Source organism: Cibotium barometz, chromosome 30 (assembly GCF_041138505.1).
Source record: "Cibotium barometz isolate CiBa-2024 chromosome 30, ASM4113850v1, whole genome shotgun sequence".
Taxonomy (NCBI): domain Eukaryota; kingdom Viridiplantae; phylum Streptophyta; class Polypodiopsida; order Cyatheales; family Cibotiaceae; genus Cibotium; species Cibotium barometz.
This window is the reverse complement of record NC_141075.1, coordinates 17,646,475-17,718,563: the sequence shown is the minus strand read 5'-3', so window position 1 is coordinate 17,718,563 and position 72,089 is coordinate 17,646,475. Positions and strand designations below refer to the sequence as shown.

Genomic DNA, 72,089 nt, shown 5'->3' with positions numbered 1-72,089 from the left:
GCTCATTAAGGAGCATTTAGGCACTCTGACATGGCCACAATAGAGGAATTACCGGGGATTACACAACGACTGAACCCAATGGCTGACATCTTCGAGCCATTGAGATCTATGCCACAAATTCACCTCCCAATGCCATTGGCTATGCCTATAACAAGTGTGTCATCGGCTTTTACACCCCCTGTCACTTCGATTCCACAAATCCTATAAGTACCAACCCTTGCCTAACATTCTCGCAAATCCTATAAGCACCAACCTTGGACATACTGACTAGTCTAGGAAGGGGGGTGGCCTAAGGACTCAGTGAGTCTCTTCCAACAGGAGCACTCACATATGGCCTTAGTGACTCATATAGAAATAAGACTGTACAAATTTTCAAAATTATGGGTAAATATGACGGAATAACAGACCCTGTTCAATTCATTCAAATGTTTGAACAGAGATGTGAAGCCTTTGGAAATCCCAACTACCCCACTGAGGTACATGCGTTGAACTTATGCTTAGAAGGAAAAGCTAGTCCATGGTTCATCGCATTGATGCCAGCAATTAAGACCAACTTCAAAACCTTGAAATCAGCCTTTATAAATGGCTTTTCCAGATAAGGTGATCGGTGGAGTGCAGTGACGGAATTCTATTCAATTGAGTGTCAACCCAATGAATCCATTAGAGATTTTATCCTTACGATAAAACTCTTGGACTCACATTGTGAGTCACGGGAAAAATTAAACGATGTTCAATTGAGGAGATGTTTCATGATGGACTTGAAGAATAACAGCTTATACAACTTGATCATTGTATCCAATCCGGAAACATTCAATCAATGTTGTAAAGAAGCAATACGTTTAGATAACAACATGCTAGAAGATGATCATGCTACGAGGTGTTCCTCATCTAAACCAAATGAAGCAGTGGCAAAAGAAAGATCAATCTCAGAATTGACATTCCCCGAATTTTATGCATCCTTGTTTAAAACCTTACAGCCAACATATATAAGAGAGGATGAAAGCCTTCAAAACCAAACATCCTTCATGCCTATAAAAGTGATGAGCGAAATGCCTTGTGTTGAATGCAATCACCTACGACCATCCTAATCCTCATTGTGCATACAAGGCACCTGTTCTTCTATACTGTATATATTGTAAAACCTTTGACCATGATAGTAAAAAGTGTCCCGCTTCATCCACAATGGACTCAAAACCTTTATCTTCCATGCACCAAATAGAAACAGTTCAAAGGGTAGAAATTGCTCAAGCAGCAGTTAATCGGACACTTCAGTGTTTCTATTATCATGGAACTCACAAGGTGGCAGACTGCACAGTTTGGAATACCAATTTGGAATACTTCCATGCCCATAGTCACTAACATCTTGCGACCAATGTGTAAACGATGTGGCATTGATCACATGTTTCAAGATTGCCCAAGACGAGTTGCTTCAATGCAACTTGTCTCACAAAATACAACTCTTAACATCTTAAGTGTACAAAACGGGCAATTGGCCACGGTACCCTTGAATGTGCTTACACGCTTACAAGCCAAGGCATGAGAAACAGTCAAAAGGAATGTAAAAGACAACACCTCAACATGGGTAGAAGAACATGCTTTAAAATAGAACATAAAAGAGAAAACAAAACCTTCTAAACCCAAGAAAAACAAGGGATAATAAACTGTCGAAACCAAGATCGAATTAAAAGACAGGGAAAAGGAATCTATACATGACATAAACACGAAAGAGCCAAAAGCTATACAGGATGCAAAAGCATCCACATCAAAGACCACCACACAAACCTCAACACCCATATGTACGACACAGAATACAAAAACCCAAAAGAAAATTCAATCTCGTTACATGGGTAAACATAATGAAAAATTGACAAACCAAAGAAAGTCAAAGAATGAAACAAGTTCTAGTACATCACTAAGTGAGGATGAAACAAGTTCTTACTCTTCGCTCAGCGCACCACATAGACAATCAAGAAACTAGAACCCACCCAAACACCCCAAATGGATAATGATAATCACATGACATATGCGAAACGCAAAAATCAAGCTCAGGAGGGCATGCTTAGTGTGGTTGAATGTCTTACTACAGGGTCACCAGTTGTGATTGAGCCTCATAATGCCAATCCTAAAAGAGCAACCAAAATACAAAGCCTAGATGAGTACTGCTTTCCCTTTCAAGAGGAAGACATACTCTCTGCAGAAGAGTCATTTGAAACAGATTGTATGAACTATAGGCTTGAGAAAGCATGTGAGGAATTTGATAATTCCCTTACAAGATTAAAAAAATCTCACAAAACCTCATTCGAAAAAATGCTCTTCTCTCATGATAAAGCCAGCATGACATCAACACTTGCACCTTTAATCGCTCAACCTGAGTTATACAAGGACATCAAACTCTATTTGATTTCGTCGCAAGATAAATAAGATAGGAGCTCCAGACATTGCGGCTCCATGAAATGATCTCTGTGCTTGGAGTCACGGTACCTATCGTTAAAGTTTCTCGTTGCTTTCTCTTGCTCGTTGCTATATACTTGTCTTTCTCCATACGGCCTCTATATACTATAGCTTTGGAAAGGCTGGATCTGATCTTTTTCTGAGCAGAAAAGTGACCAATGGAGCGAGAGATTTCTCCTATGCACCTTAAGCATTCCTTCCTAATTTCCCTATCTTTAAGTAAATGCACGTGCAGCTTAAGAGAGGGATCATACTCTATCAAGGCCTTCCATGCCATGGTCACCATGATACTAAAAATCTCTTGGAGATTGTTGTCAGTTGTCTGGAGGAGCCGATCTATCTCTGCTTCAGGTTTGACACTCAAAACATTCCCAATTGCCATTATAAGTTCGTGACGTTGGTCCCTTGTCAATTGGAGTTTTCGTACAAATCCCTCAGGTAGTTGCTCTGGCACTTGCTCTAACGCTTACATTGGCGCTTGCGTAGGCGCTTGCTTTGGCTCTGAAAAGCTCATGGCTAAATACAAGTATACCAGTAAACCTATTGAGACAAAAATGGACAATTTATAACAATACATAGATGAAGACATTCACATGAGTGCGTACGTGTGCATTAATATTTGTGTGATAATGCCTACATAACCAATTTGACTACAATAACAAACAAAGGACAAACATTAATACATGTGTGTGTGTGCATTAGTTCTTAGATGTTTCGGTTCTGTGTTTCGCTTTGTCTTTGTAACGGGGTGAAACATTTCATACCAATACTCTGCGTTTTGAAATGAAACGTTTCGTGGTGATGCTGGTGTATCCACATTAATACATGACGATAATAACACACAAAGAACATGAAGACAATAACAAACAAAGGACAAACATTAATACATGTGTGTATGTGTGTCCACCATTAGTGCTTAGACATAAGTGCGTATACGCGGCGCTAATATATGTGTATATGCATAACCAAGACAAGACTCAAGAGATGAAGTAAAATGGGTAGAATAGTCAATGGATATGCGCTATATATAGTCAATGGGTAGAATGTTGATTCCACTAGGGGTATACCTAAGCTATATGGTTAGGAGATAAAGAAAACTATGGATATGGCTAGTTTCAAAGCTATAAACCTAAATCTAAAACATGATAGAATCATGAATGTTGATTTCACCATGCATGGCTATGCAAAAGCTTATCATAATGAATGGAGTGAAAGAGAGTATCAAGCTAGCTCAACTTTGATACCACCCGTAACAGTGGCACAGACGTTTGCCAATCTCAACACTAGCTCTTCCTACCATTCCTAGGGAACATAAGTGCTCAAAGTGCCACCCGAATCAGTGGCACCGAGTACAAAGGCTTGGGGTGTCCTACTAATCTATATTCTAGAATCTACGATATGGAAACCTGGAAGTACAACAATGCCACCCGAACCAGTGACAAAGTTGTACACAGTTGGTGCCTAAAGAGAAGAGGGAAATACTCGGAAGTGATACATTGCCACCCGAAATTGTGACAGAGTACTATCACAACACAGGTGAATACAAACAAAAACCCGGAATTGCACAATGCCACCCAAAATAGTGTTATAGTGCACACAGGTAGCAAACAAACAAACCTACATCACCACCCATCGCATCACTTAGCAACAGTGGTGAAGTAGGCTGCAATAATCACAACAACGTCCGATTCAACGTTGCAGTGACATTGCAATGCAAATGCAAATGAAGATAATTTTTTTAAAAATTTAAATATGTTTTACACACAAATTATTGTCCCACAATGGTATCCGTAACAATAGTGGAGTGGGACAACATATGCAATACAAATGAGAACAATGCATTTTTGAAAAATTTTAAACAAATTCTAATTTGAAAACACATTTGCAAATTCTAATTAAAAAAAATCTAAAATTTAAAATTTTTGCTTTCTTACCTATGCAAATGGTAAGAGAGAGAGAGAGAGAGAGAGAGAGAGAGAGAAATTGTGAAAATGGGGGGCAATTTCGCGTTTTTTATTTCGGTGCTTTTTATTTGATCGAATGTCTTTCGATCGCATGCTTTTCAATCGAATGGCTTTCGTTCGAATATCTTTCGATAGAATCAAATGCTTAAAAAAATGTTATTCCTTGAATTATACATTGCTTAAAAAAATGTTATTCCTTGAATTATACATTTATTCACATATATCCTCATATTTTTTGATAAAATATCATTATACGAGATGTATAATGCAACTTAGTTATTCTTCATGCCATCGACCATGATCATTCAAATCTTTCCATGTATTTTCCACTCTTTTCCAATCCACTTCCTCATATGGAACCCTTGTCATAGAAATCATCATATGAGCATCCAATGTGTCAAGATGCAAGAGGCTCCTTAGCTTTGATTTCACTTCATTCTACTTCCAAAAGCCTCTTTCACATGTGGCTGTACGTTACGGGAACAACCAAAATTCTTTGCAACAATCTCATTATTGTAGGAAACTCTTCGAACCACTTTCCATTGAGAAGCCCGTCCTTTGAGTAACTCACATCTGAAATGCAGTATCTCCATGCACCAAGCATACTTTTGTGAGGACAAGCATTGTACAAAGCCTCCACAAAGCCTTCTCTTTCAGCATAGCATGTTGTAGGATCTACACCTCTCCAGCATTGAAATGCTCAAAAAGAGTCTTCAACCATGTTGAAGTCGATTCACACCGTCTTCTTGCAAGATCTGGATACCCAACTAGTTCAAAAAAATTCATAACCTTGAAAAAAAGAGCTTGAAGTAGACGTTGCACCATGCTATTTTGCTAGATCCTTTCAATCTTCAAGTGAGCCAGATTCAGCATTTCTAGCATGCTCTCCTTTTATATGATTTTTGATTGATCTCCTAAGTTGCATTATACATCTCGTATAATGATATTTTATCGAAAAATACGAGGGTATACGTGAATAAATGTATAATTCAAGGAATAATGTTTTTTTAAAGCATTTGATTCGATGGAAAGATATTCGAACAAAAGGCATTTAATTGAAAAGCCATTCGATCGAATAAAAAGCGTCAAAATATAAAATGCGAAATCGCCCCCCATTTTCACCATTTCTCTTACTCTCTCTCTCTCTTTTACCATTTTCATACGTTAAAAAACCAAAAATTTTAATTTTAGATTTTTTTAATTAGAATTTTCAAATGTGTTTTCAAATTAGAATTTGTTTTAAATTTTTCAAAAATGCATTGTTCTCATTTGTATTGCATATGTTATCCCACTCCGCTATTGTTACAGATACCACTGTGGGACAACAATTTGTGTGTAAAGCATATTTAAATTTTTAAAAAAATTTGTCTTCATTTGCATTTGCATTGCAGTGTCACTGTAACGCTGAATCGGACGACGTTGTGATTACTGCAACCTACTTCACCACTGCTATAAGTGATGCGATGGGTGGTGATTGTAGGTTTGTTTGTTTGCTACATGTGTGCACTGTGCCTTTGTTTTCGGGTGGCATTGTGCACTTCCAAGTTTTTGTTTGTATTCACCCGTGTGAGTACTCTGTCACTGTTTTCGGGTGGCAATGTATCACTTCCGGGTCTTTCCCTCTTCTCTTTAGGCACCACCTGTGTACAACTTTGTCATTGGTTTGGGTGGCATTGTTGTACTTCCAGGCTCCCATATCGTAGATTCTAGAATATAGATTAGTTGCTACTAGAACACCCCAAGCATTTGTACTCAGTGCCACCGATTCAGGTGGCACTTTTTGAACACTTATGTTTCCTAGGAATGGTAGGGGGAGGCAGTGTTGAGATAGTTGAACGTTTATGCCATTGTTACGGGTGGTATCAAAGTACAGCTAGCTTGATACTCTCTTTCACTCTATTCATTATGATAAGCTTTTGCATAGCCATGCATGGTGAAATCAATATTCATGATTCTATCATGCTTTAGATTTAGGTTTATAGCTTTGAAACTAGGCATATGCATAGTTTTCTTTATCTCCTAACTATATAGCTTAGCTATATCCATGGTGGAATCAGCGTTCTACCCATTGACTACATATAGCGCATATCCATACTTCATCTCTTAAGTCTTGTCTTAGTTATGCGTATACACATATATTAGCGCATATACACGCTTATGTCTAAGCACTAATGCACACACATACACACATGTATTAATGTTTGTCCTTTGTTTGTTATTGTCTTCACGTCCTTTGTGTGTTATTGTCTTCATGTATTAATGTGGATACACCAACGTCACCGTGAAACGTTTCATGTCAAAACACAGAGTTTTGGTATGAAACGTTTTACCCCGTCACAAAGACAAAACGAAATGCAGAACCGAAACCTCTAAGCACTAATGCACACACACACACACATGTATTAATGTTTGTCCTTTGTTTGTTATTGTAGTCAAATTGGTTATGTAAGCATTATCGCACAAATATTAATGCACACACGTACGCACTAATGTGAATGTCTCCATCTATGTATTGTTATAAATTGTCCATTTTCATCTCGATAGGTTTACTGGTATACCTGGATTCAGCCCCATGAGCTTATCAGAGCCGAGCAAGCGCCAGCGCAAGCATCAGAGCAAGTGCTAGAGCAACTGCCTGAGGGATTTGTATGAAAACTCCAATTGACAAGGGACGAACATCACGAACTTATAATGGCAATTGGGAATGTTTTGAGTGTTAAACCTGAAGCAGAGATAGATCGGCTCCTCCAGACAACTGACAACAATCTCCAAGAGATTTCTAATATCATGGTGGCTCGGCATGGAAGGCTTTGATAGAGTATGATCCCTCCCTTAAGCTGCATGTGCATTTACTTAACGATGGAGAAATCAGGGAAGGAATGCTTAAGGTGCATAGGAGAAATCTCTCACTCCATTGGTCACTTTTCTGCTTAGAAAAGATCAGATCTAGCCTTTCAAGCAAAGCTATGGTATATAGAGGCCGTATGGAGAAAGAGAAGCATAGCAACGGGCAAGAGAAAAAGCAACGCGAAACTCCAACTCTAGGTTAGGGGTCGTAACCGCTACCACACAGGTACATGACTCCAAGCGCAAAGATCATTTTATGGAGCTGCAATGTCCGGAGAGCTCCTACCTTATTTATCTTATGACTAAATCAAATAGAGTTTGATGTCCTTTCACCACGACTGGGGGAGGGAACCTTTGCATACGCCACCAAATGCAAGGTTCATGACACAATAACTTTTCGGAATAGTGGTATGTTTGCAAGGTAATAAAGACTGATGAAGTGAACGTAGGAAGAGATCGTGCAGCAGCCGTCGAAGGCCACCGCAGTGGACATCATTCATCGTGGCATAGTTAATCCTCTTGGACTATGCCACGATGAAAAAGAACCCATGATCATTTTCAAGCACTGGAATGGCGGTAACCTCTGCATTTGCATGTGGGTATGCACCGCAGATGGCAAAAGAGCTCCCCTCAATAATTTTGTGAGTTTAGCCAGGGATCCCAATGACAAGTTGCGCTTCCAAAAACATATCTTCCACATTATTATTTCCCTAATGCACACAATGGAATATATGCACAGCATGTGGAGAAAACTAAAACGATTCCAAATAATCATCAAGTGCCCCTATACTTCATTCAACAGCTTTTTTGTGAGGAGTTCCTCAACAAGCAAGTCAATTGGGATGATAAACCACCACAAGGGGATGTGGCTCAAGGTCGCCCAGTTGATAAAAAGAGAGCAAAGATGGAGGGGAGAGAAGTACAACGAACAAAGCCTCTTGTGCTCCAACCTCATGAGCACATAAACATTCAATCTTTTATAGTCGAAGGAGTTACACTAGCAACTCAAGGTACGACAATGCAACAACTACTGTAAGACTATGAAGCCTTGCAAAAGAGAGAATGAAGAGCTACGAAGAACCATAAGAGTGCAAGAGGCAAAGCTCTTGTGTGGTATGAAGAAAAGTATGGAGCATTGCCAGAGCCATTCGTATATCTTATTCTACTGCTCAGGTTGTTGCAATGGATTGGGGCTTATGTAGCAACCTCATATTGCAAAAGCAGTACACAAGTGCCGAAGCTCTTGTTGCCTTTAATCTGTTATGTCATTTGCTGTGAATAAAATTGTACACTGACCAATTTCTCTCGCAAACTACCTGACGATGCAACAACGCTTAACACACGCACAGCAATGTGTTGTAATTAAAATGTTTGACTGTCAGATTCTTTCCACCACATTAGGGGACTTAAGTGTTTGATGGCATCCAAACACCATTCATCACCAAAGTTTTCAATTCTATTACTAAATTGGAGATGCTGGTGATAAGCATCTTTACCTTCTTCACCTTGCAATAATGTGCTACACACTTCTTTGAAGTTAGCTCCATGACCTCACTGTTGCTAGATTACTCATGCATTTGAAAGGCTAGATGATCTAATGCAAAGGCCGCACCATGAAGTGGAGTATGCATCATAGTCCATCTCTTTGTAGCGCAAAAAGAAATCTCCTTTCGCTCTCTTGTTGTAAGTGTTTCATGAGATTCAGTAGTTTTGATAGCTTGAGCCATCAGCCAGTACACCTTGCCCATGATGCCAAATTTATCACGGTGTCAACAATGCGTAGCAGCTCCACAAATGGTTTAGCCACACTTTGAATTTTTACCTTACTCCAAAAAGAAGTCGAGGTCACTAAGTTGACACATCTTGTGGTAGCCATAGTATGGGCGGCATGCTTGCTTGTCGACGCCTGAAAATAGTTTCATGTAAAGTAGCTCGAACCAACAGAAGACTTTCTAACACATAATAGCTTGTCGTGAATCTTATGGCGTAGAATATTTGCAAGCACTTATCACTCTTAGTACGAAAGAGTGCATAAGTAAATTGATATTCGCGAATGAATTTCACAATATGGTTAGCTTCTACAAGAGTTGGCTGAACAAAACTCATCTTTCCAATATCTTTTAACAACAAATTCAATGTATGCGTAGCACATGGTACCCATGTAATCTTAGGATATTTCTCCTGGCACAAAATCAGGCACTGTACATGCAAGGCTTTGCTCCATTGTATGCTTTACTTTATCCAAGTACTCTGTGCGCATTTTATTGTAAGGTGGAATAGTAAATTTTGATCGTGCTTTTACTGTGCAAAACAACGCATCTTCAAATGCAGGGTTATGCATGACATTAAATGATATCCCACAAGCAACAAACGCTTGTGTCCACTTCAAATGCATCTCCAATGTTGCAGTTCGATCAAAGGTAGAATATAGTGGACTAGACTGTTTACTCACACCATTACTTCATCTTGAGGCAGCAGTGCACATAGGAGGCATCGAGTGCATGTTAGAGGGTTCCCCAATTTGCGAGGAGCATTCTCTTGCTGAACTGACGCATTCCCTGATGCTACTGACGCTCACTTGTGGACATACCGCATCCTTATCCTGACCAATGCATCCTTGAGAGCATGATTCATGTAATATATGTGGTGATATTTGTTACCTTTGGTTACCACGGATATTGCCTTGGTTTTTAGTTTTGCAACATACTTATATAACTTAGTGCTAACGTTAGGTGGCAGATTAGAACAAGCTGCAACATTAATACCGACTCTAAATAGATGCTTCTTAACCCTCGTTGCACTGCCATGAAATTCATGGCCACAAGACTTACACTTAACATGAGACGTGTATCTACCATGCTTCAACTCTTCTACATTGTCCCACTCAGGCCCTCGGGATCCACCCATCGTAATCTTAAGCTATTTAAAGCACAAAATGACTTATGAGTAACTTTACATCAATAAATAATCATTGATGCCATGAAATAACCTACACATCTACCATTATGCATTCTACACTTTAAAATTTCTATTTCTAATTCTGAATTCATATTGAAAAATAATTGTATACACAAATAAAGAAGCAAATACAAATAACAAGAAATATCCATGCTTATTGAATCCTACTACCCCAATGCCATTTATGAAGCTAGCTTCTAACAACGGTCTATCAACAATGTCCCACCCCTTAGACCCGAGTGTGAACTATGTTCGAACACAAGGGATTCTAGCTTTTACAATTTAATAACCTATACCCCTAGTATGAACTATGTTTCAACATAGGGGATTCTAGCTCCTTTAAGTAACCTAAACCCTAGTGTGAACGATGTTCCAACATAGGGGATTCTAGCTCCTTTAATTAACCTAAACCCTAGTGTGAACCATGTTCCAACACAAGGGATTCTAGCTACTTTAATTTACTTAAGCCCTAGTGTGAACAATGTTCTAACACAAGGGATTCTAACTACTTTAATTTACCTAAGCCCTAGTGTGAACAATGTTCCAACACAAGGAATTCTAGCTACTTTAATTGATCTAAACCCTAGTGTGAACAATCTTCAAACACAAGGGATTCTAACTAAGACTCACTAACCCTAGTGTGAACTATGTTGAAACACAAGGATCTCAACTTACCTAAATTGCCTAATTTAATAGTTCTAATTTTTTTTTCTTACCACAAGTGGCAAGAGGCAGATTCCTTTTGTAGGAACTCGGGGAATTGTACAATGACAATGCGGCCCATAAGCAAGCTTATATAGCTAATAGTAATTATTTCGATAGAATTGAATTCGAGCATACGATAGAATACCTTTCGACAATATGGCATTCGATCGTATGACATTCGATCGAATACCATATGATCGATTTGCTGGGACTAAAACATTAAGTCGACTAATGACTGACGTGGCATGGAATAATACGACCGTATTTTAGGTATATTTGACTAAATACGCCCTTATTCATGTATAACGTATAACTCGTATAATGTATAATGCAACTTAGAAGAATAACTTCAATATTTAGTGACTCTTATATTTAGATGCCTCACAATACATTTGGGTTTTTGTCTCCTTGAACTTTGAGTGCATACACTACATGATAAGTTGTTTCATCTCTGACAACACTTATGAAAGCAACATATATTTTAGGTTTGTGGAGGTTTTATCATTTTATTGTCATGGTCTTATTACTAATACACTCTATGAAAAGATGGATGCAAGTTGTTTGGATTTGGATAATTTGGCCTTGAATCTATCATTTGTATATATATTTGTAGCATAAATATGTTTACATAAACATCCATTCAAATTTCATGTCAAGTGTGCATCTTTTGATAGAGATAGTTGAACAATTTGTTTGTGCATTAAGAGAGAGAGAGAGAGAGAGAGAGAGAGAGAGAGAGAGAGAGAGAGATGGGGAAGGGAGAGGGAGAGTTATACTTCAACAAGTGTGGAGAGAGAGAGAGAGAGAGAGAGAGAGAGAGAGAGAGAGTTATATTTAACATGTACATCAAAGTAGAAGCCATTAGACTTGTCATGGGTTGTGGTTCTGGATATGCCAAAGGTTTTTATTGGTGATGTTGGGTGGCTACATCAAATCATACTCAACCATGGTAAGATGAGAAATAAGACAGATGCAACTTTGTATGAAAGGCATTTTTCATGAACTCGCTATTTTTCTTGCTTCTTTTTGACGCAATTGGAAATGCAATCAGGTCCACCCTCGAAGTTGGATCTTCAATACACCCACACCCCTCCCAAGACTACGACTGGCCACAGATATAGAAGCCCCTAAGCTGATTGCATTATCCAGATTTGTGAGTGAGGACGATATACCTATCTTGATGTGTTCCTACGTAGGTGAGAACAATATTGTTGGAGTGTACAAGCTGCCCTCCTTCACAGAGAGGGCCGTCCTCTTCTCACCCGAGCCCATGCAGTCCCTCGAGACTGGGCCCAGTGGGCTGGCTTTCTTAGATGATCGTGATGGAAGGGAATCCTAGCTGATGTTAAGAAATCTTTGTACTCAAGCCTATATAATGAGGCTCTCACTATCAGGTACTTATTTGAGCTTAGTTGCTTCAGCTTTCTTACTAAAACTTGCTTAACTAGAGGCTCCACATTTTGTTTCATGGAGAGTAGCAAATTAGTTTTTAGGTTTTGTCCTTTCATTATCAATATTATAATCTTGTCATGTGGATCTGATTTTATAAGAGTGCCTTACATGTTGATTTATCCAATGTCCATCATTATCTTTATTAGGATGTATGACATGTCTCATGCCTACAACTTACCATGCCCTCTGCCTATACAAGTTGTTTTGGGTAATCATCTCGGGTATGAAAGTAACCAATCCGAAACTTTATAAGTCTAGAAAGTTTCTAGATGGTAACTCAAGTTTTTGATTTTGTTACAAGGGTAATTTCTAAGAAATTTCAAATTTATACTATGGGCCGAGGTCGTCAAAGGACTATATTGGGACACGTAGGCGTAGAGAGAGACGGAAAAGATAGGAATCGCCACTCGGCAGTCTTGTCAATTTAAACTTTCAGAGGCTTGTACTAAATACATCGAATCAAACGCGGCCGTCGCCGCCCCGCAGCGTCAAGTTAATGAATCTCGTCTCGTACCCTATTTGAATCTCTGAGTACAGCTTGCACTGCCTCCCATAGGAGTGAGGGCTTGCTGTCGTAGTGGTCAGCATAGCTGTGGGTGAAGCAAAGCGTTCTCTCACTTGCAGATTGGTGCTAGAGGTAAGATCTGCACTGCTACTTCAATGTGGATGTATTTGCAAGAAAGGCATGCTTGGCCCGGGTAAACTTGCAGTCTGTCGATAAAAGACCAAGTTTTTCTTTCTTTTCATCTTCTCTTTCTTTGTGCCCGCCTCTGTGTGTGTGCGCGTGCGATGCAAGCCTGCTTTTTCAACTATTTTGCCGAGTTTAGCCCTCGGCAGCTCACACATACAGATCTTTTGGTTTTTACTGGTCTGTTTTTTCCAGCCGGCAAGGATGGTGCATCGGAAGATCAAGATCACAAGGAGCAACACGCGGTTGGTGACATTGTCGGAGCTGTTGAAGAAGGCCCACGATCTCTCCGTTGTTCTGTGTGATGCCGAGGTCGCTGCCATAAGCTCTTCCAGTTTGCAAGCCCCAGGTCAGAATACAAGCTATGGCCTAACTGACCTTAAATATTTGGGCTTTCATTTTTGTGTACCTTGAAAATTGCAAAATTTTTAAGCAGCCTTTCTTGTGCAAACAATATTAAATTCTTGATTCAGCCCAACCTGTTTTCAGAAAAGCAAACAATCCCTTTCTTGACCACAACAGATGCCGACTCAACTTCTTGCTTGCCATGAGACGACAACCACCATCATGCCTGCTGCTGCAGCCCCCGTCTCGATTCTGTTGTGGAGCCATGTTGCCTTGCTCTGGTATGCCTGCCCGTCTCCGCGTGCTTTGTTGAGCCGCGTCACCACACGACCTCTCCTCTGTTGCTCAGCTGAGCTCCACGACCTTTTTTGCTTGCCAATCAAGTGCTCTCATATAGGTGATGGGAGGCGTGGTTGAAAGTAGGTAGGTGCCATGATAGAAGAATAGAAGGCGGGGGAGGCGATCGTGACTTAGCAGCGTGGGGGAGGTTATCATGGCAAGCAAGAAAAGGACTCTAGCTGACGTTGTGGTGGGTTGTCATTGCGGGTTGCAAGTAGGCGTGGTGGACTTGCCCTAGCGTATGGCTTTTCGCAAGAACGACCCTTGAACAAAGATAAAATGTGTTGGTTTATTAAGTTGGTTGTATCTTATCAACTGATTGTTGGTGAATTATACAAGCTAGTTAAGGACAATGTCTTACGAAGATGTGTGCGGGAAGATGAATTTTTCACAATATTAGATAAAGCATACTTAGGCATAGAAGAACAGAAGGCGGGGGAGGCGATCGTGACTTAGCAACGTGGGGGAGATTATCGTGGCAAGCAAGGAAGAGGCTCTGGCTGACGTTGTGGTGGGTTGTCATTGCGGGTTGCAACAAGCAGGCATGGTGGACATGCCCTAGCTTATGGTTTTTCGCAAGAACGACCCTTGAATAAAGATAAAATATGTTGGCTTATTAAGCTAGTTACATTTTATCAACTGATTGTTGGTGAATTATACAAGTTAGGTAAGGACAATGTCTTATGAAGATGTGTGTGGGAAGACGAATTTATCACAATATTATATGAAGCATACTCAGGAATAGCTGGAGGATACTTCGCTTGGGAAAATTATAGCTCGTAAGGTGTTTCAAGCGAGATTATGGTGGGCAACGTTATTCAGGGACGCCATGGAGTTTGTAAAAAGATGCAAAGAGTGTAAATGATTTGCTATTCCGCAACAAAGAGATAAGATGCCACTTATCCCTATTATTGTAAGACAACCTCTTGAGAAATGGAGAATTGATTTTGTTGGACCTATTAGTCTAGTTACGCATTCATGACACAAGCTCGATATGTGATTGTGACCATAGACTATTTCACGAAATGGATAGAAGCCAGAGTGTCTAAGCGAGTTGATATATGAACAATGGCTAAGTTCTTATATGAATAAATCATTTCAACTTTCGACTGTCCATTAGAATTAGTCAATGATCATGCTTCACACTTCATTAATGAGGTGATTGATCACTTATTTATTGCTGGATGTTTTGTAATCCACTGGAAGTCATCTCCTTATTATCCACAGGCAAATGGTCAAGCGTAGAGTATAAATAAGATTTTGTATACTATCTTGAAAAAAACATAGAAGCAAGTTACACGGATTGGGAACATAAGCTAGTTGCAACTCTATGGGCATATTGAACATCGTATAAGATAGTGATGGGATATACTGCCTTCCGTCTCGCTTACGGCATTGAGGCGGTAATGGCTATGGAGTACTTAGTTCCAAGCTTATGAATTGCAATGCAAGAACGATTAATTGAAAATGTATTAGCCGAAAGGTTGGTTGACTAAGAGAAACTTGATGAAACTCGACTAATTGCATCACATGGTCTTATGGTCAAAAAATTACGAAAGAAGCGTTGGTTTGACAATAACTTAAAACAAAAAGAACTAAAAATGGGAGACCTTGTCTTTATGTATGGTATCAGAACTACAAAAAAAAATAAACTCAAGTACAAAGGATTAAGATCCTTTCGAGTATCCAAAATCACATCCCAAGGGTCAGTCAAAATTGAAAACATTAAGAGCGTACAAATGGAGGGTTATATCAATAGAAGCAAGCTTAAAAAGTATTATGAATCACTGATCCAAGAGAAGCTCGTGCAAGAGCATCTCATTAGAAAATTTCAGAGGTCATTTTTGGTCCTTGTAAGAAATTCATGAATTCTTGATTTTCTCTCTCTAGAAAAAATGTTCAAAAGATATCCTCATTAAATGTGTATTTAACAAAAAAGGTCGAAAGCTACAAAACGTGGATCTGACAAGGTATTGAAAGGTGTGTACTACCTACACGTTGCTCTCAACTTTCTCAGTTCTCGTAAATGGCATTGACGTCATCAAATGGTACCTTTTTCAAAACTTTGATGCTGTATTAAGATTAAATTCTTTGCTAGTGGTATTTTGTTGTAGAATTTGTTATTTTTGACATCACCATTATGTCCGAAGTGGGCAAGAATCCCAAGAACAACTTTTGAATCACTTAAATCAGACACCTAGAGGCAAAAAAAGGTCAAGATGGTCTCATTTTCATTTGGCACACGAATAGAGGCTTTCAATGTTATTAAAAGTATCTATTCACGCCAAATGGCAATGAGTCTCTTTTAGACCTATTTTGATTGTTTCTGTCTCTTCGGGTGTCTGATTTAAGTGATTCAAAAGTCATTATGGAGATTTTTGGCTGCTTTGAACGCAATGGTGGTGTCAAAATTACCAAATTATACTCCAAAATACTATCAAAAGAAATGTATGGACTCAAGTGAGTATAGAGTTTAGCTCCAAAGTGCTTCTTCGTCGTATGATGATGTTAGCCATATTGAATAAAGTAACTCTATCTTATTTGAGAAAGATATCGGCATTGAATTTGTTCTCGATCATTTTTGAAAAAGGTTTCCTCATTCAATGTGTACTTGCTTATTTTTTGAATTTTTTTGTTATTTCTCTATGTTACGTTGGCTTCTTCCTGATTGGTTGCACTCTATTTTCTCTCTTTTAAAAGGTCCTCCAAAAGACCTTCAAAATGTTCTAATGATTAAAACAACATAAAGACCTAGCAAAGCAGAAAATTAACCAAGCTTAGGAAGAAGCCAAGGCAAGAGAGGCTACGGCTGAATAGATACTCCAGAAGAGAGTATTGCATGTGAACATGGCTGCACTAATCTTCCTTGATGAGGATGATTTGGACATTGAGCCAATTAGAATTAGTCAATGATCGTGCTTCACACTTCATTAATGAGGTGATTGATCACTTATTTATTGCTGGATGTCTTGTAGTCCACTAGAAGTCATCTCTTTATTATCCACAGGCAAATGGTCAAGCGTAGAGTACAAATAAGATATTATATACTATCTTTAAAAAAACATTAGAAGCAAGCTATACGGATTGGGAACATAAGCTAGTTGTAACTCTATGGGCATATTGAACATTATATAAGGTAGTGATGGGATATACTCCCTTCCGTCTCGCTTGCGGCATTGAGGCAATAATTCCTATGGAGTACTTAGTTCCAAGCCTATGAATTGCAGTGCAAGAACGATTAACTGAGAATGTATTAGCCGAAAGGTTGGTTGACTAAGAGACACTTGACTAATTGCATCACATGGTCTTATGGTCAAAAAAATTACGAAAGAAGCGTTGGTTTGATAATAACTTGAAACAAAAAGAACTAAAAATGGGGGACCTTGTCTTTATGTATGCTGTCAGAAGCACAAAAAAAAAAACTCAAGTACAAAGGATTAAGACCCTTTCGAGTATCCAAAATCACATCCCAAGGATCAATCAGAATTGAAAACATTGAGAGCGTACAAATGGAGGGTTATATCAATAGAAGCAAGCTTAAAAAATATCACGAATCACTGACCCAAGAGAAGCTCGTGCAAGAGCATCTCATTAGAAAATTTTAGAGGTCATTTTTCGTCCTTGTAAGAAATTCATCAATTCTTGATTTTCTCTCTCTAGAAAAAATATTTAAAAGATATCCTCATTAAATGTGTATTAACAAAAAAGGTCGAAAGCTACAAAACGTGGATCTGACACGATATTGAAATGTGTGTACTACCTACACGCTGCTCTCAACTTTTTCGGTTCGTAAATGGTATTGACGTCATCATATGGTACCTTTTTCAAAACTTTGATGCTGTATTAAGATTAAATCCTTTGCTAGTGGTATTTTGTTGTAGAATTCGTTATTTTTGACATCATCATTATGTCGGGAGTGGGCTAGAATCCCAAGAACAACTTTTGAATCACTTAAATTAGACACTTAGAGGTAAAAATAGGTTTAAAAAAAGGTCGAGATGGTCTCATTGCCATTTGGCGCGCAAATAGAGGCTTTCAATGTTATTGAAAGCATCTATTCGTCCCAAATGGTAATGAGTCTCTTCTAGACCTATTTTGATCGTTTTTGCCTCTCTGGATGTCTGATTTAAGTGATTCAAAAGTCATTATGGGGGTTTTTGGCTGCTGCAAACGCAATGGTGATGTCAAAAACACCAAATTATACTCTCAAAATACTATCAAAAGAAATGTATGGACTCAAGTGACTACAAAGTTTAGCTCCAAAGTGCTTCTCTGTATGATGATGCCAATCATATTGAATAAAGTAACTCTATCTCATCTGAAAAAGATACCCGCATTGAATGTGTTCTCGATCGTTCTTTAAAAAGGTATCCTTATTCAATGTGTACTTATTTTTTAATTTTTTTGGCTATTTCTCTATGTTACATTGGCTTCTTCCTATGATTGGTTGGACTCTATTTTCTCTCTCCTCTAAAAGGTCCTCCAAAAGACCTTCAAAATGTCCTAATGATTAAAACAACATAAAGACCTAGCAAAGCAAAAAATTAACCAAGCTTAGGAAGAAGCCAAGGCGAGAGAGGCCAAAGCTAAATAGATACTCGAGAAGAGAGTATTGCATGTGAACATGGCTTCACTAATCCTCCTTGATGAGGATGACCTGGACATCAAGCCAACATGACTCAAGGTGAAAGTCTTTAGACTAAAAGTTATGCAATGAGTATTGCACTAATAGATATGGGATCAAGTTATAATTTGATCTCTTATGAGACATGGGAAGCTCTAGATAAACCACACCTTGAGGCCACGAATGCACAAGTACGAAGTGTGCACTTGTCAACTACCAAAGCTGAGGGATCTCTAAGTGTTAATATTTTTATCAGAAATAATTCTTTGGTTGGAAAGGTGATTGTTATGCATCTGTAGGATCTATGGAGAAAGAAATGATCCTTGGATGATCTTGGATTAACATTAGTAATTGTAATATCTAGTGGAAAAAGAGGGTTGCACAACTGGACGAGGGCAACAATGTCATTACAGTGTCCCTATGGAGCCCAATAAACAAGGGGATGTAAGCTATGCTTGATGGTATGGAAACACCAATGGTGGTAAAAGCAACTCAGGTACCAGAGAAAGCATCCACCCCATAGTCCTTACGCAAAAACAACCAAAATCACCAGTAATTTAGTAGTGGGTGCTTAAGAATCAACTCCGATCCGAGATATACTATGATGAAAAAGAAATAATTGAGGAATCAGGAGCAAAAGGTTTGAGCTATAGACAAGGGATAGAGATGGCCTTTAAAGGTTAGCCAATAGTCTTTCAAACAAAGCCATCATCCATAAGGCACTCAAAAGCAATGGATTCGAAGGGATTTGCTAGCTGCACATGGCTATTACTAGGGTAATACAACAATATGGGTACCAACGTCCCACCAAAGTTCATTACTGTAAACACCTTCAGAAACATAGGAAGGAATGTTCAATAAGAGCAACCAAAGCTAATTCCCAGCTAAAATAAATGTTAGGAAAGCACAAAAATTGATTTGGAGAAAGAAGCCAATTCAACACGATGAACTGAAGATAGCACTCCCACCAACTGTACCCGCCAAAATAAAAGAGTTGGACAAAGTTAATGAGAAGAAAAGAGAAAAAGTGCAACTAATTGAGATAGAGACAAATCCAAATCAACAAAGATTCAGTAGAGGTACTCTTCAGTTGGATGGAGGGAAAGATCAAGCACTCTCACACGGAATTAAAATGATTGCAACAACAAATACCCAGAAGTGCCAAAGTACTACCTTGGTTTTCATGGCAATAAACAAAAAAGGAGGTACAAAGGTATTCGTTACTCAAAAATGGATACAAGGAAAAATGTTTAATATTCATGTCATGAAACATGATCATTCACTTCATTCAACCAACTTTTGACTGCATGATTGAGTGTTTGAACATGAAAGAAACATAGGGTATCAACCCTACACACGCACTCAACATACATACAACAATTCACGCTGTGAACTGGTTCTAAATGGTTCATGCCGTGAACCACCTACTTCATGGTGCAAAACGGTCACCTTTCTTCCACCAATCATGGGATGCCATGTGGCATACTTCATTAATACAATCGCCCAATCTGACGGTCATGTCATAAAATCAAATTCTTTCCTTATTTGTGCATTTCGCGTTTGTAATTCTTCATCGTGTGTGCATCACTAGGCATTGTCTCTCCCCGTTCTCGATTTCCAAGTGTTCAACTGTCCGCATAATTGGGATCTTCGAGTTGAGGTGGGAGCTTGTGCCTGGCCTTTATGTTCTTTTTTTTAAAATTCTTTCTTTCTTTTAAATTGCATGTCATGATTACATATTACAAAAAATCTAAATTGTGATTGTTGCATGCGTGTGTTTGATCCTTTGTTCTGCATTCAAGACATAAACCTACACTCACAATTTAGCTCTCCAAAAATGATCAAAAAGTACAAGAAAACTGGATGTGTACACCTGCCATCTCATGGGTTTTGTACCCTACTATTTCATGGTGCATAAACCTGCACTGTCACGATTTTAACCATTTCACGATTTCAACCCATCTCATGGATTGTCTCATGGTTCTAATTGTTTCACGGTTTCAACCCATCTCACGGTGCATAAACCTACACTCACAGTTTTAACCGTTTTACGGTTTCAATCCATCTCACGGATTAACTGCCTCACGGTTCTAATTATTTCACGGTTTCAACCCATCTCCCAGTGCATAAACATGTACTCTCACGGTTTTAACCGTTTCACGATTTCAACGCATCTCACAGTTTCAACCCATCTCACAGATTAACTGTTTCACGGGTTTAACCCATCTCATGGTTTCATACCCTGCTATCTCACGGTGCTTAAACGTACAATCTCACGATGTGCACCTTCTCGCCTGTAGGCATATACTCTCACCTGTTGTAGGAATGACTTTCTTATCATTATTATAAATGTCAACTTTAGCTACTTGTGAATCGAAAATCGAGGAGACTTCGATAGTCACACAAGACAATGCAACTAGGTCACCAATAAGCAGGAAGAAAAGACTAACACGTGGCCTAAAATTAAGCTATTTGGGACAGTATGCACAGCCATTTCATGGATCAATTATAAGCAAGGATGTCCATCCTACCCATGGGAAGACAGCTGTGCAGTACCACAGGTCGAAGTGCTTGCAAATCTTGGATGAATCGGAAGTCAGAGACAAATTAGAAAAAGTTGGCCTAGGAAGAATGGAAGAGTGTCTCCCTTGTACATTCAATCCAGAATTGTGTGTAGAGTACCTAAAATCCTATGAAATGGCCACAAAGAGAGGGAATGTGACCAAAGTATATAGAACCACAGTACATGTCCTACTCTTAGAGGAATTGATACGGGAAGCCTTAAAGTTACAACCACCAATAAAGATCCTCTCAACTTTGAGAAGATGTCCTTGGACGCAATGTTGAAGAGGAGCTCTTACAATTCCAACAGGGCTAAATATGACAATATTAGAGATGATGTGACAGAGAAAACTTGTAGAGCCATGTTCCTCATAATGGAGGTGAAACCAGTGGATCTCTAAACAGGGTTTCCCTTAACAGAATCGCCAAAGTGCATGAAGAAAAAGAAGATTGGACATGATACATTCATAGGGAGTTGGAAAACTATCTAAAGGCACACCATTCAAAGAAATGCAATCCTTACTTATTGACAAAGGTGTTGAATCATGTAGCACAACTACCTCTTCTAGATCCAGTGTACGAAGAACATGAACAGAAGCAAAACCACCAACACTCACCTTTGGAGAGTTACACAAAGGCCATACATTATTAATAGAGACCAAGGAAATCATGAAGGAGCTCAAGAAGAGTAGAAAGAAGAAAAACCGATAGGAAGATGCGGGGAATAATACCTGGAGTCACGGAGGAGTCGCAATGCCTAGAAGCAGAACTGGCCCAGGAGATAGCTTTCCATCAGGAAGTATTGGAGAAAAGAGAATCCAAAGACTTAAGTTTATCAGAAACTCCACTAAGCACAGTAGTAGAAATACGCCAACAAACCCCACCTCCTAACCCAGTACAAACTATTTTCAAAAACCTCTCCTCACTTCAAAATTCCATCATATCAGATCCACAAGCATTAGCTGAGTTGGGTACAGAAAAAGCCACAGAACAAGAGAAGTTGTAAGAAACCAAATCTAAGAAGAGGCCACATCAACACCTGTAGAGGTCCGCGACAGTTATAATACGGACGATGGGACATGGATACCATCTACAATTACAATCGGGAGCTGGATACTTTTACAGGGAAGGAGGAGGAAGAGGAGAAATGCTAATGAATTTGTGGAGCCATTCAAGGGACAAGTTAAAGAGTCAAGGTATGTGAATCTAGCAAGCATGTGACAGAGGTTACTTATTGCCTTCCATATTCAGCAGATCATGGCACATGGCATCATAAGTCCACTCATGTATAACAGGGGCAATCTGCCAATTACGCACACAGTTATGTAGTTCATCTACAACACATAATTCAACTTTATCCATATGCGTTTGCGAATACAACTCAAATTTGTAGGACACACCGGGTCAATTGAGCGGTCAACAATCAAAAGCTCACAACTTTCTGTTGTTGGAAAACCTTTGTGTCTTGTGGTAGGAGGAGAGCACTTTCCCTTTATGTATGTACTCTTATCTTTTAGTTATATGGTTGTCGAGAAGAGAAGAAGATAAAAGAAAATTCAGCCATCCATCTCTCTTATCTTGCACTCTCTTGTGTGTGTGTGTGTGTGTGTTTGCTTGGAAGGAACTCAAGCTCTCTCTCTCTCTCTCTCCCCCACATTATTTTTATGGTATCAGAGCTCTGGTTTATGTGAGAGCTAAGGAGGCAAGCAAGAGGAAAGAAGAAGCAAGGAAGGAAGTGGTACATGGATAAGAGCATCATCATCTCTTTTCCTTCTTGGTTTAGGTACAACACTTCTAGGTAGCTCCAGGAGCTACACATCTTCGATGGAGGAGCTGTCATGCTTGGAGGTGCTTGTGTGGTACTAATGTTTTACAGGCAAATTCGCATTTGGGGCATGTCTCAATCTCTGTTCTATCACTCCAAGGTATTTCCGGTGTATGTACATGTACTTTGGAGATTTGGTGACCTACAAGTTATGCTGAAGTACCGCTATAGTAGTCTCATAGAAGATACTGATGTGTTATAGGTTATATACAGAAATTGTCTATTGCAGTTATTTGATTGCAGGAAAATATATCTGGTGAAGGAATCATGTAGATTGTCAGCAGTGAGAAGATGGATAAGAACAACTTCCATGCTTGGAAGTTTAGAATGACCAATTTCCTTATGGGTAAAGGATTTTGGGACTATGTCAAAGGAGACAATGAGGAGTCTCCTGAGTTGTCTAAAAAGAATGCCACTCCCATAGCCATAAAAGCATTCAAGGATTGGAACCAAGATACAAGGAAAGTCATGTATTGGCTTTCAATTAGTATCATAGACACGATGATAGGATGCATATAGGATGCCAATACTCTAGCAGTTGCGTGGCAGAACCTGGTGTAGATGTTCTAGACCAACATAAAGATAAGAAATTTCCAGCAAAAACAAGAGCTGCATAATGTGGAAAGGAAAAGTATGTCTATCAATGAGGATGCTTAAAAATCAAGGGCATTGTGGAATTCCTTGGGTCTATCAATGTATCGGTGGTTGAAGATGATGACTTGGTAAGTGTCTATTTGGGCTTGGCAAAGAGTACATTCAAGGCCTCCATTGCAATCAGGAAGAATATTCCTAACTTTTGGGACTTGGTGTCTATACTGATCATAGAAGAAAAGGCTTTAGGTGAGGACTCTTCTTCACAAATCAAGAACACATTAGAACAGGCCTTCTACTCCAATTCAGGTAGAGGCAGAGGTGGAGGTCGTGGTTGAGGCCAATGTGGTGGCCATCAAGAAAATCAAAATTCTAGACACAACAACAATCCAATGATTCACATCAACAGCACTAATTATACATAGGTGGTAGAGGCCAGTCTAGAGGCAGGGGAGCGAATGAGTTTGAGGTGGTTGGCAAAGAAATCAGAATGAAAATAGCATAGAGTGCTATTATTGTGGCAAACAAGAGCACATGGCAAAGGACTGCTATAAAAAGCAGAATGACATTGAAAGTGGAAAGTTACAGCAAGGCAACTATGTATTATCTAGTAAACAGGGAGGTGATGACAGAAGTGAGCATCTGTTTGTGATGCAGCACATACTCAGTTCCATAATAGGGGATGTGTCAAGATCTCAAGATACATGGTATGTGGATTCTAGCGCCTCTAACCATATGGCCAATCATGCTGAGTGGTTTAAAGACACAAAAAATGAAAAAGCCAGGTTATGTAGAAATAGGTAATGATATTGCACATATAGTTAAAGTGCCATTGTCTATGCTTGATGAAAAAATGAAGTATTTGGTAGATGTACTTCATGTCCCAAATATTACAAAGAACCTAGTTTCTATTGGACAAATGGTTGAGCAGGTTTTGCAAGTGAGGTTTAATCCTCAAGGATGTTTTGTGGAAGACTTCAAAAATCAGTGTCGCTTGATTGCAAAGGGTAACAAAAATAGTAGGATGTTTACTTTGGATGTGAACATGCCTAAAGTAAAGGTAGCCATGTTTGCTCATGAAGCAGGTGTCATTACAGATATTAACACGGCACAAGTGCATTGGTCATGTGAATGTACAGTGAGGACCGAAGTCTATGCAGGCCCAAAATATTGTTACAGGTTTACCAAAGTTTAAGGATGATGGTATGCACAAAGTATATGAAGCATGCTAGCTGGGTAAGCAGGCTAAACATGATTTCCCACATGAAAAACATGTTAGTGCAAGGCCATTAGATGTTATACATTCAGATATATGGGGATCAACCAAGACTGCAACAGTTTTGTAGGTTGCAAGTCTTGCAAGTCTTATGTTACATTGATGACCACACTAGGAAAGTGTGGGTTTACTTCATGAAGGAGAAAAGTGAGGTGTGCTTACTTTCAAAGATTTAAAGCCTTGGTTAAGAAGGAAAAATACATGCAAATAAAATGCCTGAGATCAATTAGTGGGGGAGAATATTTTCCCAATGATTTCAACAATTTCTTGAGGAAGCAGGGAATCAAGAGACAATTTACAGAATGGTGTTGTAGAAAGAATAAATAGGTACATTGCATAAGTGGCATGTGCCTTGATGGCTATTTAAAAGAATATGCCACATTATTTTTGGGTAGAAGTAGTAGAAACTGATATGTACATTATAAACAGGACACCCATTGTAGCTGTTCATGGTATGATGCCTGAATAGAAGTTTACAAACATAAGACCAGATGTCTCACTTAAAAGTGTTTAGGTGTATTGCATATGTGCATGTTCCCGATGAAGCGAGAAAGTTGGATCCAAAGGCATAGAAATGCATCTTTTTTTGTTATGCTATGGAGGAGAAAGGTGATAGATATTATAACCCTACCACTCGTGAGATGAAAGTAAGTAGAGATGTTATCTTTGACGAGATGAGTAGCTGGTATGCACCAATCATCGTGAAGGCAGAAAAAGATGTAGATGTAAGAAGTGTTGACACGGCACCACATGTAGAGTAGCAACTAGAGGTGCTTAGTGGACTAGGAGAGTCCTCTAGTAGTGGACCCAATGTTTACCCAAGTTGAAGACAGATGTAGGTACACATGTATCATGCAAAGGGAAGAAAAAGGCAGATCAACCTTTTCTTCCTAATCTCTAAGTAGGTAAGTTATATGTGGATGGTGACTCTAGCGGCTTTGAACATAGCCTTGATGGAGGAGCTTGGCATCCCATCTGTGGTTACTCTGGTTTAAGGAGAACTAGGGCTTTTTTGAGAACACCTAGCAGTGTACACGAGGGTTAGATACCCTATTGATAGGTTGAGATATAATGGATATATAGCCCATCATTATGCTGATCTCTAAGTAGGTAAGTTATATGTGGATGGTGACTCTAGCAGCTTTGAACATAGCCTTGATGGAGGAGCTTGGCATCCCATCTGTGGTTACTCTGGTTTAAGGAGAACTAGGGCTTTTTTGAGAACACCTAGCAGTGTACACGAGGGTTAGATACCCTATTGATAGGTTGAGATATGATGGATATATAGCCCATCATTATGCTTACATGGTTAAAGCAATATAGGATTTGGAGCCCACTTGTTTTGAGTAGGAACTTGGAATTAAGAAATGTGAAGATGCCATGAATGAGGAGATGGTAACATTAGATTTAAATGCATCAAACATGGGAGTTAGTGCCTTTGCCTAAGGAAAAGAAGGCAATTGGATGTAAGTGGGTGTATAAAGTCATAATGCTGATGGTTTAGTGAGCAAGTATAAGGCAAGATTAGTGGCCAAAGGCTATGCACACACTTATGGCATTGACTATGTAGAGACATTCAGCTCGGTTGCAAGAATGGCAACCGTGAGAGTTGTCATTACTATGGCTGTAGCAAAGGGTTGGTCTTTACATCAGATGGATAATTTTCAAGAAGAAGTTTACATGATGTAGCCACTAGGTTTTGAGCGTGATGCACTCTTAGATTTTATATGCAGGTTACATAAAGCCTTGTATGACTTAAAGCAGGCACCCAGAGTATGGTCAAACAAGATTGGAGAGTATCTTGTTACCATTGTATTTCAAATATCCAATGTAGATTTTTCACTTTTTTATGTAAAAAATACAGATAGAGGGAACATGCTATTAGTCATCTATGTGGATGACTTGATTATCATCACTGGTGATAGTGATGTTGACATATAGGATGTCAGGAGGCTTTTGAAGCAAAAGTTTGAGATAAAGGATTTGGGTGAGCTGGGATATTTTTTTGGGAAAGTGTTGGTGAGATCACCTCATGGCATTTTGTTATTGCAAAGGCAATATGGCTTAGACATGTTGTCCAAGTATGGTATGATAGGTTGTAAATCCTATTTCAGTGCCATTGGAGCAGAACACAAAGCTTTCTACAAATATAGGTGAAGTTTTGGAGGACCCCACTACATACAAGCGCATAATGGGTAGCTTGATCTACATGACCATTACTAGGCTAGACTTGAGCTATGATGTTGGACTTGTGAGTAATTTATGCAGACCCCTAAGAAGCCACACTTGGATGCGACTAGATGGATTCTCAGGTACATAAAGTGCATAGTTGATTATGTAATTTTCTACGAGGCTGGTATAGAGATACAACTACATGGGTAGACAGATATTGATTGTTGGGATGGCAGTGTTGCAGACAGGAGATCTACCAGTGGTTTTATGTTCTCATTTGGGAGTGTTGCTGTGAGTTGGAGCTGTTGAGATATCGAGCTCGTCTAGTGAGGCAGTGGACATTGATGACCCGCTTGGGGGATAGGCCCCACACTTATACCACTGGCATGGTTGGTGAGATCTTGGGTGATATGCGGCCAGTGGGATGACAGGCTGTGTGACAGCCATTCTAGAGACTGGCATAGTTATAGCGTCAGCTCATTTAGTTGGGTTCACACAAAAACAAGGACTACCCACTAATGGGTTAACACTATAGAAATTGGCTTGTTACTGTAGGATGACTTGGATTTCTGGAAGGATTACGTAGTTGACTGAGAATCATGTTAATACCTACAAGTGTGTACATTATGTATAAACAAATATATAGTTTGTCTAGAGTCTCTATTTTGTTGATATTGATGCCAATTTGAACTCTTGAAGAGTCTTGCATAGAAGTAAAGAAGAGGTAAATAATGCTAAGTAACAAGAAGATCCATGATGAACACAAAATTTCTACTTAATAAGGAGATACATAAGAGTCAATATTAAGCATACTACTCTTTGATAAACTGGTATTATTAAATTGAGATACATAAAACTTAAAGAGAAAGAGGATGATGATGCATGCAACATTATGGTTCAAAGTATGATAATATTTGTTTAAGGATTCTAAGGAAGTAAAAACAAGCACATAACTTGATTTAGTGACTTCAAATAAAGGCAAATGTGGAGTGGAGGTGGGTATGTGTGTGGGGGCTGGGCCGGCAAGAGCAACCCACAAGGGGGAGAGGGGTGTTGGTGTCAAATCTGGAAACACTTGAGTAAGAACAGTGCAGAAAAAACAGCAAACGAGAAGGAGAGAGATAGAGGCGTGTAACTCTGCTCTATATACACAAGATCCTGAATATACAATACAATATGACAAGGGGGCTATGGGGCCATTTTATATGGCCGCAACACTGCAATCGGCCTACGCATAGGTAACCGACAGGCCTAGATCTCCACGACCAGCCCATAGACACCCAGTCGCCAGCAATGCCAGGGTGTCCACGACCTGTGTACAGTCGGCCAGCACCAGAGCTGAAGTCGAGTACTGCAGGTACAGTCGGCCACCTACCAAGATCTCCTGCCACCACAGAAGTGTCACCCAAGCCACAGAAAAAATGAAAAAAATGGGGGAGAAATACAGGGAGTGAGGAAAAATGAGAACAATACCTACAAGGGCGGGCACACCCACAACAAAGGCCCTGGTGTCTACATAAAGACAGGAGATGACTTCTAATACCTCCTCTCAGCCTGGCTATGAAACCAACCACAAGGAGTTGGGGTGCCACCGGAGCAAATCCTGAGATAGTGACTTCGTGAAGAGTGCACCATACTCTCCTCCGTCGAACAGAACTCTAGCAAGATGTCATCAGCAAACGAACTGTTCAATCACGAACAAAGTGCCTCTGGATGACCATGGGTTCCTTCAGTGTGGAAGCCCAATCCCACCATCATGCAACCTCTGCAACCTCACCACCTCACAAGCAGCATCATAAGCAGCTCGATACTCTGCCTCTGTCATCGACAAGGCAAAAGATGACTGCCTCTTACTACTCCATAGAACTGCTCCTAGGCCTGAAGTAGATCTCCTCGTGTCCGGATCTCCTCCCCAATCTGAGTCACTCCAACTGTGGAGTCGGACTCCATCAGTCAATCCCCCTCCTGTGTAAAAGAGTCCATGATCCTTCGCATGCTGCCAGGGATTTTATATTCACGTGATCACAAGATTTTTTTTGTTAATAACACTTGTGAACATGTTATTCACATGTTCACATGTTTTCATGTTCTCAAAATAGAAGGTCACCAGTGACCTGGTAACCTGCCGAAGCCCGCCGGGCTTTTTTGTTTTCCCGGCGGGGGTAAATCCATTTTCCCGGCGGGAAAAAATGTTTTAAAAAATGGTCAAAATATTTTCATGTTCACAGTCATTCCTACCATTTTTGGGCCTTCTGGACTCATTTATGATGTCAAAAGTTCAAAATTCTTTGTACAAAAAAAGTTATCTCTAAATTTATCGCCTTAAGCTCGATTACCATCAATTAGATCTTATTATACTTCCAATTGAGTCTAATTGACATCAATTAATATCCAATTGAGTCCAATTGGTATCAACTGAATGCAAAACAAAGAAGGTGGATGAAATTTTTACAGGAATATGATTTTGAAATCATTTATAGACCAGGATGAGAAAACAAAGTCTCCGATGCATGAGCAAAAAACCAGAAGTTGCTTTAGTGAGTGCAATCACTATCATACATAATAGTTTGGGAGAACGGGTAAAGAGTGAGATCCCAAGATATTCTTTCTTCAAAACAGCTTTTGCGAGTTTGACAAAGAAATATAGGTCACAAGAGGAAATAGATGCATTTGCAAAGTATGAAGTAATTGATGGAATATTATATTATGAGAGAAAAGGTTATGCATACCTACTGTTGTGGAGATCAAGAGCAAGTTAATGCATGACCTTCATGATATTTCCATAGCAGGACATCTAAGATTTCAGAAGACATACACTAAGGCTAGAAAGAGTTTCTTTTGGCCAAGTGTAAGGGATTATGTGGCAAAATGTCTAAAATGCCAATAAGTAAAAGCTGAGCATGTAAAGAAACCAGGCTCTATGTTATAATTGGATGTGCCAGAGATAAAATGGCAATGTATATCAATGGACTTTATTACTGGGCTACCAAGGACTAAAGGAGGTTATGACAACATTTTTGTGGTGGTAGATAGGCTTACAAAAGCCACTCATTTCTTGCCTACTATCAAGAGTTCATATACCGCTATGGATGTGGAAAATGTATTTGTGAAGAATATCTTCAAGTTACATGGTATGCCTAAAAGTATAGTATCGGATCAAGATTCTCGATTCACTTCAAATTTTTGGCAGGTATTATTTAAAGCTGTTGGGACATCACTTGATATGAGTATTGTATATCATCCTCAAAGTGATGAGCAAACAGAAAGAGTGAATCAAATGTTGGAGGACATGTTAAGAATGTATTGCATGGATAAACCTAGAAAGTGAGATGAATACTTACATATGGTGGAATATTCATACAATAGTAGTCCACAGTCTACTATTGGAATGTCTTCATTCAAAGCATTATATGGGCAAGATTGCACGTCACTTGTATTATGGTATGATCCTATTGGGAGGGTTGAGATAAGCAAACAGAGGCTTGATGAAATGGAGATGCAGACAAGAGACATAAGGGAATGCATAAGAGTTGCTCAAAGTCATCAAAAGAGTTATGTAGACAAGAGAACAAGCCAAGAGAATTCAATGAAGGTGAAATGGTATTCTTAAAGGTGAAACCAAAGAAGAGTTCTTTAAGACTTGGGAAGTTTAAGAAATTAGCACACCTAGATATGTAGGACCTTTCAAGATACTTAAGAAGATTGGAACACAAGATTATCGCCTACAACTTCTAGAAGGAGTTAAAGCACATAATGTTCATGTAAGCTTATTGAAGAAGCACGTGGATGATCCAAATCACATATTGGGTGACAATACAAGAGTGGAAGAAGTGGGTAATTTTGAGATAGAACAAGAGAAAATTTTAGATCGTAGGGTTAGGAAGCTTAGACATCGGGATGACATAGTCGATCTCTTGATAAAATGGAAGACATATCTAGTTAAAGATGCCACTTGGTTGTCCGAGGATCATGAGGACCCACTATTCTTAGTTTGTGTGCTGATGAGGACAACACTCTTTTTTTTAACCCAGGGAAAATGTAACGTACTCATATGTATGTATTTTTGGGTCCATTTGACTCGGCAATTTTTAGCATCTATATTAATGTTGAAAAGTAGGAAATAATTAGAGGACATAAAAGATTAAGTTTGGTCACAAATTTAGTAATTTAGATATGTCGATTTTGAGACTTTTTATGCATGTTTTATGCTATCATTTGCATACAATTTCTATTTTATACTTAACCATGTTAGATAATGTATAAGAGGGTCATAGTGAGTGGTTTAGCCTAAAGGAAGCTTATATGGGGATTTACATAATAAATATAATCGCAACAACAAGCGTCCGAAAACGGGACCTAGATACCAAATTGACCCTTAATTTTTAGTAACGGCCTCGCATGAGGGTGTAGATAACTTTATTTGTCAGAGAGAAAAATTAAAGAAAGTTAGTTCATCACAAGACAAATAAAGTCCGTGCTCAGATAATTGGGAGATTCTGCATGGGGTGGTCGGTATTCGTGAAACGAAGAAGAGTCATTCGAGGCAGATTGCACAAATGATGCGATTGAAAAAGCACATGAGGAATCCGCGAATCCCTCAAGAAATTAAAGCAGTCTCTCAAATCCTCATTTGGAGAAGTACTCTTCTCTCGTTGGTAAAGCTAGTATAGCTTCAACCCTTGCATCTTTAAAGGATAAACATGAGTTATACCAAGACATTAAGAGATACATAGAACATGACTGTGAGGATTCACAAGTTTCCAAACAGACCTCAATTAGAATTGTCAAAGGACCAAATGTGCCATTATACACATTGAGTACTCTTGAAAAAGCTGAGAGCCAAAAAGAGGATGAAAGTGAATGGGAATATGAAACCAAAATGGGATCTGAAGCTGAAACAAAAATTGAAACATCCATGCTTCCTCTTAAGTATTCTATCATGGTATGGTTGGATTTCCCTATGGGCAATGATGTTAAGTGCAAATGCACGTTGATTGGACCTCGAGCTAGTCATAACATCATGAAAATAAACACTTGGGTGTCATTGGGACAACCGAAAATCATCCCTAAAGACAATGGTCTTACAAGAGGTGCCAATAGACAAAACATTGAAGTTCTAGGTTACTTTAGCTATGCTACTCAAATAATCGGTGGAAATGTGAAATTCAGATTCCATGTTACCTCAGATTCTCTTGAGTATGATGTCATCCTTAGTGGATCTTCGCGGTAAGTGACTCATTATATTGAATTGATCAATCCATGGAAACAATCACCTTGAACATTGTGAAATTGCTATTTTTACGAGATGAAGAGATCTTAGAGGAGTTGGAACTTCCAAAATATCTTACTCAGACTATCCCAAGAATTATGGTTGGATTGGAACTCTCCACTAAACCTACCGCAATTCAAGCACAACTTTATCTAGCACGAGAGCATAATCTCATGACCCTCGAGTTATGGGATTTGTTAGGTCAACCAACACTCACGGCTCATCCTGATAGAATTCCATTCATACAAGACTTAAACATGCCATGTTTGGGGTACTTTGAACATACAATATATATTGAAATTTACCCCCTTACTTCTTGCAAGTTTTTTGTGGTTATGTGTTGGAAGAAAATTTGATATTAGGGCATAAATGGACTATTACTGCCCAAGCACCACTGTGCTTTACTAGCAATAGGATCATCATGATTATCAACGATATAAAGTTGACAATACCATACTGCATGGAAGAGGATCCAACCCTAATAGATTTCTATGATGCTGAACACAAAAAGTTACAAGCCTCTTCCATGGAAGCCCCTCTACACAATGACTTCCATCTGTATCAATGATTGACTCTGATAAAGCATCTATCCATTCAACTCCATCCTCAACAACAAAGTCCAATGCCATAACCTCACACTCCACATCTATTTCTGAAGAAGATCCCCAAGTGCAACCATTTACCTCTAAACAAGGACTCAAGGGAAAAGCTCCTAAGCCAACGCCTCTTCATCAACTAACACCTCTTCATCAACCAACGCCTCTTCATCAACCAACCTCACCAAAGAAGACGCTTGCATTCTCACAAGCCTCATCATCAATAGCCACTTTGGATGAGACTTAAGCCTTATTAATACCCCCCCATGAGACTCAAGCCTTATTAATACCCCCCCATGAGTCTCAAACTCGTAACCTCAATGCCAAAGCCAATGTGAAGGAGGACCCACAACCTTTCACTTCCCACGAAAAAGAAACCTCCACCAAAACAACCAAAATCAAGATATCTTAATGGTATCAAAATGTGGGTGGAGGAGAAGCTACTTGTAGCCTAAGGCACTACAAAGACACCAATACAATTTGTGTGTGCCTCGATCATCAAAGCCTCTTCCTTAACGCAGCACTCAGAGGCCAAAGAAAAATAAAAGTACTCCACAACAAGATCCACAAAAGCCTATGTGAGTTCCTTAAAGAACTCCGGCAACTTAACAAGTGTGGGTACCAAAAAGCTTACTGCAAGTACAAGGGTACTACCATGAAAATACCAAAAAGCTTACTACAAGTACAAGGGTACTACCATGAAAATACCAAAGCTTGGATTCCCAAGCGCATCAAAAAGTCCCCTAATCCTGCATAAAGAAAGAAACCTCAGCACCAAAAACATCACCCATGAATTTATAATGTTCATCAAAGATAGGTGCATGTGCACGTGCTCCAATAACAAGGATACTATGATGGTAATCCCATCATATCAATGCCAAAATAAAACAAAGTGAAAACAACCTCACCATAGACATCAACCCCAACAGCTTCACCTAAGATTTGACAAGAATGGAGGCCCAAGCAACACCAAGATAACCACTCAAACCCTCTCATGCATTGAGCACCTACATAAGATCGTGTGTGTTCAATCAACCCCAATGGTAACCAACCAGAAGCTGTACCTACCGCCTCGATAACACTTGAACCACAAAGTCAAGAATAAATTCCCACGTCTGTAAATGGAGACTTATGAGTGCATCAAAGATAAACTCACAATGCTCTTTTCACCCCTCTAGATATGAGAAACATGAGTGTAGAAGCTACGTGGTAGACTTAAGAACCTATTCTCTCCAAAAAAAGAGAGTAGCCACAAGAACCTTTTGCTCACTAGCAAAAAAAGAAGAAGAAGAAGAAGAAAAGAAAAAGATAAAAAAGAAGAAGAAGACACACATACACAAGGGAGTCACACATATGGCCTACCTAAAAATAGTAGAATTTCACAAGCAACTCTCAACGATCTTTAATAGCAATTACATTTTTGTTAAGCTTATAGCTTACTATTCGTTTGGTTAAGTTAATGTAGAAGCTGTTCCATGAGTACATATTGATACTCATGCACTAGAGGACATTTGCACCAAAGCCTTACCATTGAAAACCTTCCAGATACATCTCTGGATGGGGGGCTATGGTGGACAAAATCCTGGTCAATGGTATAACCCATCACCTATATTTTTTCTTCAAATTGTAAACCTCTCCAAACAAAGTCTTCACAACACAAGGATCGCTAATCCGTAGTGAAGATATCTATATTAGCCTCGCAAGTTGACATGATTCTTTCAAGCCTCGCCAACAAGTGGCTACTTCAACAACAACAGCTCAATAAGAGTCCATTTGACTCATTTAATGTACTTCATGTATCCTTGCTTCATAGTGCACTTAAATATATATAAAAGTATAAAAAAAGCACATAAGAAGAAGCATACAGGAACATGTCCTACAGTAAGAATCATGCCACAAAAGGGACTTCATCGAGGGCCAATATATTCAAATGCTGAATGTCGCTTCAATGAATCATATGAGGAACTGAGAAACGCAATCTTGTTCTCATGATTATGTTTACGTTCCTCTAAATCCTTCCTTCTCTTCTTCTCCATTATTAACATCTCTTAGTTTCCCAACTAATACGGAATCCCATGTAACTCTGCTCATGATTGCCAAAAACAATGTGAAAATTTGATATTAAAATTTAAAAAATAAAAAATCCAGCTCATAAAAATGTAAAAATGCAATCACTCATAAAAAAACCCCATCCCCACACCCCATTAGGAATTCCCAATAAACCACTAGCCTTTTCATTTACTAACTATCCTTTCTTATTCCTTCCAAAGGAGCAAGGACCATTGAGCATCACTCAACATCAAAAGCCATCAACTTGCCAATTCTCCCCACATAAAGGTCTTCAACAGATTACAAGGACGCGATCGACATCAAGAAGGGAAAAATGTTAACCCATTCCTAGGGTTACTAGGATTAACAAGAGCTACTATCATTATCTTATATCAAGGAGTCAAAGTGGATACACCAAAAGATCATACATTCAAGATATGAAGCAATGGTGTCCATATCTATAACTTAGATGGGCGCCCGTAATGGTCCTGTGTAATAATACTTATGGCGATTTGCGCTTCAAGAGCGTGTGGTAGTAAGTTAGGATGAATTCCCAAGTGATGTACTCCATGGATATATTATGAGAGTAGTCATTGTAATAGCATTAGGCCTTTTATGAGCCTAAAGTGCCCAACCGGCCACAGTTTAAGTGAGTGTGAACACTTATGGCTATGTATATAAGTGAATATCACTCATAATACAAAGAATGCTCCCATTGTGCAATAGAGTCTTGCTCTTGCTAATCTCTCTCTCTAATTCTTGCTAGTGAGTGTGTGTGAGTGGTGTGAGGTGAGAGGAGGGACGATTACACGTAGTGCAATGTGATGGTGTGACAACGCTCGTGGGAGGCATGGTGGAATTTTTTCTCAAGGATTTGTAAAGCTTGGGGACCTCAGGGATTACAAGATCGGCCATTGGAAATATCCTCATGACAATTGGCGGCTCACCAGGTAATCTCTTGTTGGATGTGTTTCAAGGAGGGTTAGGGTGAGCCATCATAGGTACCGGTAGAGACGAGGAGATGCACAAGGAAAACGAGCAGCTGAGGCAAGAAATCGAAGCCTGGAAAAAGATATTTGAAGTTTTGCCGGCCGCGCAACCTGAAGGGAAGAGGAAGGAGGTAGTTCTATGGACTAGATCAATGATGGATCTCATCCCCGAGAATGAATTAAAGGAGCATGCATGGGAAGCCATGAAGAAACTAGAAGAGAAAGTGAATGATGAGGCAACTCTCAGAGTCAAGATAAAAGAACTGGAGGTGTCGATTGAAGAATTTGAAGAACAACAAAAATAAGATGGCAACACGATTAAAGCCCTGAAAAAGGAACCAGAGGTAGCTACACCTACAAGAGTGACTAGAGTCAAAGGTGGGAAGATGACCATCGTCAAAGCTATTATCGCTTTGATGATAGCTAATACCGACCTGAAGAAAAAAACAGATCAGATGGAGGCTATGAAGAAAGCAGTAAAGAGAATGTGGGAGAGAGAGAGAGAGCTTGAGTTCCTTGCAAACAAACACACACACACACAAGAGAGTGCAAGACATAAGAGAGATGGATGGCTGAATTTTCTCCTAGGCTTCTTCTCTTCTCTACAACCATATAACTAAAAGATAAGAGTACATACATAAAGGGAAAGTACTATCCTACAATAACATACAAAGAGTTTGTCTATAGTGTGAACTTGACTATATGAGCTAGTGCTATAACTATGCCATAACTCTAGTACTCCAAAGTGGCTATCACACAGCCTATCATCCACTAGCAGCATATCAACTGTAATCTCAACAACCATGCCAGTGACATAAGTAAGGAAGCTATCACCCAAGCGGGTCATCTTTGTCCGTTGTAGCACTAGTTGAGCTCAATATCTCAACACTCCTCCTCGAGCTGAACTCCATAAATTGCACTTTAAGTAAGATCCTAAACTTGTGGAGCTTCTTTGTGTCCAATGCCTTCGTGAAGATGTCAGCCACGTGATCCACTGTGCTAACATATACTAGATCTACATCACTTACTAGAACCTTCTCCCTCACAAAGTGATAGTGCACCTCAATGTGCTTTGTTCTAGCATGGTATACTAGGTTACTGTCCAACTATATGCTACTCATGTTGTCACAATAAATGATAACTTTCCTATCCATGGGCTCACCCATATCACAAAGTAGATTCTGAAACCAAGCTACCTCACAAGATGCCATAGCAGCATTCCTGTACTATGCCTCTGTACTCGATAAGGAAACTATTGGCTACTTCTTACTGCTCCAACTCACAGCAAATGAGGACATAAAACCACTGGTAGATCTCCTGTCTGCAACACTACCATCCCAACAATCAACATCTGTGTACCCATGTAGTTGTATCTCTATACCAGCCTCATAGAAAATTACATAATCAACTATGCACTTTATGTACCTAAGAATCCATCTAGTCACATCCAAGTGTGGCTTCCTAGGGGTCTGCATAAATTACTCACAAGTCCAACAGCATAGCAGCTCAAGTCTAGCCTAGTAGTGGTCATGTAGATCAAGCTAACCATTATGCACCTGTATGTAGTGGGGTCCTCCAAAACTTCACCTATATCTGCAGAAAGCTTTGTGTTCTGCTCCAATGGCAGTGAAATAGGCTTTACAACCTATCATACCATACTTGGACAATATGTCTAAGCCATATTGCCTTTGCAATAACAAAATGCCATGAGGTGATCTCACCACCTCTATGCCTAAAAAATAACCCAGCTCACCCAAATCCTTTATCTCAAACTTTTGCTTCAAAAGCCTCCTGACATCCTATATGTCAACTTCACTATCACCAGTGAGATAATCAAGTTATCCACATAGATGACTAATAGCATGTTCCCTCTATTTGTATTTTTTTACATAAAGTGAAAAATCTACATTGGATATTTGAAATACAATGGTAACAAGATACTCTCCAATCTTGTTTGACCATACTCTGGGTGCCTGCTTTAAGTCATACAAGGCTTTGCATAACCTGCATATAAAATCTAAGAGTGCATCACTCTCAAAACCTGGTGGTTACATCATGTAAACTTCTTCTTGAAAATCATCCATCTGATGTAAAGACCAATCCTTTGCTATAGTCATAGCAATGCCAACTCTCACGGTTGCCATTCTTGCAACTGGGCTGAATGTCTCTTCATAGTCAATGCCATAAGTGTGCGCATAGCCTTTGGCCACCAATCTTGCCTTATACTTGCTCACTAAACCATCAACGTTATGCGTAACTTTATACACCTACTTACATCCAATCGCCTTATTTTCCTTAGGCAAAGGCACTAACTCCCATGTTGCATTTAAATCTAATGTTGCCATCTCCTCATTCATGGCATCTTCACATTTCTTAATTCCAAGTTCGTACTCAAAACAAGTGGGCTCCAAATCCTATATTGCTTTAACCATGTAAGCATAATGATGGGCTATATATCCATCATATCTCAACCTATCAACAGGGTACCTAACCCTTGTGTAGACCTGCATACACCTAGATCACTACCAGGTGTTCTAAAAAAAACCCTCGTTCTCCTTAAACCAGAGTAACCACCACAGATGGGATGCCAAGCTCCTCATCAAGGCTATGTTTAAAGCCGCTAGAGTCACCATCCACATATGACTTACCTACTTAGAGATCAGGAAGAAAAGGTTGATCTACCTTTTCCTTCCCTTTGCATGATACATGTGTACCTACATCTGTCTTCAACTTGCCTAACCATGGGTAAACATTGGGTCCACTACTAGAGGACTCTCCTGGTCCACTAAGCACCTCTAGTAGTGGTGCCGCGTCAACACTTCTTACATCTACATCTTTTTCTGCCTTCACGATGACTGGTGCATACCAGCAACTCATCTCATCAAAGACAATATCTCTACTTACTTTCATCTCACGAGTGGTAGGGTTATAATATCCATAACCTTTATCCTCCATAGCATAACCAAAAAAGATGTATTTCTATGCCTTTGGATCCAACTTTGTTCTCACTTCATCAGGAACATGCACATATGCAATACACCTAAACACTTTTAAGTGAGACACATCCGGTCTTATGTTTGTAAACTTCTGTTCAGGCATCATATCATGAACAACTGCAATGGGTGTCCTGTTCATAATGTACATATCAGTTTCTACTACTTCTACCCAAAAATAATGTGGCATATTCTTTTTAGCCATCAAGGCACATACCACTTATGCAATGTACCTATTTATTCTTTCTACAACACCATTCTGTTGCATAGTATACCTCCATGTAAATTGTCTCTTGATTCTCTGCTTCCTCAAGAAATTGTTGAAATCATTGGAAAAATATTCTCCCACAATATTTGATCTCAGGCATTTTATTTGCATGTATTTTTCCTTCTTAACCAAGGCTTTAAATCTTTGAAAGTGAGCAAACACCTCACTTTTCTCCTTCATAAAGTAATGTGCAGCTTAAGAGAGGGATCATACTCTATCAAGGCCTTCCATGCCGTGGCCACCATGATACTAAAAATCTCTTGGAGATTGTTGTCAGTTGTCTGGAGGAGCCGATCTATCTCTGCTTCAGGTTTGACACTCAAAACATTCCCAATTGCCATTATAAGTTCATGATGTTGGTCCCTTGTCAATTGGAGTTTTCATACAAATCCCTCAGGTAGTTGCTCTGACGCAACTGACAACAATCTCCAAGAGATTTCTAGTATCATGGTGGCCCAGCATGGAAGGCTTTGATAGAGTATGATCCCTCCCTTAAGCTGCATGTGCATTTACTTAAAGATGGGGAAATCAGGGAAGGAATGCTTAAGGTGTATAGGAGAAATCTCTCACTCCATTGGTCACTTTTCTGCTCAGAAAAGATCAAATCCGGCCTTTCAAGCAAAGATATAGTATATAGAGGCCGTATGGAGAAAGAGAAGCATAGCAACGGGCAAGAGAAAGCAACGCGAAACTCCAACTCCAAGTTAGGGGTCATAGCCGCTACCACAGGTATCGTGACTCCAAGCGTAGAGATCATTTCATGGAGCTGCAATGTCCAGAGAGATCCTACCTTATTTATCTTGTGACTAAATCAAATAGAGTTTGATGTCCTTTCACCACGACTAGGGGAGGGAACCTTTGCATACGCCACCAAATGCAAGGTTCATGACACAATAACTTTCCCGAACAGTGGTATGTTTGCAAGGTAATAAAGACTGATGAAGTGAACGTAGGAAGAGATCATGCAGTAGCCGTCGAGGCCACCACAGTGGACATCATTCATCATGGCATAGTTAATCCTCTTGGACTCTGCCATGATGAAAAAGAACCCATGATCATTTTCAAGCACTGGAATAGCGGTAACCTCCGCAATTGCATGTGGGTATGCACTGCAGATGGCAAAAGAGCTCCCCTCAATAATTTTGTGAGTTTAGCCAGGGATCCCAATGACAAGTCGCGCTTCCAAAAACATATCTTCCACATTATTATTTCCCTAAAGCACACAATGGAATATATGCACAGCATGGATTTACTCCATAACGATTTGCATGTCGGCAATGTCTTCATTCATTTCTCGACGACAAATGATGAAGTTTATGCTGGTATCAAAAATTGGGGAAGGTCTACATGATCCTTGACATGCAAGCATGCAGTTCCCTTGAATCGAGACACTGCCCTAGCAAAGGCAAAGGCCAGACAAAATTGGCCTTGGATGGTGCCTAAGAGCCTGTGTATGCATCCACCTCCCTTCAACAAAGCATAAGATATCTTCTCCTTGGGATATGCAATATCCAAATTGTGCCAAGTGGTTTCTTTCCCGCCATCTTATCCAAAGAGAGGTTTCTTGAGACACATAGATCTTGCGTGTGAGAGAGCCACCGATGAAGACCCAAATAAAAGGACATCGGCCTATGAGTTGGTGATGTGTCTAGTTAAATCCCCCCAATACGATGTGTATCTACCTCGCCAGGCTGGCCTATGCCCTTTTGAGCCTTGACTAAGTCAATTTTACTTTGGAAACAAATCTAGTAATTGCGATTTGGATATTGGTTGTGTAATGTCTCTTTAAAGTGATTCAATTTTCGATGAATGTGTAATATCTCTTTCATGTTTTTCATTTTCTGGTGAATGTCTAATGTCTCATTGATTGTCTATTGTCTATTGTCTCTTGTTGATTGTCTATTGTCTTATTGATTGTCTATTGTCTTATTGATTGTCTATTGTCTCGGTGAATGTCCAATGTTTCTAATTGTCAGTACAAAGGTTCTCATTCTGGCTCTCTATTTTGTTTTTTCAATGTACCATGTCACATGCCGAACTTCATTGCAATGGAGGCGAATCAAGAATGGGAGGATTTAGAGGACATCCCCAATGTTACAGTTCCGTACCCAGTTCTTGCTTCGGAAGATTTAGACCACAAAGAAGCACAATGTATCCTCAAGGACGAGGATGCAAGGATATCTAGAAACGGACCAGAGGGTTTCGAATACGTGTAACCTCCAACAAAGGGACTTGAGGGCCCCCCACTCAACTTGTAGCAATGCAAGAATCTAGTCCCTGACTCTTTTGTGTGCACACAGTTGTTTAGACTAGTGGATAGAACCTGTCAAAAGAATCCGAAATGAATGTACCCACCGAAGCTGACAGATCTTCAGCATGTGGGACTTTCTGCCATTCTTTTGAAGAGATTTGTGGAGAAAACTAAAACGATGCCAAATAATCATCAAGTGCCCCTATACTTCATTCAACAAATTTTTTGTGAGAGGAGTTCCTCAACAAGCAAGTCAATTGGGATGATAAGCCACCACAAGGGGGTGCGGCTCAAGGTCGCCCAGTTGATAAAAAGAGAGAAAAGATGGAGGGGAGAGAAGTACAACGAACGAAGCCTCTTGTGCTCCAACCTCATGAGCACATGAACATTCAATCTTTTACCGTCGAAGGAGTTACACTAGCAACTCAAGGTACGACAGTGCAACAACTACTGTAAGACTATGAAGCCTTGCGAAGAGAGAATAAAGAGCTACGAAGAACCATAAGAGCGCAAGAGGCAAAGCTCTTGTGTGGTATGAAGAAAAGTATGGAGCATTGCCAGATGAATCTCAACACTTTCAATTGAACGATCTTCTTAACAGGCCCATTTCACCATCGCCTATTAACTTAGGGGATGATTAAATTTGATCCCCCTCAATTAAATTTCACCATCGCCTATTAACTTAGGGGATGATTAAATTTGATCCCCCTCAATTAAACATTTATAGACATTGATTCCCCTATATTAAACTTTTGTAGACATTGATCCCCCTATATTAAACTTTTGTAGACATAAACTTTACTACAAATTCTGTAACTGCACCAAAATTTTGTGCGTAATGAAAAGAAGTACTTGATGTTCTTTTAATTGATTCTAACTTGTGTATGAAAACAAAATTTTTGAAGTTCTTGGTGATCTTTAAATTGATTCTGGCTTGTGTTTGAAAACAAAAGTTTTGAAGTACTGAGTCTTGTCATTTTAATCCTCTCGAAACAAAACGGAAGCTATATCATCAATCTCTGATACATCAGAGACGTTCGAGTCTATCTCTCATTCTTCTTCTTCGTCTTCACTTCCCCTTTCCTCGGCAATCACTTCATGTGTTTACTTTGGAGCCATTCTTATATCTCATTCTACTGCTCAGGTTGCAATGGATTGGGGCTTATGTAGCAACCTCATATTGCAAAAGCAGTACACAAGCGCCAAAGCTCTTGTTGCCTTTAATCTGTTACGTCATTTGCTATGAATAAAATTGTACACTGACCAATTTCTCTCGCAACTACCTGACGATGCAACAATGTGTTGCAATTAAAATGTTTGACTGAGCATCTTTACCTTCTTCACCTTGCAATAATGTGCTACACACTTCTTTGAAGTTAGCCATGACCTCACTGTTGCTAGACTGCTCATGCATTTGAAAGGCTGGATGATCTAATGCAAAGGCCGCACCATGAAGTGGAGTATGCATCATAGTCCATCTCTTTGTAGCGCAAAAAGAAATCTCCTTTTGCTCTCTTGTTGTAAGTGTTTCATGAGATTCAGTAGTTTTGATAGCTTGAGCCATCAGCCAGTACACCCTGCCCATGATGCCAAATTTATCGGTGTCAACAATGCGTAGCAACTCCACAAATGGTTTAGCCACACTTTGAATTTTTTGTACCTTACTCCAAAAGAAGTCGAGGTCACTAAGTTGACACATCTTCTGGCAGCCATAGTATGGGCGGCATGCTTGCTTGTCCACGCCTGAAAACATCGATATGCCACAGTTTCATGTAAAGCAGCTCGAACCAACAGAAGCCTTTCTAACACATAATAGCTTGTCGCGAATCTTGTGGCATAGAATATTTGCAAGCACTTATCACTCTTAGTACGATCGGAGTGCATAAGTAAATTGATATTTGCGAATGAATTTCACAATATGGTTAGCTTCTACAAGAGTTGGCTAAACAAAACTCATCTTTCTAATATCTTTTAACAACAAATTCAATGTATGCGTAGCACATGGCACCCATGTAATCTTAGGATATTTCTCCTGGCACAAAATTAGGCACTGTACGTGCAAGGCTTTGCTCCATTGTATGCTTTACTTTATCCAAGTACTCTGTGCGCATTTTATTGTAAGGTGGAATAGTAAATTTTGATCGTGCTTTTACTGTGCAAAACAACGCATCTTGAAATGCACGGTTACGCATGACATTAAATGATATCCCACAAGCAACAAATGCTTGTGTCCACTTCAAATGCATCTCCAATGTTGCAGTTCGATCAAAGGTAGAATATAGTGGACTAGACTGTTTGCTCACACCATTACTTCATCTTGAGGTAGCAGTGCACATAGGAGGCATTGAGTGCATGTTAGGGTTCCCCAATTTGCGAGGAGCATTCTCTTGCTGAACTAATGCATTCCCTGATGCTACTGACATATTCACTTGTGGACATACCGCATCCTCATCCTGACCAATGCATCCTTGAGAGCATGATTCATGTAATATGTGGCGATATTTGTTACCTTTGGTTACCACGGATATTGCCTTGGTTTTTAGTTTTGTAACATACTTATATAACTTAGTGCTAACGTTAGGTGGCAGATTAGAACAAGCTACAACATTAACACCGACTCTGAATAGATGCTTCTTAACCCTCGTTGCATTGCCATGAAATTCATGGCCACAAGACTTACACTTAACATGAGATATGTATCTACCATGCTTCAACTCTTCTACATAGTCCCACTCAGGCCCTCTCGGGATCCACCCATCATAATCTTAAGCTATTTAAAGCACAAAATGACTCATGAGTAACTTTACATCAATAAATGATCATTGATGCCATGAAATAACCTACACATCTACCATTATGCATTCTACACTTTAAAATTTCTATTTCTAATTCTGAATTCATATTGAAAAATAATTGTATACACAAATAAAGAAGCAAATACAAATAACAAGAAATATCCACGCTTATTGAATCCTACTACCCCAATGCCATTTATGAAGCTAGCTTCTAACAACGGTCTATCAACAATGTCCCACCCCTTAGACTCGAGTGTGAAACTATGTTCGAACATAAGGGATTCTAGCTTTTACAATTTAATAACCTATACCCCTAGTATGAACTATGTTCCAACATAGGGGATTCTAGCTCCTTTAAGTAACCTAAACCCTAGTGTGAACGATGTTCCAACATAGGGGATTCTAGCTCCTTTAATTAACCTAAACCCTAGTGTGAACCATGTTCCAACACAAGGGATTCTGGCTACTTTAATTTACTTAAGCCCTAGTGTGAGCAATGTTCCAACACAAGGGATTCTAACTACTTTAATTTACCTAAGCCCTAGTGTGTGAACAATGTTCCAACACAAGGAATTCTAGCTACTTTAATTGATCTAAACCCTAGTGTGAACAATCTTCAAACACAAGGGATTCTAACTAAGACTCACTAACCCTAGTGTGAACTATGTTGAAACACAAGGGTCTCAACTTACCTAAATTGCCTAATTTAAATTAGATTTTTTTTCTTACCACAAGTGGCAAGAGGCAGATTCCTTTTGTATAGGAACTCGGGGAATTGTACAATGACAATGCAGCCCATAAGCAAGCTTATATAGTTAATAGTAATTATTTCGATAGAATTGAATTCAAATGAAAGGCATACGATAGAATACCTTTTGATCGTATGGCATTCGATCATATGACATTCGATCGAATACCATATGATCAATTTGCTGGGACTAAAACATTAAGTCGACGTGGCATGAAATAATACGATCGTATTTTAAGTGTATTTGACTAAATACGCCCTTATTCATGTATAACGTATAACTTGTATGGCATTCGATCGTATGACATTCGATCGAATACCATATGATCGATTTGCTGGGACTAAAACATTAAGTCGACTAATGATCGACATGGCATGAAATAATACGATCGTATTTTAAGTGTATTTGACTAAATATGCCCTTATTCATGTATAACGTATAACTCGTATAACGTATAATGCAACTTAGAAGAATAACTTCAATATTTAGTGACTCTTATATTTAGATGCCTCACAATACATTAGGGTTTTTGTCTCCTTGAACTTTGAGTGCATACACTACATGATAAGTTATTTCATCTCTGACAACACTTATGAAAGCAACATATTTTTCGGTTTGTGAAGGTTTTATCATTTTATTGTCATGGTCTTATTACTAATACACTTTGTGAAAAGATGGATGCAAGTTGTTTGGATTTGGATAATTTGGCCTTGAATCTATCATTTGTATACATATTTGCAGCATAAATATGTTTACATAAACAACCATTCAAATTTCATGTCAAGTGTGCATCTTTTGATAGAGATAGTTGAACAATTTGTTCGTGCATTGAGAGAGAGAGAGAGAGAGAGAGAGAGAGAGAGAGAGAGCTGGGGAAGGGAGAGGGAGAGGGAGAGTTACGCTTCAACAAGTGTGGAGAGAGAGAGAGAGAGAGAGAGTTATATTTAACATGTACATCAAAGTAGAAGCCATTAGACTTGTCATGGGTTGTGGTTCTGGATATGCCAAAGGTTTTGATTGGTGATGTTGGGTGGCTACATCAAATCATAGTCAACCATGGTAAGATGAGAAATAAGACAGATGCAACTTTGTATGAAAGGCATTTTTCATGAACTCGCTATTTTTCTTGCTTCTTTTTGATGCAATTGGAAATGCAATCAACTCCACCCTCGAAGTTGGATCTTCAATACACCCACACCCCTCCCAAGACTACGACTAGCCACAGATGTAGAAGCCCCTAAGCTGATTGCATTATCCAGATTTGTGAGCAAGGACAATATACCTATCTTGATGTGTTCCTACGTAGGTGAGAACAATATTGTTGGAGTGTACAAGCTGCCCTCCTTCGCAGAGAGGGCCGTCCTCTTCTCACTAGGCCCAGTGGGCTGGCTTGCTTAGGTGATCATGATGGAAGGGAATCCTAGCTGATGTTAAGAAATCTTTGTACTCAAGCCTATATAATGAGGCTCTCTCTATCAGGTACTTATTTGAGCTTAGTTGCTTCAGCTTTCTTACTAAAACTTGCTTAGCTAGAGGCTCCACATTTTGTTTCATCATGGAGAGCAGCAAATTTGTTTTTAGGTTTTGTCCTTTCATTATCAATATTATAATCTTGTCATGTGGATCTGATTTTATAAGAGTGCCTTACATGTTGATTTATCCAATGTCCATCATTATCTTTATTAGGATGTATGACATGTCTCATGCCTGCAACCTACCATGCCCTCTGCCTATACAAGTTGTTTTGGGTAATCATCTCGGGTATGAAAGTAACCAATCCAAAACTTTATAAGTCTAGAAAGTTTCTAGATGGTAACTCAAGTTTTTGATTTTGTTACAAGGGTAATTTCTAAGAAATTTCAAATTTATACTATGGGCCGAGGTTGTCAAAGGACTACATTGGGACACGTAGGCATAGAGAGAGACAGAAAAGATAGGAAGCACCACTCGGCAGTCTTGTCAATTTAAACTTTCATAGGCTTGTACTAAATACATCGAATCAAACGTGGCCGTTGCCGCTCCGCAGCGTCAAGGTAATGAATCTCGTCTTGTACCCTATTTGAATCTCTCACAATTTTTATTGCAGAGTACAGCTTGCACTGCCTCCCATAGGAGTGAGGACTTGCTGTCGTAGTGGTCAGCATACATCATCATATGGTACCTTTTTCAAAACTTTGATGCTGTATTAAGATTAAATCCTTTGCTAGTGGTATTTTGTGGTAGAATTTGTTATTTTTGACATCACCATTATGTCCGAAGTGGGCAAGAATCCCAAGAACAACTTTTGAATCACTTAAATTAGACACCTAGAGGCAAAAAAAGGTCAAGATGGTCTCATTTTCATTTGGCGCACGAATAGAGGCTTTCAATGTTATTAAAAGCATCTATTCGCGCGCCAAATGGCAATGAGTCTCTTTTAGACCTATTTTGATTGTTTCTGCCTCTCCGGGTGTCTGATTTAAGTGATTCAAAAGTCATTATGGGGGTTTTTGGCTGCTCTGAACGTAATGGTGATGTCAAAAATACCAAATTATACTCCAAAATACTATCAAAAGAAATGTATGGACTCAAGTGAGTACAAAGTTTAGCTCCAAAGTGCTTCTCCGTCGTATGATGATAATAAAGTAACTCTATCTTATTTGAGAAAGATACCCGCATTGAATGTGTTCTCGATTGTTTTTGAAAAAGGTATCCTCATTCAATGTGTACTTGCTTATTTTTTGAATTTTTTTGTTATTTCTCTATGTTACGTTGGCTTCTTCCTGATTGGTTGCACTCTATTTTCTCTCTTTTAAAAGGCCCTCCAAAAGACCTTCAAAATGTTCTAATGATTAAAACAACATAAAGACCTAGCAAAGCAGAAAATTAACCAAGCTTAGGAAGAAGCCAAGGCAAGAGAGGCCAAGGCTGAATAGATACTCTAGAAGAGAGTATTGCATGTGAACATGGCTTCACTAATCTTCCTTGATGAGGATGATTTGGACATTGAGCCAATTAGAATTAGTCAATGATCGTGCTTCACACTTCATTAATGAGGTGATTGATCACTTATTTATTGCTGGATGTCTTGTAGTCCACTGGAAGTCATCTCTTTATTATCCACAGGCAAATGGTCAAGCATAGAGTACAAATAAGATATTATATACTATCTTAAAAAAAACATTAGAAGCAAGCTATACGGATTGGGAACATAAGCTAGTTGCAACTCTATGGGCATATTGAACATTGTATAAGGTAGTGATGGGATATACTCCCTTCCGTCTCGCTTGCGACATTGAGGCGCTAATGGCTATGGAGAACTTAGTTCCAAGCCTATGAATTGCAGTGCAAGAACGATTAACTGAGAATGTATTAGCCGAAAGGTTGGTTGACTAAGAGAAACTTGACTAATTGCATCACATGGTCTTATGGTCAAAAAATTACGAAAGAAGCGTTGGTTTGACAATAACTTGAAACAAAAAGAACTAAAAATGGGGGACCTTGTCTTTATGTATGCTGTCAGAAGCACAAAAAAAAAACTCAAGTACAAAGGATTAAGACCCTTTCGAGTATCCAAAATCACATCCCAAGGGTCAGTCAGAATTGAAAACATTGAGAGCGTACAAATGGAGGGTTATATCAATAGAAGCAAGCTTTAAAAATATCACAAATCACTGACCCAAGAGAAGCTCGTGCAAGAGCATCTCATTAGGAAATTTCAGAGGTCATTTTTTGTCCTTGTAAGAAATTCATGAATTCTTGATTTTCTCTCTCTAGAAAAAATGTTCAAAAGATATCCTCATTAAATGTGTATTTAACAAAAAAGGTCGAAAGCTACAAAACGTGGATCTGACAAGGTATTGAAATGTGTGTACTACCTACACGTTGCAACTTTTTCGGTTCGTAAATGGTATTGACGTCATCATATGGTACCCTTTTCAAAACTTTGATGCTGTATTAAGATTAAATCCTTTGCTAGTGGTATTTTGTTGTAGAATTCGTTATTTTTGACATCATCATTATGTCGGGAGTGGGCTAGAATCCCAAGAACAACTTTTGAATCACTTAAATCACACTTAGAGATAAAAATAGGTTTAAAAAAAGGTGTGATTTAAGTGTGATTTAAATCACTTTTGCCTTATAAGAAGAAGAAGACACACATACACAAGGGAGTCACACATATGGCCTACCTAAAAATAGTAGAATTTCACAAGCAACTCTCAACGATCTTTAATAGCAATTACATTTTTGTTAAGCTTATAGCTTACTATTCTTTTGGTTAAGTTAATGTAGAAGGTGTTCCATGAGTACATATTGATACTCATGCACTAGAGGACATTTGCACCAAAGCCTTACCATTGAAAACCTTCCAGATACATCTCTGGATGGGGGGCCATGGTGGACAAAATCCTGGTCAATGGTATAACCCATCACCTATATTTTTTCTTCAAATTGTAAACCTCTCCAAACAAAGTCTTCACAACACAAGGATCGCTAATCCGTAGTGAAGATATCTATATTAGCCTCGCAAGTTGACATGATTCTTTCAAGCCTCGCCAACAAGTGGCTACTTCAACAACAACAGCTCAATAAGAGTCCATTTGACTCATTTAATGTACTTCATGTATCCTTGCTTCATAGAGCACTTAAATATATATAAAAGTATAAAAAAAGCACATAAGAAGAAGCATACAGGAACATGTCCTACAGTAAGAATCATGCCACAAAAGGGACTTCATCGAGGGCCAATATATTCAAATGCTGAATGTCGCTTCAATGAATCATATGAGGAACTGAGAAACGCAATCTTGTTCTCATGATTATGTTTACGTTCCTCTAAATCCTTCCTTCTCTTCTTCTCCATTATTAACATCTCTTAGTTTCCCAACTAATACGGAATCCCATGTAACTCTGCTCATGATTGCCAAAAACAATGTGAAAATTTAATATTAAAATTTAAAAAATAAAAAATCCAGCTCATAAAAATATAAAAATGCAATCACTCATAAAAAAACCCCACCCCCACACCCCATTAGGAATTCCCAATAAACCACTAGCCTTTTCATTTACTAACTATCCTTTCTTATTCCTTCCAAAGGAGCAAGGACCATTGAGCATCACTCAACATCAAAAGCCATCAACTTGCCAATTCTCCCCACATAAAGGTCTTCAACAGATTACAAGGACGCGATCGACATCAAGAAGGGAAAAATGTTAACCCATTCCTAGGGTTACTAGGATTAACAAGAGCTACTATCATTATCTTATATCAAGGAGTCAAAGTGGATACACCAAAAGATCATACATTCAAGATATGAAGCAATGGTGTCCATATCTATAACTTAGATGGGCGCCCGTAATGGTCCTGTGTAATAATACTTATGGCGATTTGCGCTTCAAGAGCGTGTGGTAGTAAGTTAGGATGAATTCCCAAGTGATGTACTCCATGGATATATTATGAGAGTAGTCATTGTAATAGCATTAGGCCTTTTATGAGCCTAAAGTGCCCAACCGGCCACAGTTTAAGTGAGTGTGAACACTTATGGCTATGTATATAAGTGAATATCACTCATAATACAAAGAATGCTCCCATAGTTTTATGCATAAGGCTTTGTATAAAGCACTATGCATAAGGCCTTAAGCATAAAACTATGCATGAGACCTTATGCATAAAGCTTATGCCATTATGAATTTTTTGGACCCAAAGAGGGCCTCTTGGATTAACTTTTGATTAGGAATGGACCAATAGGAAGAGGGCTGGGTGCACATTTTTGACTTCTTTGACCCTAGGGGGCCTAGGCTTTGGTTTGCTAATAGGGCCTAATTACTACTCTTGTCTCCCTACCTCTTGGGGCCTAGGCTTTGGTTTGCTAATAGGGCCTAATTACTACTCTTGGGCCCAAACTTAGAGGTCCCCCCACACACCTCTTGGGCCCAAACTTAGAGGTCCCCCCACACACCTAGAATCACGCAGATTAAAAACCCTAAAAATTAAAAATGTTTAATTTTTTTCCAAAAGTGTGTTTTCTCTCTCAAACTTCCCCCCAACATACTCTAGGTTTGGAAAGCTCATTTTGAACCTCTTTCTTCCTCTTCTAAGCTCTCCATTGTTATAGAAACTCCATACCTTTCAAGCTCTACCTCCTTGTCAAGCTCCCTCTCCCTCTTTCTTCCTTTTCTAAGCTCTCCATTGTTGCGGAAACTCCATCCCTCTCTCAAGCTCTCCCTCCTTCTCAAGCTCCCTCCCTCTCAATCTCCCTCTCTCTCTCTCCAAGCTTCCTCCCTCTCCATTGCTGCAAAAACTCTATCCCTCTTTAGTCTACTCTAGGTTCACGAAGCCTATTCTCAAACTCTAACCCTCTTTTAAGCTTTCCATTGCTGCACTGAAAACCCTGAACTTTCTCTCCTCTCTACTCCTTTGTTGTAAAACAAGCTTTTCTTTTTCCTTCTTCTCTTTTCTTACCACCATGGCCTCTTCCATAAACATGAGAAGACCTAGGGAGAAGGTGGAAGAGCTTGTGCTGCATAACACAAGAGATGAGAATGGAGTTTGGGCTCCAACAAGATTCAAGATTAGGACTTGGGTCTACATGCAGCCAAGCTCTAAGGGACCACATCGAGTGTGTCAACTGGGGAATATGCTACATCATTGGAAGGGGTGGCTACAAGGCTTCAAGCATACTAAGAAGGAAGGAATGGTTGCCATAGTGCAACATGTGTATACCCTTGGAGACCTGTACATTCAAGACCAACGACCAAGGTCTCCTTCAAATTGTTAGTGTAACATAAAAACAGCTTTAACAACATGCTAATATTGGATTTTTTGTTTCAAATTTTCTTATGATTCTCCATTTTCTTATGTCTTTGTGCAGATATTTTTTCCTCTAATTATGTTGAGGAACAATCACTCCAAAGCCTCACTGGAGTTTTCTATGCTATACATACATCCATTGGAGAGACAATGTTTGTATCTCAAAGCCCAAGTGATCTTGTACAGAACAATATCTTTTTCTTTTCTCACTCATATTTTGTAGATAAAAAACTAGAAGTCAATATTAGATAAAATGAAAAAAATCCCTCAAAATGGGAATGTATTTAAAAAATTTGTTTTGGCCATAACTTGAACATGCAAACTCCAAATTTGTCGGACAAAGTAGATCTAGATTCTACTTTTCAAGCTCTTTCCAATGATATGTCACATGAATATGTTTTGACAAACTTTTGGATGAGTTTACCATACCCCCACTTTTTTCATGGGAATGGGATTTTTTCCACTTTATCTAATATTGACTTCCAGGTTTATTTGGCAAGCTAGAAGAGATCCCCAACCCCCCTCTTAACAATCCCAAATGGCCCAAACCTGATGCTGGACCATCTTATGCTTAAAGTTTAAGATGGTAAGTGATATTAAGACATCACTCAAGTTTTCAAAGGCATCTAGGTCAGTAGGGCTAAATTGGTTTTGTCCTTTACATGTTTTTGAGGTAGCTGTGATGATGCAAAATGGATGGATTGAGCGAGTGGCAGTAAGCAAGCATTGGAGCCTAGCAGACCTGCGGTCAACTGGATAGAGATACCCATCAATCCAAAGATCTACATTTTTCTCCTTAGCTATCCTACGAGCTTGGACAGATTGTGGATTAGTAGGATGGGTTTTTTTAGAGCTGCCATACTCTTCAGGAATTGAACATGTTTTTGTACACATGTTCAATTCCATACCAATGCACCAAACAAAAACAATGTATATTTGTAAGGAGGTAGGGTCTGATCTCATTCAAGGATTACTAGGAGAGAGTTGGGAGGTTAATGAGGGGTCACATCAAGGTGATGTGTACAAGTGCAATGTAGTAGATTCTATAGTGTCTTTGAGGTTCTTGAAGACACGCTCTATTTTGTACATGCGTCTGCACTACCAAAAGCACGGGACATGGATCCCACTTCAAGCCTCAGAAGAAGAAATTATGCCTATTGAGGTAGCTGTGATGATGCAAAATGGATGGATTGAGCGAGTGGCAGTAAGCAAGCATTGGAGCCTAGCAGACCTGCGGTCAACTGGATAGAGATGCCCATTAATCCAAAGATCTACATTTTTCTCCTTAGCTATCCTACGAGCTTGGACAGATTGTACATCAGTAGGATGGGTTTTTTTAGAGCTGCCATACTCTTCAGGAATACGAATGTGTAAATCAACCTTCCGTTTTCTAGCTTCACAAGGGGCTACACACACAGCTTGCAAAGGCTCCATAGCTAAGCAGAGGAAGAAGCTAAAGCAGAGAGATCCTCATAGGGGGGGAGAGAGAGAGAGAGAGAGAGAGAGAGAGAATTTTGTGTGTATAAGTGTGTGTGAGAGAGAGAGAATTTTGTAGGTAGAGCTTGCTGAGTCTCCTCACCTTCTTTGTCCTCCTCTTCTTCACTCTGTATTGTTTCTCCATCAATAGCCACACACTTCTCTATCAATAGGGAGTGAGTGAGAGAGACTGTTAAAACTTTGCTGTTGCAGGTTTAACACAAATCCGTTTTTCTAAGTAGAAAATGATATTTTTGATATACAAATATACTAATATGGAGTTTTTCATCAAGAAATTACATTTATAAGAAAAATTAAAAAATAATAATTTTTGGGGTCTTGACTAGAGCCATTCATCTATGAGGTTTACCTAAATTACTAGGCACATTCTTTCACTGATGGAAGTTACAACATGATTCATTTATTTATCCTTGTCCACAGGTTCCTTTATTCCCTAATGAATACATTCTTTTCCAATTAAGTCAGCCTACACAAGAAAGAAATTCATCATAAAAACAATTGTAATTTCGAACCCTCGGTGTCCCGAGTTTCATCCATCTTCAATCCCTCGGCTCACCGAGTCACAAAATAGTCTAGAGCTTACAACTGTCGTGGCAAAAAATCACTCGCATGGTACAATGAGAAGTGTCGCATTCACTCTCTTCTTGCTATGGAAGAGCTTTCAAGCACAGGCTTGTAACTACTAGAAACAACCCTCTCCCCACCTCGTGGTGGGTTACCCAACGAAGGCGGTTGCCCTGATCTCTATTCCAAGTATTTCTAGAGTCGATTGTCCCAGGGGGTACCCAGTTGCCCCAGACCGATTACTTAACAGATCACATCGAAATGGTTGCCCCAAGACAACACGTCTCTTGGTTAATAAAGAAAACAATTTATAAAGAGATCTCCATACTCATCACAATATTTTATTTCAATTGTCATTTGTAGCAATCCATTCAACCAAGATTACATACATAAGATCCTTCATTTACCTCTCTAATATATGACTGGATATATTAAACAATCTATTCAGCCACATTTGCAAATCTACTATTTTGAGTTAGGTACTTACATGGCGAGGAGTAGATTTACCAAAACTTATAGCCTTGGAGGATGGTCAAAGCCGTTTTCTCTTTGAGGTTGATTTCATGGTGCCTCATTACTAACCACTCTGACCTCATTACTAACCAACTTATAGCCTTGGAGGATGGTCAAAGCCGTTTTCTCTTTGAGGTTGATCATAGCCAAGTTTTCATGGTGCCTCATTACTAACCACTCTGACCTCATTTTTAGATTTTCTCGTATCATTCATGTCAACATCTTATTCCTCCCTGTCCTCCGCCCCATTCTAACCCCATTAAAGATCACCACTCCAATAGGATAAGAAGTTATCAATACATCCAATGTCTCTCCTTCATCCCCTTCAACAACATCTCCCACCACCCGTCTCCATGCATGGTCTCTCATCTACATGCTATCCCTGATCTATAATTAGAGTGCATGGTCTCTCATCTACATCTCCCACCACCCGTCTCCATGCGTGGTCTCTCACCTACATGCTATCCCTGCTATTATAATCAGATTGCTCTCTTCCCCGTGACTTGGCATAATAGAAGACAATAGAATACCTAATCGGGTTTGCAGCCTAGGAGCCTTCATTGACTTTGGGTCGGGGGATTGTGTCTTTTCATTATGAGAAAATGCCTTATATACATTTGGCCCTTATTCACACTTGGGTGCCCAAAACTTACTTAACTAAGGCATGTTATGGGCTACCACAACTCCAAGAGGGAACTTAATGCATTCACCTAAAGGAAGAGCAATAGAACACAACTGTCGTAGGGCGCTTACCAATGCTTTGAACTTTAGTCCCTTGAGACCTCCAAGCTCACTTGTTAAGCTCTAAACCTCCAAGCTCCACCTCAAGCCTGTCATCGTAGAGTCGCTCACACCATCGTATAAGGCAATCACTCGCTCTCACTCTTCCACACAAGCATGAAACATACAAGCATAGACGAGGCACAAATGCTAGAATGATCTCTCTTAAGACACAAAGAAGAGCTCTCACTACAAAAGGAGATTGTGTCTTTTCATTACTTATGAGAAAATGCCTTATATACATTTGGCCCTTATTCACACTTGGGCACCCAAAACTTACTTCACTAAGGTCTTGGCTGGCCAATATCTTATAATGTATAACTTTTATGGTGTCTTTTCATGAAACTTATTAATGTCCTCAATTGGAGGAGCATACTTTTTTTTTCGTACACCCGGGGCCTACTCAAGTGGGTGGAGCCGATTTGGAGGAGCATACTTGTTAATCCAAAATGGGATTAACATCCCCCTTACTTGATGTAGGCTTTGTCCGCAGAACCTATTACCGAGGTCGAAAGACCTTGTCACCGAACTCATGACGGTAGAATTTTCAGCGTGATTGAAGCTTTTTGAGGGTTCTTGTGAATGTTGAGTGTGAACGCCAGAACCCTCTGTCCACCATGTCCTCGAATGTGACATGCATGTATGTAGGAAGACATCGCGCAGGTGATGATAGTACAACATCATACCCCTGTCAGAAGGACCTTGATTCATGTCAAATTGTAGTTGTTCAGCTTCATATCCATCATATCGCTCTTTGGATTGATCAATCAGGACCACAAGAAATTTTAAGAATCTAACATTGGCCACAATTGTTGGGTCCGGGATACGGCGCCATGCTTGTATCCAAGTGAGCATCTATTTTCTTTGCTCCCGTATGTCTGTAAAGATTGCTGGCATGAAGATTGGGAAGTTGTAAACAGACATGCGAGTCGCGCTTCTTGGCCTCCTGGAACTCCAGTGGTGTTTATCTTCTCTTTAGTGGCATGTATAATGGGTCAACTCATTGAGTTGGTGGCACACACATATCGGCATGGTTGTATTCTGGAATTGTTAAGAATTCCTTTCTCCAGTTTGGTTGTATTCCAAAAGAAAGCAATAACTAATCTCAGGAAGGTAACTATTTGGATTTCCAATTCAGCCAATTGTGGATTGGCTAATTTTGTCTGCCATGCCACATTAGACCACAATGTACCCTCTCCAGCCACCAAAGGGAGTAGTTCTTCTAAATCTGGATAAGGTACTCGTAGGGTACGGTACACAATGTTGTTTTGTTGGCGTGACCTCAGAGTAGGCCTTGGGTAGAATTCTTCGAGTTGGCTCAAATGGTATTATTTGCATTAACACCTTGAACATCAACTTCGGCTTTAACAATGGATTGTCAAATCAAATGAAGCCTTCATATTCTGCACCAGAAAATGATTCCAAAACTATGTCATTAAAAGCTTCAATATTGTACTGAGGGACAATATGGCGTACCTCCTAAGAAGGTTGTCGTTGGGGAAATGAGTGAGGTGCCAGTATCTCCTCGACGGCGAGAGGGTTAGTGGGAAAATCTATACATGGAGGAATGAGAGTAGAAAAGATGCAATCAGCATGAGACTTGTTACAGTAGGTGGGGCATTAGGATATGGATTAAGTAGTTTACTAGCAACATTAGAATATACTAGGTAAGTGGAGATGAAAGATGAAGATCGTGTCACTTCTTGACCATGACCTGAGCTGGGGGGTGGGCGGCTAGGTTTGTGAGATTTCATAAAATCTTGAAAGTCAAGGATATCCTTAGGATTTATGTTAGGATATTCAATGTGGGTGGCATCAAAAGTATAAAGTACACTAGTGTACATGGATTCTAAATGTTTGTAGATATCATAGTATAGTTTTAGAATTTCAAAAGTGTGATATAAAGAAGACTCACATAAGTTTAGGTGCTGGTTAGTATTGTAGACTTGTAGCCACCCATGGCTTATAATCCATTGACAACTTTGTGCTACCACCTCGTAGTTGTCGGGTGTCTCGGGAATATCATATGGAACAAACACGTCTAATTTTTTGACACTGTTGTCTAGAATTTCAAAGTTTTGTAGCACCCGACACCAACTACGAAGGTTTAACACAATAGGGTGTAATGGATAAAAGTAGATAACCTGTGGATTAGTTAATACTATATCTCCGTAAAATTTCCATTATGATAGTGGGGTCAGCATCACGCTCAGTATTCTACTTAATGAGGGTTAGTTCACCTAGGCCTAGGTCCTCAAATAGATTTATATTGTATTGAAGTAAGGAGAGGGTTAGTGTAGACAAAAATAGAGTAAGAGTTTGAGGAGGGGCCCGAGGGGTTACTGGAGCTGACCTATCTCCGAGGCTCACTCAAGGAGTAGGCGCATTTCATCCGTAGACTCTTGTCTTTGACTGCGATCCTGTAGTGCCAATTGGCGTTCCAATTCTTATAGACGTGAGTCATTGGTGCTGAGGAGGTTTGATATGGCTGTTTCGCAGACCATCTGTGTAGCAACCAACTCCTTGAAGAACCTCGTTGCCTCCTCCTGGGCATGTCTGGCAATAGCCTCTCTTTCTTGACCTCTGTGATCCTCTGAAGTCTTTCGGCAACAGCTAGTCTTTGGCTATCTTGTAATTGTTGGGTGACTTGTGCCATTGCCTCTCGATGTGCTATCTCTATTCTTTGCATTTCAATTTGATTGGCACTAATGGCATCATTAAGGGCTCTCACCTTCTCTACATGTGCCTTGTTTGTTTGTTTCCTTTCTTGTTGTAAAGTGAGTAGCCCTGTTTTCTGCTTCCTTCAGGCTTGAGGATAACTGCTGAATCTAGCTTTGCAGCCCTTCTTCTTTGGCCATGGACATATGCTAGAGCTCTTGTACCTACTGGGCAGAAATAACTGTTAGCTCATGGTTGTGGGTAACCTGTTCCAACTTTGCCTTAAGATCCGTATTCTCGTTAATTCTCCTAACAATAGTTTGGCTTAGAACCAAATTATTGTTTTCCAGTGATTTGTACCTAGCCGCTTGCTCCTCAGTGGCCTTCAAACTCTTCGTGATTACATCTCGATGCATGGCATTTGCTACTGTTAAGTGTTCTTTTAAGGTCTTTACTTGTGTGTTTGACTCTTGAACTTGCTTCCAAAGTGCAGCGTTACGATCTTGAAGCATGTGTGTAGTGAGGAGATGGCAGTGCCATATTCTTTGCTCCTGCTCCCATAGTGGTTCACTTGTGCTCGTAGCCCCTTCTAGTCCAGCATGCGGCAGGTTTAGTAGTCCATCCAAGCCTTCCATAGTTTCTTGCATGAATTGTTCATAATCTATATTTTGTAGGAATGACAGTTGAGGTAGTCTTTCTTCATCCTCCAGACGCCTTCTTTTGCTCGGACTGGATGTATCTTCACCTCTTAGTCTTTTACCTGTATCAAGTGGTGCTACTGGATCTTGCACTGGGATTAATGTTGTTGTCTCAAGTTCTTGTGATTCTTCAACCGACACTGCTTCGGCTGCTGTCTCTGGCTCCATCTCTCCAGGTGTGTCTGCCATGGTAGAATCCTTGAGCGGGGATAATTTTTTGAATATAAGCTGAGCCAAGCTTAGAGGATGAGTCATCTACTACATTTGTTCTTGTGTGACCTGACTAATAGTGGCTTCTTGCAGTGTCAGTACTTCATGGTATAATTTAATTTCTTGTGCCAATTCAGCCTCTATCCTTTGTGATTCCTCAGCCACATCAGGAATGATGCCCCTCATCTTCCTTTCTATTTTCTTTTTCCTCCTTTTATTTCTCCTTCATTATGGCTTGTGTTTCTATGAGGACAACTTGGCTTTCTTGCATCTCTCTGCAGCTATCAGCGCTAGTTGCTCTGGAAGTAGTGCCAACTGCATCTACTTTACTAGTTCGGGTTCTGCAAGGGTCCTCTCTTCACCACATGGTTTAGGACCTGTGTCAGTAGGTATGGTTGCATATATTGGACTGATGGGATTTGAGGTAGTTTTCCATCTCCCGCCGGTGTATGTAGTATGCCCAGTCCTCCTCCTCCTCTTCATAGACTTTTATAATTCTGCTTAGTGGTACCTTGTTGTAGCGGTCCATTGGCTTCACCTACATGATTAACGACATTGCCCTGCATGCCTTTTCTGTGGCCTCATCTCTGATATTCTCATATTCAGCCCCATTGGAATTATATGAGCTCTTCTTCAGCATAGCATCCAAAGGCATCTTGTCAAAATGGGCGTGTACCTTGATTGGTGGTGGGAGCTGCAGAGCTTCACAGATTAGATCTTTCATGATCAGTACCTACTCTGTTGTGCCATCGGCCTTCGTTACTGTGCCCTGCTTGGTAGCTTTGTCAAAGGTTTTAATGTACCCGACATAAAGCTCTATGTTGATGTTCTTGAGAAGAATCAGAGCCATTCTCGAGGCCCACTTTCTCTAGCTTTTCCTTTACTTTTCTGCCTCTTCCAGGATCTGGAGGCACTTCGGGTTGTGATACTACAGCGCCACCTTTCCATGGGCCGTATAGATCTCCTTGTTTTGCTGATGATGGCACCATGGAAGGCTTGGGCATATGGGCCCCAAGTAATTCATCTTTGGTCCCCACGAGCTTCTTATTTTGACTCACCGAGGAGCCTGTAGCGTTGGCCTATGTTACTGTGGGGGTCTCTGCGACTTTGAGGTTTGAGGTCGACATCTGTACATGTAAAGAAAATCAGTTTCCAGATTCCTGGGGCAAATACCACTCCTTTTTTTTGGTGAATGGCAAGAAGGTTAATGTGTCAATGTCGATAACGCCTAAGCTAATTAGGGCAAACGAACACCCATTTGATCCAACGAAGAGTACGTGAAGCCTCTTGAGGTTGTAAAGGCTGTGGAAAAGAAGGAAAACAAAAAACAAAAAAACAAAAAACAAAAAATAAAACAAACAAACAAACAAACAAATTGTGATTGCTCATTAAGGAGCATTTAGGCACTCTGACATGGCCACAATAGAGGAATTGTTGGGGATTACACAAGGACTGAACCCAATGGCTGACATCTTCGAGCCATTGAGATCTATGCCGCAAATTCACCTCCCAATGCCATTGGCTATGCCTATAACAAGTGTGTCATCGGCTTTTACACCCCCTGTGACTTCGATTCCACAAATCCTATAAGTACCAACCCTTGCCTAACATTCCCGTAAATCCTATAAGTACCAACCCTTTCTTGAATGTCCACACCTTGGACATATTGACTAGTCTAGGAAGGGGCGTGGCCTAAGGACTCAGTGAGTCTCTTCCAACAAGAGCACTCACATATGGCCTTAGTGACTCATATAGAAATAGGGCCGTACAAATTTTTAAAATTATGGGCAAATATGACGGAATAACAGAACCTGTTCAATTCATTCAAATGTTTGAACAAAGATGTGAAGCCTTTGGAAATCCCAACTGCCCCACTGAGGTACATGCGTTGAACTTATGCTTAGAAGGAAAAGCTAGTCCATGGTTCATCGCATTGATGCCAGCAATCAAGACCAACTTCAAAACCTTGAAATCAGCCTTTATAAATGGCTTTTCCAAATAAGGTGATCGGTGGAGTGCAGTGACAGAATTCTATTCAATTGAGTGTCAACCCAATGAATCCATTAGAGATTTTATCCTTACGATAAAACTCTTGGACTCACGTTGTGAGTCACGGGAAAAATTAAATGATGTTCAATTGAGGAGATGTTTCATGATGGGCTTGAAGAATAACAGCTTACACAACTTGATCATTGTATCTAATCCGAAAACATTCAATCAATGTTGTAAAGAAGCAATACGTTTAGATGATAACATGCTAGAAGATGATCATGCTACAAGGTGTTCCTCATCTAAACCAAATGAAGCAATGGCAAAAGAAAGATCAATCTCAGAATTGACGTTCCCCGAATTTTATGCAGCCTTGTTTAAAACCTTACAACCAACATCTATAAGAGAGGATGAAAACCTTCAAAACCAAACATCCTTCATGCCTATAAAAGTGACGAGCGAAATGCCTTGTGTTGAATGCAATCACTACGACCATCCTAATCCTCATTGTGCATACAAGGCACCTTTTCTTCTATACTGTATATATTGTAAAACCTTTGACCATGATAGTAAAAAGTGTCGCGCTTCATTTACAATGGACTCAAAACCTTTACCTCCCATGCACCAAATAGAAACAGTCCAAAGGGTAGAAATTGCTCAGGCAGCAGTTAATCAGACACTTCAGTGTTTCTATTGTCATGGACCTCACAAGGTGGCAGACTGCATAGTTTGGAATACCAGTTTGGAATACTTCCATGCCCATAGTCACTAACATCTTGCGACCAATGTGTAAATGATGTGGCATTGATCACATGTTTCAAGATTGCCCACCAAGACGAGTTACTTCAATGCAACTTGTCTCACAAAATACAACTCTTAACATCTTAAGTGTACAAAACGGGCAACTGGCCACGGTACCCTTGAATGTGCTTACACGCTTACAAAAAGCCAAGGCATGAGAAACAGTCAAAAGGAATGTAAAAGACAACACCTCAACATGGGTAGAAGAACATGCTCAAAATAGAACGTAAAAGAGAAAACAAAACCTTCTATACCCAAGAAAAACAAGGGATAACTAACTGTCGAAACCAAGGTTGAATTAAGAGACAGGGAAAAGGAATCTATACAGGACATAAACCCAAAAGGGGACATAAACACGAAAGAGCCAAAAGCTATACAGGATGCAGAAGCATCCACATCAAAGACCACCACACAAACCTCAACACCCATATGTACGACACAGAATACAAAAACCCAAAAGAAAATTCGATCTCGTTGTATGGGTAAACATAATTTAAAATTGACAAACCAAAGAAAGTCAAAGAATGAAACAAGTTCTAGTACATCACTAAGTGAGGATGAAACAAGTTCTTACTCTTCGCTCAGTGCACCACATAGACCAATCAAGAAACTTGAACCAACCCAAACACCCCAAATGGATAATGATAATCACATGACATATGCGGAACGCAAAAAGCAAGCTCAGGAGAGCATGCTTAGCGTGGTTGAATGTCTTACAGGGTCACCAGTTGTGATTGAGCCTCATAATGCCAATCCTAAAAGAGCAACCAAAATACAAAGCCTAGATGAGTACTGCTTTCCCTTTCAAGAGGAAGACATACTCTCTACAGAAGAGTCATTTGAAACAGATTGTATGAACTATAGACTTGAGAAAGCATGTGAGGAATTCGATAATTCCCTTACAAGATTAAAAAAATCTCACAAAACCTCATTCGAAAAAATGCTCTTCTCTCATGATAAAGCCAGCATGACATCAACACTTGTACCTTTAATGGCTCAACCTCAGTTATACAAGGACATCAAACTCTATTTGATTTCGTCTCACAAGATAAATAAGGTAGGAGCTCCAGACATTGCGGCTCCATGAAATGATCTCTGTGCTTGGAGTCACGGTACCTATCGTTAAAGTTTCGCGTTGCTTTCTCTTACTTGCTATATACTTGTCTTTCTCCATACGGCCTCTATATACTATAGCTTTGGAAAGGCTAGATCTGATCTTTTCTGAGCAGAAAAAAGACCAATGGAGCGAGAGATTTCTCCTATGCACCTTAAGCATTCCTTCCTAATTTCCCTATCTTTAAGTAAATGCACGTGCAGCTTAAGAGAGGGATCATACTCTATCAAGGCCTTCCATGCCGTGGCCACCATGATACTAAAAATCTCTTGGAGATTGTTGTCAGTTGTCTGGAGGAGCCGATCTATCTCTGCTTCAGGTTTGACACTCAAAACATTCCCAATTGCCATTATAAGTTCGTGACGTTGGTCCCTTGTCAATTAGAGTTTTCATACAAATCCCTCAGGTAGTTGCTCTGACACTTACATTGGCGCTAGGCGCTTGCTTTGGCTCTGAAAAGCTCATGGCTGAATGCAAGTATACCAGTAAACCTATTGAGATGAAAATGGACAATTTATAACAATACATAGATGGAGACATTCACATTAGTGCATACGTGTGCATTAATATTTGTGTGATAATGCTTACATAACCAATTTGACTACAATAACAAACAAAGGACAAAAATTAATACATGTGTGTGTGTGCATTAGTGCCTAGATGTTTCGGTTCTGCGTTTCACTTTGTCTTTGTAACGGGGTGAAACATTTCATACCAATACTTTGTCTTTGTAACGGGCTGAAACATTTCATACCAATACTTTGCGTTTTGAAATGAAACGTTTCGTGGTGATGCTGATGTATCCACATTAATACACAAAGACAATAACACACAAAGAACATGAAGACAATAACAAACAAAGGACAAACATTAATACATGTGTGTATGTGTGTCCATTAGTGCTTAGACATAAGCGCGTATATGCGCTAATATATGTGTATACGCATGACCAAGACAAGACTCAAGAGATGAAGTAAAATGGGTAGAATAGTCAATGGATATATGCGCTATATATAGTCAATGGCTAGAATGTTGATTCCACCAGAGATATACTTAAGCTATATGGTTAGGAGATAAAGAAAACTATGGATATGGCTAGTTTCAAAGCTATAAACCTAAATCTAAAGCATGATAGAATCATGAATGTTGATTTCACCATGCATGGCTATGCAAAAGCTTATCATAATGAATGGAGTGAAAGAGAGTATCAAGTTAGCTGAACTTCAATACCACCCGTGACAGTGGCACAGATGTTTGCCAATCTCAACACTAGCTCTTCCTACCATTCCTAGGGAACATAAGTGCTCAAAATGCCACCCGAATCAGTGGCACTGAGTACAAATGCTTGGGGTGTTCTACTAATCTATATTCTAGAATCTACGATATGGGAACCTGGAAGTACAACAATGCCACCTGAACCAGTGACAAAGTTGTACACAGGTGGTGCCTAACGAGAAGAGGGAAATACTCGGAAGTGATACATTGCCACCCGAAATAGTGATAGAGTACTATCACAACACAGGTGAATACAAACAAAAAACCCGAAATTGCACAATGCCACCCAAAACAGTGTTACAGTGCACACAGGTAGCAAACAAACAAACCTACAATCACCACCCATCGCATCACTTAGCAGCAGTGGTGAAGTAGGCTGCAATAATCACAACAATGTCCGATTCAACGTTGCAGTGACATTGCAATGCAAATGCAAATGAAGATATTTTTTTTTAAAAATTTAAATATGTTTTACACACAAATTATTGTCCCACAACAGTATCCGGTAACAATAGCGGAGAGGGACAACATATGCAATACAAATGAGAATAATGCATTTTTGAATTTTAAACAAATTCTAATTTGAAAACACATTTGTAAATTCTAATTAAAAAAATCTAAAATTTAAAATTTTTGCTTTCTTTACCTATGCAAATGGTAAGAGAGAGAGAGAGAGAGAGAGAGAGAGAGAGAGAGAGAGAGAAATGGTGAAAATGGGGGGCAATTTTGCGTTTTTTATTTCGGTGCTTTTTATTCGATCGAATGGCTTTCGATCGAAAAGTTTTCGATCGCATGCTTTTCAATCGAATGGCTTTCGTTTGAATATCTTTCGATAGAATCAAATGCTTAAAAAAATGTTATTCCTTGAATTATACATTTATTCACATATATCCTCGTATTTTTCGGTAAAATATCATTATACGAGACGTATAATGCAACTTAGTTATTCTTCATGGCATCGACCATGATCCTTCAAATCTTTCCATATATTTTCCACTCTTTTCCAATCCACTTCCTCATATGGAACCCTTGTCATAGAAATCATCATATGAGCATCCAATGTGTCAAGATGCAAGAGGCTCCTTAGCTTTGATTTCACTTCATTCTACTTCCAAAAGCCTCTTTCACATGTTGCTGTACTTATGGGAACAACCAAAATTCTTTGCCACAATCTCATTATTGTAGGAAACTCTTCGAATCACTTCCCATTGAGAAGCCCATCCTTTGAGTAACTCACATCTGAAATGCAGTATCTCCATGCACCAAACATACTTTTGTGAGGACAAGCATTATACAAAGCCTCCACAAAGCCTTCTCTTTCAGCATAGCATGTTGTAGGATCTACACCTCCAGCACTGAAATGCTCAAAAAGAGTCTTCAACCATGTCGAAGTCGATTCACATCGTCTTCTTGCAAGATCTGGATACCCAACTGGTTCAAAAAAATTCATAGCCTTGAAAAAAAGAGCTTGAAGTAGATGTTGCACATGCTATTTTGCTAGATCCTTTCAATCGTCAAGTGAGCCAGATTCAGCATTTCCAGCATGCTCTCCTTTTATATGATTTTCGATTGATCTCCTAAGTTGCATTATACGTCTCGTATAATGATATTTTATCGAAAAATACGAGGATATACGTGAATAAATGTATAATTCAAGGAATAACGTTTTTTTAAAGCATTTGATTCGATGGAAAGATATTCGAACGAAAGGCATTTGATTGAAAAGCCATTCGATCGAATAAAAATCGTCAAAATATAAAATGCGAAATCGCCCCCCATTTTCACCATTTCTCTTACTCTCTCTCTCTTTTACCATTTTCATACGTTAAAAAAGCAAAAAATTTAAATTTTAGATTTTTTTAATTAGAATTTTCAAATGTGTTTTCAAATTAGAATTTGTTTTAAATTTTTCAAAAATGCATTGTTCTCATTTGTATTGCATATGTTGTCCCACTCCGCTATTGTTACAGATACCACTGTGGGACAACAATTTGTGTGTAAAGCATATTTAAAATTTTTAAAAAAATTATCTTCATTTGCATTTGCATTGCAGTGTCACTGTAACGCTGAATCGGACGATGTTGTGATTACTGCAACCTACTTCACCACTGCGCTAAGTGATGCGATGGGTGGTGATTGTAGGTTTATTTGTTTGCTACCTATGTGCACTATGCCTTTGTTTTTGGTTGGCATTGTGCACTTCCAAGTTTTTGTTTATATTTACCTGTGTGAGTACTCTGTCTCACTGTTTTCGGGTGGCAATGTATCACTTCTGGGTCTTTCCCTCTTCTCTTTAGGCACCACCTGTGTACAACTTTGTCACTAGTTTGGGTGGCATTGTTGTACTTCTAGGCTCCCATATCGTAGATTCTAGAATATAGATTAGTTGCTACTAGAACACCCCAAGCATTTGTACTCAGTGCCACCGATTCATGTGGCACTTTGAGCACTTATGTTTCCTAGGAATGGTAGGGGGAGGCAGTGTTGAGATAGTTGAACGTTTATGGGACTATTACGGGTGGTATCAAAGTACAGCTAGCTTGATCTCTCTTTCACTCTATTCATTATGATAAGCTTTTGCATAGCCATGCATGGTGAAATCAATATTCATGATTCTATCATGCTTTAGATTTAGGTTTATAGCTTTGAAACTAGGCATATGCATAGTTTTCTTTATCTCCTAACTATATAGCTTAGCTATATCCATGGTGGAATCAACATTCTACCCATTGACTACATATAGCGCATATCCATACTTCATCTCTTGAGTCTTGTCTTAGTTGTTTAGACTAGTGGATAGAACCTGTCAAAAGAATCCGAAATGAATGTACCCACCGAAGCTGTCAGATCTTCAGCATGTGGGACTTTCTGCCATTCTTTTGAAGAGATTTGTGGAGAAAACTAAAACGATTCCAAATAATCATCAAGTGCCCCTATACTTCATTCAGCAACTTTTTTGTGAGGAGTTCCTCAACAAGCAAGTCAATTGGGATGATAAGCCACCACGAGGGGGTGTGGCTCAAGGTCGCCCAGTTGATAAAAAGAGAGCAAAGGTGGAGGGGAGAGAAGTACAACATACAAAGCCTCTTGTGCTCCAACCTCATGAGCATATGAACATTCAATCTTTTATCGTCGAAGGAGTTACACTAGCAACTCAAGGTACGACAGCGCAACAACTACTGTAAGACTATGAAGCCTTGTGAAAGAGAGAATGAAGAGCTACGAAGAACCATAAGAGTGCAAGAGGCAAAGCTCTTGTGTGGTATGAAGAAAAGTATGGAGCATTGCCAGATGAATCTCAACACTTTCATTTGAACGATCTTCTTAACAGGCCCATTTCACCATCACCTATTAACTTAGGGGATGATTAAATTTGATCCCCCTCAATTAAACATTTACAGACATTGATTCCCCTATATTAAACTTTTGTAGACATTGATCCCCCTATATTAAACTTTTGTAGACATGAACTTTACTCCAAATTTTGTAACTGCACCAAAATTTTGTGCGTAATGAAAAGAAGTACTTGATGTTATTTTAATTGATTCTAACTTGTGTGTATGAAAACAAAATTTTTGAAGTTCTTGGTGATCTTTAAACTGATTCTGGCTTGTGTTTAAAAATTAAAGTTTTGAAGTACTAAGTCTTGTCATTTTAATCATCTCGAAACAAAACGGAAGCTATATCATCGATCTCTGATACATGAGAGGCATTCGAGTCTATCTCTCATTCTTCTTCTTCATATTCACTTCCCCTTTCCTCAGCAATCACTTCATGTGTTTGCTTTGGAGCTATTCGTATATCTTATTCTACTACTCAGGTTGTTGCAATGAATTGGGGCTTATGTAGCAACCTCATATTGCAAAAGCAGTACACAAGCGCCGAAGCTCTTGTTGCCTTTAATCTGTTACGTCATTTGCTGTGAATAAAATTGTACGCTGACCAATTTCTCTCGTAACTACCTGACAATGCAACAACGCTCAACACACGCACAGCAATGTGTTGCAATTAAAATGTTTGACTATCAGATTCTTTCCACCACATTAGGGGACGTAAGTGTTTGATGGCATCCAAACACCATTCATCACCAAAGTTTTCAATTCTATTGCTAAATTGGACACACTGGTGATAAGCATCTTTACCTTCTTCACCTTGCAATAATGTGCTACACACTTCTTTGAAGTTAGCCATGACCTCACTGTTGCTAGACTGCTCATGCATTTGAAAGGCTGGATGATCTAATGCAAAGGCCGCACCATGAAGTGGAGTATGCATCATAGTCCATCTCTTTGTAGCGCAAAAAGAAATCTCCTTTCGCTCTCTTGCTGTAAGTGTTTCATGAGATTCAGTAGTTTTGATAGCTTGAGCCATCAGCCAGTACACCTTGCCCATGATGCCAAATTTATCGGTGTCAACAATGCGTAGCAACTCCACAAATGGTTTAGCCACACTTTGAATTTTTTGTACCTTACTCCAAAAAGAAGTCGAGGTCACTAAGTTGACACATCTTGTGGTAGCCATAGTATGGGTGGCATGCTTGCTTGTCCATGCCTGAAAACGTCGATCTGCCACAATTTCATGTAAAGCAACTCGAACCAACAAAAGCCTTTCTAACACATAATAGCTTGTCACGAATCTTGTGACGTAGAATATTTGCAAGCACTTATCACTCTTAGTACGAAAGAGTGCATAAGTAAATTGATATTCGCGAATGAATTTCACAATATGGTTAGCTTCTACAAGAGTTCGCTGAACAAAACTCATCTTTCCAATATCTTTTAACAACAAATTCAATGTCTGCGTAGCACATGGCACCCATGTAATCTTAGAATATTTCTCCTGGCACAAAATCAGGCACTGTACATGCAAGGCTTTGCTCCATTGTATGCTTTACTTTATCCAAGTACTCTATGCGCATTTTATTGTAAGGTGGAATAGTAAATTTTGATCATGCTTTCACTATGCAAAACAACGCATCTTGAAATGCAGGGTTACACATGGCATTAAATGATATCCCACAAGCAACAAACGCTTGGGTCCACTTCAAATGCATCTCCAATGTTGCAGTTCGATCAAAGGTAGAATATAGTGGACTAGACTGTTTGCTCACACCATTACTTCATCTTAAGGTAGCAGTGCACATAGAAGGCATCGAGTGCATGTTAGAGGGTTCCCCAATTTGCAAGGAGCATTCTCTTGCTGTTGAACTGACGCATTCCCTGACGCTACTGACGCATTCACTTGTGGACATACCGCATCCTCATCCTGACAAATGCATCCTTGAGAGCATGATTCATGTAATATGTGGCGATATTTGTTACCTTTGGTTACCGCGGCGGATATTGCCTTGGTTTTTAGTTTTGCAACATACTTATATAACTTAGTGCTAACGTTAGGTGGCAGATTAGAACAAGATGCAACATTAACACCGACTCTGAATAGATGCTTCTTAACCCTCGTTGCACTGCCATGAAATTCATGGCCACAAGACTTACACTTAACATGAGATATGTATCTACCATGCTTCAACTCTTCTACATAGTCCCACTCAGGCCCTTGGGATCCACCCATTGTAATCTTAAGCTATTTAAAGCACAAAATGACTCATGAGTAACTTTACATCAATAAATGATCATTGATGCCATGAAATAACCTACACATCTACCATTATGCATTCTACACTTTAAAATTTCTATTTCTAATTCAGAATTCATATTGAAAAATAATTGTATACACAAATAAAGAAGCAAATACAAATAACAAGAAATATCCACGCTTATTGAATCCTACTACCCCAATGCCATTTATGAAGCTAGCTTCTAACAACGGTCTATCAACAATGTCCCACCCCTTAGACTCGAGTGTGAACTATGTTCGAACACAAGGGATTCTAGCTTTTACAATTTAATAACCTATACCCCTAGTATGAGCTATGTTCCAACATAGGGGATTCTAGCTCCTTTAAGTAACCTAAACCCTAGTGTGAATGATGTTCCAACATAGGGGATTCTAGCTCCTTTAATTAACCTAAACCCTAGTGTGAACCATGTTCCAACACAAGGGATTCTAGCTACTTTAATTTACTTAAGCCCTAGTGTGAACAATGTTCCAACACAAGGGATTCTAACTACTTTAATTTACCTAAGCCCTAGTGTGTGAACAATGTTCCAACACAAGGAATTCTAGCTACTTTAATTGATCTAAACCCTAGTGTGAACAATCTTCAAACACAAGGGATTCTAACTAAGACTCACTAACCCTAGTGTGAACTATGTTGAAACACAAGGGTCTCAACTTATCTAAATTGCCTAATTTAATAGTTCTAACTAAATTAGATTTTTTTTTCTTACCACAAGTGGCAAGAGGCAGATTCTTTTTGTAGGAACTCGGGGAATTGTACAATGACAATGCAGCCCATAAGCAAGCTTATATAGCTTATAGTAATTATTTCGATAGAATTGAATTCGAACGAAAGGCATATGATAGAATACCTTTCGACAATATGACATTCGATCGTATACCATATGATCGATTTGCTGGGACTAAAACATTAAGTCGACTAATGACTGACGTGGCATGGAATAATATGATCGTATTTTAAGTGTATTTGACTAAATATGCCCTTATTCATGTATAACGTATAACTCGTATAACGTATAACTCGTATAACGTATAACATGTATAACGTATAACTCGTATAACGTATAATGCAACTTAGAAGAATAACTTTAATATTTAGTGACTCTTATATTTAGATGCCTCACAATACATTAGGGTTTCTGTCTCCTTGAACTTTGAGTGCATACACTACATGATAAGTTTTTTCATCTCTGACAACACTTATGAAAGCAACATATTTTTAGGTTTGTGGAGGTTTTATCATTTTATTGTCATGGTCTTATTACTGATACACTCTGTGAAAAGATGGATGCAAGTTGTTTGGATTTGGATAATTTGGCCTTGAATCTATCATTTGTATACATATTTGCAGCATAAATATGTTTACATAAACAACCATTCAAATTTCATATCAAGTGTGCATCTTTTGATAGAGATAGTTGAACAATTTGTTTGTGCATTAAGAGAGAGAGAGAGAGAGAGAGAGAGAGAGAGCTGGGGAAGGGAGAGGTAGAGGGAGAGGGAGAGTTATACTTCAACAAGTGTGGAGAGAGAGAGAGAGAGAGAGAGAGAGAGAGAGAGAGAGAGAGAGAGTTATATTTAACATGTACATCAAAGTAGAAGCCATTAGACGACTTGTCATGGGTTGTGGTTCTGGATATGCCAAAGGTTTTGATTGGTGATGTTGGGTGGCTATATCAAATCATACTCAACCATGGTAAGATGAGAAATAAGACAGATGCAACTTTGTATGAAAGGCATTTTTCATGAACTCACTATTTTTCTTGCTTGTTTTTGACGCAATTGGAAATGCAATCAGGTCCACCCTCGAAGTTGGATCTTCAATACACCCACACCCCTCCCACGACTACGACTGGCACAGATATAGAAGCCCCTAAGCTGATTGCATTATCGAGATTTGTGAGCGAGGACGATATACCTATCTTGATGTGTTCCTACATAGGTGAGAACAATATTGTTGGAGTGTACAAGCTGCCCTCCTTCACAGAGAGGGCCGTCCTCTTCTCACCCGAGCCCATCCAGTCCCTCGAGACTGGGCCCAGTGGGCTGGCATTCTTAGGTGATCGTGATGGAAGGGAATCCTAGCTGATGTTAAGAAACCTTTGTACTCAAGCCTATATAATGAGGCTCTCACTATCAGGTACTTATTTGAGCTTAGTTGCTTCAGCTTTCTTACTAAAACTTGCTTAGCTAGAGGCTCGATCACACACGCGCATGCAACAATCACAATTTAGATTTTTTGTAATATGTAATCATGACATGCAATTTGATTACATAAAAGAAAGAAAGAATTAAAAAAAGAACATAAAGACAAGGCACAAGCTCCCACCTATCCCAATTATGCGGGACAGATGAACACTTGAAAATGGAGAACGGGGAGAGACAATGCCTAGTGATGCACACACGATGAAGAATTGCAAACGCGAAATGCACAAATAAAGAAAGAATTTGATTTTATGGCACGACTGTTAGATTGGGCGATTGTATTAATGAAGTATGCCACATGGCATCCCATGATTGGTGGAAGAAAGGTGACCGTTTTGCACCATGAAGTAGGTGGTTCATGGCATGAACCATTTAGAACCAATTCACACTGTGAACTGTTCTATGTTGAGTGCGTGTAGGGTTGATAGCCTATGTTTCTTTCATGTTCAAACCATAGTAGCTAGGAGTTTCATAAAAAAGGTTTTTTAAACGCGTTTCGAAACGTTTCATGGTGAAGCCCAGAAGTATGAAACGGCTCGGGTACCCGGGGGGGGGGACACATGTTACCTTGATCTCATAGGCTCAAATAAATTAGCA

The 72,089-nt window shown here is 39.4% G+C and overlaps 1 protein-coding gene across 1 annotated transcript; it reads left to right on the top strand.

The window, feature by feature from the left end:
• Nucleotides 1–12,864: 12,864 nt before the first annotated feature.
• Nucleotides 12,865–71,372, top strand: LOC147621227 (zinc finger CCCH domain-containing protein 17-like). Its single transcript, XM_086824430.1, has 3 exons — nucleotides 12,865–13,014; nucleotides 13,261–13,414; nucleotides 71,086–71,372. Exons 2-3 carry the CDS (start codon nucleotides 13,270–13,272, stop codon nucleotides 71,370–71,372), a joined length of 432 nt encoding a protein of 143 aa, XP_086680556.1. The 5' UTR covers nucleotides 12,865–13,014; nucleotides 13,261–13,269.
• Nucleotides 71,373–72,089: the final 717 nt, after the last annotated feature.

What these genes read in the sequence shown, in the direction of transcription:
- LOC147621227 (XM_086824430.1), top strand. Translation starts at nt 13,270, where the DNA reads ATGGTGCATCGGAAGATCAAGATCACAAGGAGCAACACGCGGTTGGTG. An exon ending in TTCCAGTTTGCAAGCCCCAG is followed by an intron (nt 13,415 to 71,085) that starts GTCAGAATACAA and finishes AAATGCAATCAG; the next exon opens with GTCCACCCTCGAAGTTGGAT.